Below are 71,644 nucleotides of genomic sequence, written 5' to 3'. Positions count from 1 at the left end.
ATTATAAATGCGAAAGTTTAGATGTATGGATGGATGGATGTTTGTTAGAAGATATCTCCAAATCAGCTTCATCGATCTCAATGAAATTTGACATACATATAGCTTGGAAGAACACATAGCCTGCTAATTGTGTTTTTTTAATTCTGCATAGACAAAATCACAGGCGAAAGCTAGTTATATATAAAATGCCTAATAACCTTTTCCTTTATAGATGTATGCAGGTCATAGAAATCGCTATATCGCCTGTAAATATGCCACACCTCGTTGTCTGATATCCGAGTGACCGCAATAGCGTAGATGCCGAATGTACGTCCCTTGTCTTGTACCAACGCTATATAAAAAAAATAAAAACATCGATCATATTTAAGACGAAAAAACAGTTTGAACAATTGGATGATAATTTATCCCCACATAAACTAATCTGAAATCAAATTATGTAGTACATTTACTATAAATAAACACATGATATAACTTACCCGTTTCTATAATATACGCTGACAATGGGGAGTACATATTCTTCGCTCTTTGTGTGATCTCAGAATGTGAGAGTGACAACGTGTTAGAGTAGGACGACGATAAGCTAGAAGGACCTGTAAATAAACATTTAAATATTAGGTCCTTACATATGAAATTGGCGTTTTTCGTACTGGCCACTTTAATCACGAATTTCTCCTCTTTGGTAAGGAATTCCAAATTCAAATTTGTACAGCTATAGACTCATGTATTTGTGGTTCGATGACCGTCATTCATTTGTTTTTTTTCTTCTGTTTTTTTCTGTTTACGTCACTCATTTTACAAAATGGAAAACTTAAAATATCGCATTATTTACGAGTACGAGTTCCGCCGTGGCACTAGTGCTGCGGAAACGACTCGAAGGGTGAATGATGTGTATGGCGGTCGTGTTGCAAAAGAAAACACAATTCGTTTTTGGTTCCAACGTTTTCGTTCTGGATATTTCGATCTGCAGAACAAGCCCCGTGGACGGCCTGAGACTCAAGTTGATAATGAAGAGTTGAAGGCTATTGTGGAAGCGGATCCATCGCAAACCACGTCCGAGTTAGCTGCAGGCTGCGATGTTAGTGATAAAACTGTTTTAATTCACTTGAAGCAAATTGGGAAGATTAAAAAGCTTGAAAGGTGGGTACCTCACGAATTGACTGAAGCAAACCGGCAAACGCGCGTCGACTGTTGCGTTACATTACTAAACCGGCACAATAATGAAGGTATTTTAAACCGAATCATTACCTGTGATGAAAAATGGGTTCTTTACGATAATCGGAAGCGCTCAGCGCAATGGTTGGATCCTGGCCAGCCAGCCAAATCCTGCCCCAAGCGAAAATTAACCCCAAAAAAGTTACTTGTAAGAGTTTGGTGGACTAGTGCCGGTATTGTTCATTACAGTTTTCTCAAATCTGGCCAGACTATTACGGCTAATGTCTATTGTCAGCAATTGCAAACCATGATGGAAAAGCTAGCGGCTAAACAACCTAGGCTGGTCAATCGCTCCACGCCACTGCTGCTTCACGACAACGCTAGACCACACACTGCGCAACAGACGGCTACTAAATTAGAAGAGCTTCAATTGGAAAGTCTAAGACATCCTCCGTACTCCCCGGACCTTGCTCCAACAGATTACCATTTTTTTCGAAATTTGGATAACTTCTTGCAAGGGAAAAAATTCAACTCCGATGGGGCAGTCCAAATCGCCTTCAAAGATTTTATTGATTCCCGTCCGACTGGTTTTTTTAGTAAAGGGATCAATGAACTACCTATGAGATGGCAAAAGTGCATAGAAAATAATGGTTCATACTTTGATTAATTAAATATATTATATTAAAAAATATTCGACTTTTTGTTCCTCCCATACAAAACGCCAATTTCATATGTAAGGACCTAATACATAACCCAATCCAAAGGACAGCCTAAATCTTGACGAAACGAAATCAAAAATACGTGGCATATTCAAAAATGTACCGCTAGATGGCGTTAGTATCAAAATAACACACGCCAAAGACATACCTGAGCTCTCATTGATCATCCTCTGCGCTAAGTTGCCCACCACATCGGAACGCGACCGGTTGTGTCGCGAACTAGACAATGGTATGCCATCGGCTGGAAATTTAAATTTATTTCTAGATTTACTTTAAATAGTAGACTGAAACTGAAATACTTTTTAAAATAACTTATAAATATACCAAATATCGATTAAAAATCGCTAACTATCATAAGAACACCGAACTAGCGACTACCACTCGTTAGAGACGCGTAAATTTAATTCTTTGCAAGTTAAAGTGTAAAGTTCTACAAATTTTGTAAGCGATAAGGTCCGATAATCTAAATTTACTATAATTTTTTTTTAATACCTCTAATAAATACTAAAAATATGTAATACCTATTCTTATCATCTATTTAATCAAACTACATAATATAAGAGTATATAATACCAAACATATGGCACTTAGGGAGAGTATGATTCTTGTTACAAGGCACTCTTCGAGCAAAAGAGCGAGGGAAGGTGTTACTCTTTTTCGGGAGCTCGTATTTGAGTTTCGATTTAAAAAATAACTTTGGTAATTGTGTTAGACATGACTTCATTATTTTCTTGCATTTATCTGAAGAGTTTAATATGTAATTTGTATTCAAAAAACGACTGCACACATAAATAGTAATAATGGACAAGCCAATCTTACTAATATTGTAAATGCGAATGTTTAGATGGATGGATGGATGGATGTTTGTTTGAAGGCATCTCCGGAACGGCTCAACAGATCTTGATGAAATTTGGCACAGTTTTAGAACATAGTGTGGAAAAACACAAAGGCTACTTGTAAAGTTTTTTTTTTTAATTCCGAGCGGACGTAGTCGCAGATAACAGCTAGTTTGTATATAAAGTTAACAAATCTATATATATAAAAGTAAGTCGTGTTAGTTACACTATTTATAACTCAAGAACGGCTGAATCGATTTGACGGAAAATTGGTGGGCAGGTAGCTTAGAACTAGGAGACGGGACATAGGATAGTTTTTATCCCGTTTTCTATTTTTTATTCCGCGCGGACGGAGTCGCGGGTAAAAGCTAGTATTTTATAAACTAATTTACCTGCATACTTCTTTGTATCCGTCTTGTAATCTCTTTTATGTACGTCACTGTAAAAATTAAACATATTATTTTCAAAGAAATGGATAAAAATTATTAATTAAAGATATTTGTACCTATTTTTTCTTTCCAAACCATCTGTTTCGTTATCCATCATAAAATCTGACTGCCATGATGGATCATCCTGGAAAGAAACAGTTATCTGGTACTGATTTTTGTACGAAACATAAATGTTAATCAAAATATTCTAGTATTTACTCATATAAAATCTATTCTAGCAATTTTTGACTAATCAAGGGGACATTTTTATTTGAAACATTATAATACAATCGAACCTGGATAAAAGAGAATCCAAGGGATGGTGATATTGTTCTCGCTTATAAAGGTTTCATTTTAATCCGAATTTCTAACTTCCAGGTTCGACTGTATTTCTGTAGCTGTAGTCTCAAAACTTACCTCTAAAGCATCACAAACGCATTTCTGTACATCGTCAAAGCAAGTCACCGGATTCTTGGTGAAATCCTCTCCTTCAGTTGTGATCTTCCTGACGAGATCCGAGTGACAGTTCTCCGGCACACCCATTACAGGAGGTCGGTTAGGACCCAAGTATAAATCACATAGCTCTAATGCTGAGGACCTTAAGTTATCTAACACAGCTTTTGAGGTATGAGGCGCATCTGCAATATAAGTTAGAACTCTGTTTTCATTATATGAATTGGTGTAACTTTTTAATAAATAACTTTCTTTAACCACATTATCATGTAAAATATATAAGCTTTCAAAACAGTAACCGTCAATCATTAACATTTAATTCTATTAAGATTAAGGAAGGACTTTATCTTTCCACATTACGTACATCTTGTACTAAATTAGTTAAAAATATAATTATAAAATGTTAATACCTGTTTCATTAAGTTCAATCTCAAGCAAATACTGAGCATTTGATTTCCAAGCCGCTGTAGCTCTGATAAATTTCAACGATCTCATCACTTCTTCGGACACTTTCTCCGTAGTACTACTTGTAGTTGCCCCTGTTAGATATGATATATTATAACCAATAATCAGCTCTAATAGGCTCACAGCTTACCCTAGGTTAGGAGTGACTAGGCTATCAATCACACTGACTCAGTGCGGGTTGACTTACACATATCTTTAAATTTCTTTTCAGATATTTGGTTGCTTGACGATTTCTTTCACCGTAACAACTTTGGATAAATGTACATATGTAAATTGAAAAAAAAAAAAAAACACATCGGTACATGTTGGGATTCGGACCCAGGACTTGTAGATTACAAGTCAAGCGCTTAACCCCTAAGCCACCGAGGCTCTCATATTATAAATAGTTATCCAAGAGATACAAGAACTCAGATTATGTGGAAGACCAGGCTTTCCAAATGTTTAGGCTAAATGCTATTTTTATTTGTAATATTAAAATTTGTTACCTTCCTGCGGTCCCAAAGTAGCCCTTTTAGCTTGTATAATTCTAGATAGATATTGTAGTGATGACAATTTTTGTCTATCCTGTAAGTCCCACTCCCCTGCACTGTCGCGAGAATGCTGTAATATATAAAAACTATTTCATTAAAACACATATAAATTTCAATATGTAAGTCCAGCAGTATTGCATTAGATTATACTTTTTAATAAAAAAAAATACTGTCTTACTAATTTCTGTATATCCTTTTGTACAAGCTCTAAAGTAGCATCTAACTCCTCAGCATCACCACAACATCTTATCACTAATAAAAACAGCTCTGACGATAAACAAGAATCCCGACAACACTGTAAATACAAAAAAAATATATTTAACCTGTGATATATGGCAACACTCAAATTAATTACAACAGATTATAAATATAAATCTATTTAAATTAATTTTATATAAGCCTTTGTTAAATAATGAAAATCCGTTGGGTAGTTTTTGAGTTTATTATGTTCAATTAGACAAAGAGATGTAATTATTTTTCATTTAAACTAGGTTAGTTTTAATTATTAATGATACTTACAGTTTTTATAATTGTTCTATTTATATTATCTGGGTCACTGAGTAAATCAATCAGAGGTCGTAAAACAACCGCCGATACTAAATCAATTAATATTATTTTTAAAGCATGACATTTCCAAGCCTCTTCGGGAGCTATCAGGTACAAAACAGCTTCGGAAATTTCACTCAATAACGCTGAAATAATAACCAGTAAGATATATTGAAGGTTCATTCAAATTATCAACAGATATTTTGTGTATTTTTTTGGCACCCATTATTTTTTCTTAATATCTTGAAAACACAATTTTTACCATTTTCTTTTTCAGGATCTGTACAAAATGTATCCCTGCATATTTGTTTATTTTCCATAGAACATTCTAAATCAAAAAATAGGTCTATTAAACTTTTATTATTAATACTTTCAGAGCTGCCGTAAAATTTCGATTTGCCATATGATTGTGAATCTGAAACAAAAATTTAATACGAAACAATTAGATCATTTCTATAAAGTCATCTTACAAATTTATTTCTCACTAGCTGTCGCCCGCGACTCCTTCCGCACGGAATCGAAAAAAGTCTGCATTAGTAGTCTATATGTACTTTCAGAATATGATCTACATCTATGCCAAATTTCATTGCCATCCTTTGAGGTGTTCTGGAGATACCTTCAAACAAACTTCCATCCATCCATCCATCTAAACATTAGCATTTATAATATTAGTATGATTTACTTTACGTTAATAATAATAATTATATAATACCTGGTAACCAGGACAAATCTGTTTCACTTTTGTTCCTCCTGTGTAGTTTCTTTTCTTCTTGCTTTTTTGGACTTTGTTTTGAATTCCCATTTGACATATCTTTGGCACTCAACAACTGTACATGTTTTAACCTAACTCTGGATTGTTTGAACAGCTTTAAATGTGTTGTTAATTCTTCTGGGAATCTTGTTGAAAGGAGATGAATCCAGTCTACACTTTTTACTCTGTAATAAAAGGGTATATATTAAGGGCTCGTAATTTATAAACTATGTTAGCTTAAAAATTAAGCATAGGCTTGTATACTTGGATTGTGTGAAAGGTAACATGATCAAGAAGGGGGTGACAATGGAGAAGACGGCAGTCAAATTGATATGGAGGATGGAAACCTGATGCACCGACCCTACATAGGTGATGATGAAGCTTGTATACTATAGCTACATAATATGGTAATTATTAGCTTATGCAACTAACTCTCATATGAAAAAAATTTCATGAGAAATTAAGACAATATTATTAAGCATAAAATTAGTGTATTTTTAGTTGGACAGCAGCTAATTTGAAGTAACTTTATATTGGTTAGTCATGTTCACAAAAAAATTGGTACTAGTTATCTTAAGTTTTATAAACAGGTTATCCTTGTTGATCTATCTGTCCACATTATTGCTGGTTGTGTAATATTTGTTATAGTTACTGTAAAGGTTTATTAAAGTGCAAGCCTAAAAAAACACAATTGCTCACAATGCTTGTTAGATTACCAATTTATTATAAATAACATTACCTATTGGCAACATTAGCTCCAGCAGTTAGCACCAACCGTTTAATTGAATGAGTGGGTAATTCCACATCATCTGTGATTATTTCATACCAAGGGTTGACATAGTCATTAATAATTATCACAATGATTTCATTCAAAAATGAATCCACCGTTTCACTGCCTGTTATTCTATTGTCAAATTTTGGGAGAGGTTCTTTACTTTCAAAGAGATCCTGAACCTGGAAAAAACATAGCTAATTTTGGATAATAAAAGTTATGAATTGACTAAATTTAAATTTAATCTAAATTTTTTAAGTAGAGTATTGGATGTCATTTTCAAATCTTTTTAAAGTATTCTCTATTTCCCTGCTAAGATATGTAAGTCTTAAGTGCATTCACACCATCCAACAAGGATGTCCACCAATTCTTAAATTTTAACCAAAGAGAACCAAGAAAACCAATTTCATTTCAAAGATATCAAGAGATGTAAGAAAGAAGATTAAAAATCATTACCTTTGAAGACTGTACAGTAAAATTAATTGGTTGCAAGGGATCATCTAAACAATCTATATCAACAGGAAAAATCTTTTTACTATCATAATTCAGGTACAAAATTGTAAACACCCTGTAAACAAATACACGTTAAGAGGTTTTATAACATTCACAAACAAGATAATCGCGTTAATAGTACAATATGTATATTAAATGACTACATTTACCCCACAATAAACGAAATAATAAACATAAGTATCGTTAAATACAATGCAAAACCAAGTAATGCAATTGTAATAACGGAAGCTAATGCAAACCACCCACAGATTCTTGGTACCATTTTTTATTCAGTGGGTCCCATTAATCATCTAAAGTATATAAGGGAAAATTAATATCTAAAAAGAGAAATCACGAAATGAACAACACTGCGACAGTTTACAAAAAATAAATATGTCAAAACATGACGTGCTACGTCAAAATGACATTTCAGACCATAGGGTTGCCGTATGCAAATTTTTGTAATGGCATGTTTAAAGACGAACCAATAATCTATAGTCAAGGTCAAGTGAAGTATTGCTTGATTTTCTCTTATTCCGAGTTCAACATGTTTTTTATCTCGATATTACGGTGAAATTGTAGTGAATCTCACTTCTGTTGCAAAAAAAAATGTATGTTATGGAGTAAACTAGGTATACCAAATAAAACAACAATTGTAACAGTATTCAGTTTTATTGAAATACAACACGACCACGTTAACTTTTATGCAGTATTATTAGTCTTTAGACTGCCTTATTTAATAATACTAATATAATTAATTTATTGTCAAACATGTCAAACAAACAACACGATCGCAACTTCATCATTTTTGATACATTTGTATAATTACAAAAAGTACGCCATTGCTTGAGGGTTCAGGAAGCTATTACATTTCCCTTTATATAAATAAAGTTAAACTCCTGGATACCGTGAGCGTAAATAATTATTTCAGACATGTTTTGCAGATGATGATGTTGGAACAACATAAATTAAATAACACGCTTTCTTTAACAGTTTAAACGATTACATCAAAAGTGCCATAAAATGTTTATCTAACAAATTGTGCTTAAAATACATAGAGAAGTATATAATACAATCCAATTCCTTAGGACATTTGATAATAAGTTAAAATGATTTGTTAAAATCCATAAAGAACTTTATCACGCGTGGAACACTCGTGGATGCCGTACTTAGGTCGAAATTTGGGACCACAAAACCAATCAAATTAACTTAAAATCAATAAAAAAAAATACAAACTAAATATATTCTTTGGATACACTCAATACTTCATTCAAAACCAAAATCTATTGTTTTTACAAATATAAATCGATTCCACGATCTTAGTCCATAAGAACCAAATAAAATTTATTTAAATGGTAATGGAACGATAAATTTCATCAATTTACTAAATATTTTAGGAACGATGTTAAAAGGTCTTACGATTAATAGAATCAAAGAGGAGATAAAAGATTAAAAAGGGTCGCCACCATATTTCCAAAGCTAAGCTAATAGTTTTAATGGTGAATAAAACCTAAGCTAAGAGTTTAAATATTATTAACTACCCTACAGAAATAAAAATTAGGAATACCTGAAATATATGCCATTTCACGAATATATGTTATTCCAAATGTTATGTCCAAAATCTAATACATGTTTACTTCAGAATTCAAATCTGACATTAACTATGAGAAATATGATGGCAATAATTATCAGAGAATTGTCAAAGGTAAAGTTGAAATTGTAATGTTAATTGGGAATTAGATATATTCTATCACTTATTTTAAAAAATTTCATAATGAGCTTTAAGACATTAAATTCATTTCTTCACAAAAGGTATCAAGATATTGCTATTCAGTTTCGTAACCCTTATTTTCGTTTAAATAATACTCGTGGCACTGGAATATTTAAATAACTTAATTGACTAAACATACATTCAAAGGAATATAAATGTACTTAACACGTTCAATGCTACGATTTTCACGGTCTGAGGGGCATTGGACGTGTTAATTAATTTATTCCGTAATTATTCTAATACACACAGACTCTTGTTAATGTTACATTTTAGTGTAACACTAACAAAATTTTACAAGTCAGATCTAACGTCCGTGCTATAAAGTTCCGTGAAAAATTACTGTCCGCAAGTTTCATATATCGAAGCCACTATTTTATAGATAACTAGCTTTTACCCGCGACTCCGTCCGCGCGGAATAAAAAAAATGCACACAAGATAAAAAAAGTTCCTATGTTCGTCTCCTAGTTCTAAGCTACCTCCCCATCAATTTTCAGCTAAATCAGTTCGACCGATCTTGAGTTATAAATAGTGTAACTAACACAACTTTCTTTTATATATAGATTTTAAAAAAATGATTTATCTATACATTTTGTAATATTTAACTGTTTGTATGTAATCAAAAAACAAAATTAAATTTCACTAACATAACGTATTTGCGTTGCCTTTCCAATTATATATAGAAAAATCCAATTTTTAAAATTTTTGTCTGTCCGCAAATCTGCGTTTGTTCCGGGTAATCTCCGAAACGGCTGGATCGATTTTTACAAGACTTGGACTGAAACGTAGCTGATGTATGCAGGAGCGACTTAGGCTATTTTTTTTCGCGCTGATGAAATCGCGGGCACCCGCTAGTCTATTCATAAATTTGAATTGCAAACTCGATAGCAGTAATGTTAAAACATTTTTCGGCTAGTACTAACTGTCCACAATAATATGAGTCCTACGATCTTAGAGTTATGAGAACGAGAGATCAGTTTATCAACTTGGGGACAGTAACTTATCGACACGGCTTGTTTGTAATTCATTGAAACATACTAATTAACTATAAGCACTGTGACATAAAGCAAGTAGTAATCATTTTGAGAACTCTTTATATGGACGAGAAAATTTGCTAGGAAACAAAGATAAACTAAACTTAGTAATGAACGTAGTATTAAAGAAACTAGTTTAATTTTATTACTAGTTTCTTTTATATAGCAACAAAATATACTAGTTTTTTAATTTGAATAAACATCTGAGATGGTTTAAGAAACATTTTCTGTGGCATATTTCCAAAATAAATATGTATTTCACGCATAAACGAAATATGTAAAAATAACATTTTTTTTTATTTATAACATAATTTAGTCAAGCATTTCTACATAATCACTTATTAAATCATATTTCAAGTATCGTGTTCCGAAAATTGTAAAATAAACAACTAAATAGCAACTCTAAGATAACATTAAATAAATAAAAATTAATAGCACAAAGCTATTTGAAAGCACCATAAAATATATTAAATTTAAATATTTTTTATCACTAAAAGGCGTTTACATAAACTAAACCTAAAATACATAAATAAAAGTGTATTATACGCTACAAATTATCTTATATATACCAATACATGTGTTATCTTAAACTATGTGTTCATATATTAATATACAATGTCTATATATAATATATTACAACATACTCAACAAGAATATCAACAATGGACACCGTAACTATGTATTAAAAAGATATATAGTTTTGTTTAGTTATATATTAAAGGTTTTATACATTGACCAATAGTTTTATAACGGCATATGTGTTTTATCACAAAGATAGCAAAAACGAAAAAATAAAATAATTTTGGATTATCTGTATTTTTTTAAATATAATTCGGCACATATAAGTGCCTTTTATATTATTTATAATTTAAAATAATACATCTTGATATAAATCACTAAATTGTTTTCTATTTGAAATGTAAAATATTTCTATGATTTGTAATTTTTTAAACCATTCATTGTTATTGTTATACTTTATTCATAAAGATCGTAATATGTTAATTTTAAATGCAATAAATATAACTGAATAATGTTGGACGTGTTAAGCGGCTAGCTTGATACTATTGGGTTTCGACTGCAGTGAAACTTGTGTTAAAACATATTGTCGTTTCTGTTTTGTCAGAGAGAGTGTAAGGTATGACAATATTATAAAACAAGTGTCAGCACAGAAGAGTTCTGGGGTAATACTCAGTTGAACACCATTGAAGCAGATCTTGAACCAACAGTAAAATCTTTGTATTGAGAGAATACACATAACTGAAAAGAAAAAACCATTATTTTTAATAAATAACTATAATATTAATTATATAATAATACTAGCTTTTGCTAGCGACTTTGTCTATGCGTAATTAAAAAAAACTTGTTAAACAGTCAATGTTCAGACAATGTTCTAAATCTACACTAAATTTAATCCAGATTAATGAAGCCGTTCTGGAGATTCCTTTTAAAAAATATCCATCCATCTAAACATTCGCATTTATATATTAGTAAGATTATAAATGCGAAAGTTTGGATGAATGGATAACTCCAAAACGGCGACAAGGATTTGGACGAAATTTGGCAGCGACATAAATTACTGTCTAGATAAGCGCATAAGCTGCTTACAATTTTTTTATTATATCCGTACAGACGAAATCGCAGGCAAAAGCTAGTAAAACATAATAGTTAAAATAACTTGGCATATTTATCACAGTTGTACAAAAAATTTGATATTATTAATTATATAACACGTCTATTACTCATATGCACGACCTAATCAACGCGTATATTAAAAAATAATAAGTCGACGCAGCGCTATTATAAAAAAATATATCTACGCAGCTAATCGATCTATAATTACTGCATTTAACGTCATCAATACCTCAACAAAGATACCAACAATCTAGGAAATATTACCCAATTATGTGAACTAACGATAGTCGAATACAAGGAAATAAAATTTATCACATCAACCAGTCATATATACTCAGCAAACTTACTAATTATAAATGCAAAAGTTTTAATGTATGGATGGATGTTTGTTAGAAGGTATTTCCAGAACGACATAACAGATCTCGCTGAAATTTGGCATAGATATAGAACATAGTCTGAAAGAACACATAGGCTACTAAATAAGTTTTTTTTGTGTAAGTAAATCCGCACATACAGAGTCGCGGGCGACAGTAAATATTAATAGACGGCCGCTTTCTATTCATTTACACTTCTGCATTTCGTTCTATTCAGTTCCATCACATATAAATATACTTTACGTAGACATCTTACCTAATATTCACATAAAAGATAAAACTGTCAACATTAACCCTGAACATATGATCATATAACCATAGATAAGGTAATAGTTGACCTTTTATTTATTATCTATGGTACTCCAAATAATTATCTATACTCTCATTAGCTATTTTTATCAATTAATTAGCACAAGCAACTTAAACAACGTTTTATAATAACATTGCATACAAGATTACAATATTATGTGCAGGTTACTAAATATTTTTAGACTAGCTGTCGCCCGCGATTCCCTTCGCGCGGAATTAAAAGAAAAACATAATAGCCTATGTGTTCTTCCAGTATATGATCTACATCTATACCAAATTTCATCAAGATCTGTGCAGCCGTTCTGGAGATACCTTCAAACAAACATCCATCCATCAGAACATTCGCATTTATAATATAAGTAAGAAAGGTAATGCCAGATGTTAAGTTCATGTTATTTTACCTCTAAACATAAAAAAAATATTAGCTTTATGTCAGAGAATTGTCCTTATTTTATAGATAAAATGATAAATATTTCAATTAAAAAAAATCTATTGTAAAACTTTCCCCGTAACACAACCTGTTTACTTGGTTATTATCAAGACAACTTATCAGATAAATAAGAGATTTGTTGACTGATCTACAATTTGTCTCATACGAAAAAAAAGCCTTAATTACACTGGTCTGCAAAAAAAATTTTTTTTTCTCTCCTTCAAATATTATGCAGTTATCTTGTCTAATACAACAATACTGAACATAAATATATCATTCAAAGTTTTCTAGCACGTCTATATTCTTTGGGATGGAATTTTTAAGAAAAACAATTTTTTAATATGAAATTTTTATCATTCATTTAATTACTTAAATAATGTTGGATGTAAACTATTACACAACCTTTAAAACGCATATGACAATATCATTACTAGTTGTTAATCCCATTTTACTTAGTCGTTTTTTTTCTTTTTCATATTTTATAATTCCTGATAAATCGACCAACAAAAATCTGCAAGTATTGCTTCGGACCATTTCCCGTTGTGTCCTCTCTATGTGCAAAATTTCGTGATGAAACCTCTCACAGTCTTCATCAGATACTGTTCTGAGATTTGGTGTAAAAAATTTTAAGTGAGAGTGCAAAAAATGAATTTTAAGAAACATGTTACTTTTTTGAGCCTTGTAGGAAATGAGAAGTTCTTGTTTGATTTCCTGATAGTTCTGATTTTTTTCCAAGAAAATTTTGGCACAAATTTTCTACAAAAGCAGTCTGCGCCCTTTTTTCGAATTGATTTAAATTTATTTTAAAACTTGAGTCCTTTATAACCTCGAGTATTTGAGGACCTACAAAAATTCCTTCTTCTAATTTCGCCTGATCCGGGGAAACTTTGTTTTCTAGTACTGAAAGTACTGGGCTTTCACAAAGTTCTTCATAAGACCCAGCTTTATATGAAGTGGTGGAATTTTTTTTTTCACTAAGAACGAAAGGATATTCCTTTACATTTTTAGATACAGGAGACAAACTCAGAGAGGTTTTGATTTTGAAAAAAAAAAAAACGTTCTTTGTGGTCAGCTTTTTACTATGTTGTGTTTGTCTTTTGCGCGACTGTCCCACTCACATAAAAAACCACAAAATTTGGTATTTACCATTTGGTGATTTTAACTGGACTGCAATGAGGACATCCTCCTTGCAGGCCAGTTAAAATTGCTAAAACTTTTAGATCAACACAAATGTTCTATGCGTATTGTGAATTTTTGATTTCTTGCAGAAATAACGTCATATTCCCATATAATTTTCTTTCATATTCGCTTAAAAAAGCATCAGATAATATATTTTTCTCTCTTTCTATCACTGCACACCGTTTATTTGTGTGCAAATACAATCTCAACCAGTTAAAGTTGCTTTAACGCGAGAATAACATAGTATAGTAATATTAGTATAGCAAAAAATCCCATAATTTCTAAAAATCTAAAATCAACATTAAAAAAAAAATTAGACGTGATAGCATAAAACGAAAAGCAGATATAGATTGAGGATGGTAAACTCTTTAAACGGATCATACTTTTATTCAAAGGAGGATTTCGTTGCAGACCAGTGTTATCAACCATCATCTAAAGATTTCACAAGATAATTCATGCTACAAAATATTTAGTTAATTTTCAAAATTAATTTTTTTGCAAAAATTTAAATTATGATTAATTTGTATTTGATCGTGATTGCATTGAATTTATAATATTTCTAAATTATTAAACAAATTAATTTTTAAATACTTACAAAGAGTTTTTACTTCAAATTAATCAAAAAATGATTAGTTTATCTTAATATCATCATCAATTTATTGCGGACAGTTGTTTCTTTTTCACAAATTAAAAAAAAAGCTATATAAGTTTCTTACCTTATCTTTTAACTGTTGACACATGTGTAGTGCAGCTGTTAACATAAACAGAACATCACTCAACCAGGGCACTGCGCAGTCCGCCTGACATGAGTCTATACGCATTGTACCATGCACAGAACTCAACTGGTACGCAACAAATATCAGCTTATGGGACTGTATGTAGAACGATATTGCTAAATCTTCAGGCAGATTCGGTGATAGTGCTTTCTGAAAATACACATAAATCATATAAAATTAAATCTCCAGTCCAAAGGATTGTGATATTTTTCTCGCTTATCTCTTCATCTCTCTAATCTAATTTATTCGCTTATAGAGGCTGTCCATCTGGACCAGAAAATGACTCTCGCTTGGGTTTATTTTTGATTCGTCTGTATTTAAAAAAAAAATTATTTATATTGAGTTATAATTATATTTTACCATATTCCTACTCTTCATAAGCTCATCTATTGTTTTCTTCTTAGGTAAAACTAAGGCAGTCCTAGCCCTCTGTAGAGAACCAAGTAGGCATTGTATAATATGTAAGACCTCCTCAGAAGACCTAAAACACAAATAAATATTGGTGCTACTCAAAATAAATTAATTTACTTTTCTTACACCCATGGCAAACCTACACAGCAGAATCGCGGTAATATCGCAACGGTGTCCCTATTCACGAGAAGCTGAACACTAACGAAGCCTGTTCTAATGCATAGATTTGGCTATATTTCTAGCTCTTTCTATTCTAAAGTGAATCTACTCCGATGAAAGCCACACCTCAGCGATCCAACCGCTACTTTGTTGTGGCGCCGCATTGTTTCCGCATGTGTTTATTGCAGTTGACCAAAATGAAAGCAAAACTTCTATTTCTTTTCATAGAATAGACATCGATTTTACAGAAAAATTACTTTTGACATCTGGTTCCGCTTGTCAATCTAAACTTGACTGCAAAGTTTAGCTACTTGTATTTCAAGGCACAGATGTGTTAGGGGCATTAATGTGGGAGTTTCGTACTGTTTTGTGCAATGTGAAGTACAGCAAATAAGACCCTCTTGTGGGCAGCCTTTTGAATTTAGTCAAATATTTTATTTCCTTTCAAGAGATTACAAAATGACAGCTTTGATTATTCACAGTCATACAACTATCTGCTAACCGGAAATGACACATAACTATCAAATTTCCACACACTTATAGATTCATAACTGCATGATAGTAAGAAAATTATCAATATCTTTAGCCAATAAAGCTGATATTGGCAATAATATTTATCTTATCAACAAAATTTACTTCATAAAGCATTACCTGAACACATAATGTTTATCAACATTGTCAATATAACCTATAGCCTGCTGCAAATGGTTGGCCGCATCTTGTATCTGTTGTAGCTTCCAGGGTCCATCCTGATTGATTGAGGTGCGACATATAGAGTGCATTTGCCTTAAAACTTTAAAACTGATGTCCTGGGAAAAGATTACAATAGATTGTTAAAACAAACACTTTTAAAACTCACCAACCAGGATAATACCTCCATGTGCCATAACCTATAGGTTGAAAAATACTGGTCTTAATATAATAAAAAAATTCTAATGATTTAAATTAAAAAAATGATTTTGGTAAAGGAACCTCCATCAATGACTGACTATAAGATAAAAATACACTATGTAACAAAAACAATCAACATATTCATTCTTACTAGATATTATTTAATAATATCATAAATTACTGTTATTAAAATTTTAATAAATAGCTCATACTCACTGCATGGCTGATGCTGTCGCCAGTTAAGGTGACAATGCATTTAAGCTGCTCCGGTTGTGAAGTAAGAATGAATTTATCTTGCTTTTGTCCTTCATTCCCATATAAAGGCACAGGAAACCTATGAGCACATTCCTATAAAGTAAAATAGTTATGAATAATTAAATAAAATGCCATCTGAAATTCTATTTCTATTTACATATAATTCTTCTTTTAGAATTTATTTATTATTTTTCAAAGTACATTGTATTAGAATTACATGTGTAAGAATTTAAATCAAACATAAACAAATGTTTACATAAAAATAATTGCCACAAAACACTGCTTTATTAGCAGATCGTTTTGGAAATTCATTAAAAATAATATATACCAACAATAACTTCAGCCAATTATTTCATGATTCTAAAGGCACCAAGCATCCACTTTATATAAATAGCATGATCACATACAATGTGTAAAATAACTTTACTTACGACTAATACTGAATGGAGCTGATGTAATATAGAGTGTACTTCTTCGCGTAGTACCCATTCAAACTCTTCTTTCTAAAATAAATTATAAAATTCGTGAAAACGATAAAGCATTCATCAAATATAAAACCTACTGAACACCAATTAAAATGATTGTATTATACCAGATTAGCAGCCTCTTCTTTTTCGTTGTCATTCATTTCTATAAGATTTTATAGAATTAATTTCCGTAATTCTACAAATTTTTACTTTATTACATTGACAGACTGACAGCTCATCCAAAATGAAATTAGACAGCACACAGCAAAGAGTATATATGAGAAAGAGCGCTAGCGAACTGGCGTCCCATCCCGTGGCCGTCACTGCCGTCGCCATTCCAGTTCGAGTCACTAAAACACAATATCGAAACATCGATACCTGAAATCGATAAATGATCGTAATTATTAAAGTACAAACTATATATATTATTACAAAACAAAAGCTAGTTTAAGTTATTAGTTTTCCTTTTTTTCAATTTTTACTCTTTTTTATAATTATTAAGATAAATCACTGATCTCTATAGTGTACAGCTCAAAATAATTCTGGTCGATTTAAAGTTTATAGGAATTAAAAACTAATAAATGACACTTCTATCAATTTGCAGGTTGTCCCTAACAGAAAATAACTTAATAACTCATGAAAATGGTATTTCCGAAGAAACTTGAGGCATTTTATACGAAATTAGAAGTATCTTTACGTGAAAAGGGATTCATTGCAGGGTACAATCATACAACTTGTAACTTTGTATCTTTAGACCACAAACATATTGACATATTGCCAAGTCTACTTTTTACTTGTTCCCTCCTAAGTGTCTGATATTGAAAATAAAACATTATATTTTTGTTTTCTGGATACCTAATTCAAGTATACATTTTTCTAGGAAATCAGGACGACATATGAAATTTCCGTATACATTTTCCGCAAAAATAGCACAGTTTCCAATATTTTTCTACATGAAAAATAACATTGTTTGGATGTATTACCCGCTAGGGATAGTGGTTGGTTTGTATTTTATTTCAAAGATTCATGAAATATCAAATTCTGAAGAAAACCAAAGATCTTGGGCTGAAACTCAAAGAAAAATGGCCGAAAAAGAAAAACACCATTGATTGAATTTTGTTATAATTGCCTTTTTGTATTTGTTTCGAAGGACTGTTTCCTAACACTAAATAATTAATTTGTCCTAGTCTCAGTGCTTTGAATAAACTTTAAAAGCTACTTTGACTCTCTGTTTTACTTTTGAAACTTACTTGTTTTTGCTTTATTTGTGAATCAATTTCATCGTTCTATTTTTATTTGTATTTTGACGAAGCCCGATTGTAAACTAATATACAAACTGCTAAACGTTTAGCAGTTTACATATCAGCCTTTTTTACTAAAATAATAAAATGCAATGTGAGATGAATGCAACTGATTTTGTACTGCTCAATACCTCGCTCCTCGCTCGCTTTTATTTGTCAGAGGCGAATGGGAAATGCTCGCGTTTAAAAAGTCCTGTCAAGAGTTTAGTCAATATTGAGCAATAGGGCAATCATCATCATCATCATCATTATGACCCTGGATTCGTCCACTGCTGAAATAGGGCAATACCATTGTCATAATTTTTAATTTTTGTATGATGTCATACTGAACTGATGTCGGATCGGAGTTATGTCATTGTCAAATTTTAATCAAATCGCTCTTCAGTGTTGTTTTCTGTGATTGTTTTGTTAAATTTGTTAGATTAATTTGAACGACTATGCAGAAGTCATAATCACACGGGAATGAATATCTTTGTATGCAATTCATATTTTAGAAATCTGTAATTATGTGGGTTAAACCGCAAGAAGTCTTCATAAAAACTGCGCTGTGGTAATTTATTTACCTGACTATTTGCTTATCTTTTGTCTTGAATACGATAAAAGTATTTTTATACTACAGTTTATAATTATTGTTTCTATGAATATACAGGGACTGTGATGAGACAACCTTATACTTTGTTCTTCAAAGAAGAAAGGGCCATGGCAAATCGAAAGGACTGTCTTCGCTTCTAGTGGGCACACTTGATAGCGTCTGGGATACAAAACCAGCACCTTATAGGATACTGCATCAAACTCCTAATTCTGAAATATATTATGGTGATTAAAGTTCACTATTTTTCTATGTGACCTCAAAAAGTTGATATAAGACTTGCCTTTTTTGCTTCAGTTATAGCCACAGCCTTGACAGAGAAAGAAATCCGACAAGACTGGCAATGGTTGTTTGATAATGTAAGCCCTACCTTGCATTCCTTTGACACTGAAGAAGAGATTACAGAATTTGTATGCTGTAAAATTAACTCTATTATTGCTACTGAACAGGAGAATTTAACAGAAGGTAATGTGAAATGAGACCATTGTCTAATCAAGTGTATTTTCAAATTAAAAAGTACCAATATAAAAATACTAACAGACTCAACTTTCATAATTTTAACTTTCATAAGAACCTTCTTAGAACAACAAACATAACAAAAAATAACGATATTGTTCCATCCATTCAAGCATGATGCAATGATCAAGGGAAATAGAGATTCATTTTTTTTATATAATATTATTTGATGTTAAATATTAATGAATCTGTATTAATGTAATATTATTTCCAACTTACTAGATGAAGATACATACAAAAATGTTGATTATGAATTTCACCAAAGATTTGCAATGCCAAAAGATGAAAAACTGGTGTGTTACTATTCTTGCAGGTATGTATAAAATGGGGAAAAAGTTTTATTCATTTCATTTATCTAACAATAAGTGGTCACCACAACTTCAGCAGCACAGAATTTTTAAAAAGTAGCCTATAATATAGCTGGTGCATCAGCTATCTTTCCATCAAAGTAAAAAAAATCAGAACAAATGCGGCCCAGCGTTAAATTATTTCACCTCATAATAAAATTAAACATTTACCCAATTTAAGGCTGTATATTAATATGTATTATTTTCCTTAACAGTTATTGGAAAGGTAAAATGCCTCGACAAGGATGGTTATATTTGTCAGTACACTATATGTGCTTTTATTCATATATATTTGGAAAGAAGACAACTCTTAAGATCAGATGGGCGGATGTCACTGAACTAGCAAAGACCAATAGCATATTGTTTCCGGATTCAATCAAAATAGTAACAAGAGATGGGGAACACTATTTCACAATGTTTTTGAAGAAGGCGGAAACTTTTGCTCTAATGCAGCAACTAGCTAATATAGCTATGAAACAGTAAGTATCTTTAGGTGTAACATTTTTCATATTGGTCATGGTTGTAAAAAAGCTTATCTTGTTATAACATTACTCCCTTGTCTTTATTAGATGTTTCGATTAGTATTTATGTTTGACTAGCTGTCACCCTTGACTCCGTCCGGATGGAATTACACAAAACTTAATTAGTAGTTTCTTCTGTGTTCTTCCAGACTATGCCCAAGTTCTGTGTCAATTTTTTTGAAATCTATGCAGCTGTTCCCAACATATCTTCAAGCAAACATCCATGTAAACATTGGCATTTATTATATTAGTAATGTTAATTATAAGGTAAAAAAAGGTTCAATGCAAACTTAAATATGTCCTAACTTTTCGAAGGTTAATCGACGACAAATCTGGCAGCTTTAACATGGATAAAGATTTACTCACAAAGTTGAGTAAGAATGTACCAAAGAAGCCTTCATTCCTCAAGCGAGATTTGGACGCTAGGAAGCAATCGAATCTGTACACACTACGGTTTCGTCTACCTCACACTGAGAAACTGGATGGTAGTGAAGAATGTACATTGTGGACACCATATAATAAAAGATATAATTGGGGCAGATTATATCTCTCGCAGAATTTCATATGCTTCGATAGTCGGGTAAGTGCTACTATCACTTGTCACCATAATTAATTTAGATATATTATTTATGGCTGATATTGCTGATATTATTTATTAATTTAGATATAATAATGATATAGTAGATATTACCATAGTGTAACTTTGATAATTTTCTTCTTTTTAGTTATATAGTATTTATAAGGCAGTGTTAAGTAGGGTTTTGTATTATATATAGAACCTATTTCGATTTTATGTTCCTATTATTTAGATTTACTATAACAATACAAAGCTAAATGTTCGTGGTCCTGACACATTTAGTCGTGCAATGTCCATTTGCTTTATGAGTCACGGCGAGGCAGGCGCGTGCTGTGCGCTTCGTACCGCACATTACTCTATTGTTATCATGAATTATTGACGTCTTATATTCAATTACTCTTCCTTCACACGCTTCACCTCACTTAGTCCATAATGATGTGGATTATGTGGCCTTGTGTGAAAAAATATACAACCAGTACTTACAAAAACTATAATGTTTTTGACCAAATAATGCAATGAGATTAGATTAGTATATTGCCTCAAGAAAAATATATCAGAGATGTAACTCTCAGTTCAATCAAAAATGATGTTTCCTCTAATCTGACAATATTTTTTTTAAAACAAGCACACGCACCGTTAATATGTAGCACTGTTTTGATAATATTTATCATATCTTTTCATAAATCTGTGAATGAACAAAACTATACATGGTTACAATTTTTGACTCATTTACTATATCATGAAAAATATTATAAATATCATAAAATCCTTAGTCCTGGAATTGGAACAACAACGTTACTGGAACCTGTGTGATTTTACTGTTAACTTAAAGGAAATAATTCTCTAGGTGAGACATCTGGTCAGGTTGACCATACCACTGCGGAATGTTCACCAAGTAGAACGTGCTGATTCCGGGGGTGCGGGTAGTTCTGACTCCGGCAGTATTCTCATCACGACCGCACACCACACCAGCTTTCTTTTCGGCAATATATCTGATAGAGACTTCCTCGTACACAAGATATCTGAACTGCTCGCTAAATTGCCCAAGTAAGTTTATGTCTGAGATAGTTGCCCGGTTAAGTTGTTCCTTGTCTGATGTGTGGTGCATGGTATACTTATTTATAGAATTAACTTCATTAATCGTGGGTTTCTGAGACCAAAATTCCCGTTTAAAACATATTTTTATCTCAGTTTTATCAAAAATAATGACAACGACAGAAATGTTGGTCTCAGAAACCAACGGTAAATCGAATAATTTTTCTACATTGCCTTTTTTATGTTTACATTGAAACAAAAGAATAAATAAAACGAGATTAGGTAAATAGGGGTTAGTAACAAAACAGAAGAATGTACTAACATTGGTTCGGATAAAATTTATGTTTTTTTTCGATATTAAAGAGCAAATGTACGAGTAATGTGTAATAATTAACAACAAAACATTTATCACAACGATAATTTAATTTGCATTACATTGTTTGCATCTATCGATCAATAAGTTACATAATTCATCATTTTAGGTACAAATTATAAATTGCAGTTAATATATCGGTCGAATTGCGTAACATTATAATGAGTAGGTTATTTGTTTTATTATACAAAAGAGTGTCAATAGCGTAATGATTAGACGCAGTCGTGGGTTCGAATCCTTTCGAATGTCAGCGTAAATGGAATGGTTAGTTAGTAAATTTAAAAAACATGAAAAATTGTATGTGTATGGATAATTTGAAACTTACTAACAATGTAATATTTATATGAGTGTTGTTTTCCAGATGTATTAACGAAGAGTTTACAAATTTTACTCTGACTGTAACTTTAGCCATACTCGCTTTGCTCTGCTTTGTTACTAATAGCATCTGTATGACATTTGCCATTTAACTGATAATAGATATTTGTTTATAGTCGAAGATAATTTGTATATAATTGGACAAAAATAGTCTAATCGTTTAGTAGAAAATATTTTATTTGTGGACTGTGATTATTTTCCATAATCTCAATCACATCTACCTACATTTAGATTTTATAAATTCAATGCAAACGAGTTGTAAAGAAATACGCATCATCACATTTAACTCATCATCATTGGAAGTTAATCAGCGGCTGTCAGCATGGGAGATTAACAAATGGCATGAATCTATTATATTTTTGTATTATTATTTAAATTTCGTGAATGGTCAGTGATTTATATAGGGAGAAGGCGACTAGAGTTCAAGAGAAGAACGAAGAGGGACCGGACTGGGCACCTCAACCACCTCTAATGACGTTGTTCAAGACGCATCAAACAGCCACCATTAAACAAATACAACAGAAGAAGGTATACGATTGTTTTATGTTTACTCTTGTAAGTCTACCAGAATACTAAGATTTTCGGGGGGGGGGGGGGGGGGGAACTGCAGAACTGATAATCGGAAACAACCGTAAATTTTCGATGGCTTGTAGGAATTACGAAAGAACATAATAATCTCACTTAATACTATCTGTTGCCTGCGACTCCGACCGCGCGCAATTAAAAAAACTTAACTAGTAGTCTGTGTTCTTCCAGATTATGTTTTACATCTATCCCAAATTTAAGTCGTTCCGGTGATACCTTCAAACAAACATCCATCCATCCATCCAAACATCCGCATTTATAATATCACTAATATAGTAAGATTAAGATTATATATGCAAATGTCTAAATAGATGGATGGATGGATGTTTGTTTGAAGGTACCTCCAGAACGACTGCATGGATCTCGATGAAATTTGACATAGTGCTTAGTCTGAAAGAACACATAGACTACTCATTAAGATTTTTTTTAATTCCGCGCGGACGGAGTCGAAGGAGACAGCTAGTGCAATAATAAACTTTAGTTTTCTTTTGCTTTTAGACCAAATTATTTTCTTTTATTTATTTAATCATACTCAATTCCTTAGGAAATAAAGAATGATGTTTGTCTTTCACTTCAGTTATTTTCTAGTAAACAAACGCTACGCAAGTAAAGTTCTCAGTGTAGTATTAAATAGGAGTGTTTTTGTAGGAAAAACAATGGGAGGATCATATGGCGGAAGTAGGTCGTGGCGTAAGCATGTATCAAACAACAGCTGGCAGTGAACTTGTAGTCAATGGTATACCGGAGTCCCTGCGAGGCGAGTTGTGGAGCGTTTTCTCCGGTTCCATTCTACAGAAAGTGCAGAATAAAGGCCTGTACACGAAACTTGTTAATGAGGCTCTGTCCTCTAAGAATCAAGCTAATGATGAGATCGAAAGGGATTTGCATAGATCGCTACCTGAACATCCTGCGTTCCAAAATGATGTTGGTAGGTAGTTTTACTACTTAGTGATTAATAGTTAGTTAAAAAAAAAGTTTTTATGCTTATGAAAATCTAGTTAATTAATCTTTACATTGTTTAATCGACATTAATAATTTGAGGTTACATTTTCGGCTACAAACACGAGAGATGATAGATATTTTGATAGTTAATTAGGATTTAAAGATTACAGATTTTATAGTGGATGTGTTCATTGCCTAATATAGTCACTCATATATGCGAGACATAGACAATATTTGTTTTTTTTCAGGTATATCAGCGCTACGTCGTGTGCTCTGTGCGTACGCACTCAAGAACCCCACCATCGGCTACTGTCAGGCGATGAACATCGTGGCGTCTGTCCTGCTGATCTACTGCCCCGAGGAGCAGGCATTCTGGCTGCTGGCCACTATATGCGAAACTCTACTGCCTGATTATTATAATACAAGGGTCGTTGGTGCTCTGGTATGTATGAAATTATCATTTTATTTTTCTAATATTTCTTTACAGTCAATCGTGATCTGGTTCTGGTCTAGTTAAGGATTGGAAATATATTAAATGATATTAAGTTTATCCTCGAAGGTGGATCAAGGCGTGCTGGACGACCTGACGAAGAGTCACCTCCCGGAGCTGCACGCCAAGCTGGACGAGCTGGGCATGATGAAGATGATCTCGCTCTCCTGGTTCCTGACGCTCTTCATCAGCGTCATGCCGTACGAGTGCGCCGTCAATGTCATGGACTGCTTCTTCTATGACGGCGCTAAAGTTATATTCCAGGTACCTCCTACTTTAAACAGTAATCTAAATTTATACGATATCACTGGATTCGGTTAGGACATAAAGGTTTTTTTCTTGTTTGAAGGTGACTCTGACAATTCTGGACATCAACCGCGACAAGCTGCTGAAGTGCGCGGAGGACGGGCAGGCGATGCAGGTGCTCAGCGAATACCTTGAGGGTATCTACAACGAAGAGGCCATGGCGCTTTCCACTGAGCCTAGGACTGCTGATAAGGTAACAACTTTAAGGTTAATATAATATTTGTACATGAACTGTCAATACAAAACTGTGGTGTCCTGCTTGAAGGACCAAGTTATTTTTCTTTATTTTCATAGATAATAAGATAGATGACAAACAAAAAAGACCAACGTTTCGGTCAATGGTATTCGGTCATTTTGATAAAGTGTTGTGTTTTCTATTGATAGACCATAAAGATCCAAGAGTTGGTGTACCAGTCGTACCGGTCTTACGGCGCGGCGGTGAGCAGCGAGTGCATAGAGCATCTCCGTCTCAAACATCGTCTGCGTGTCGTGCGGCAACTAGAGGACAGTCTCGAGAAGAACACGCTGCGTGCGCTGCAGCACGACCGGCTGCTCGACCACAACGAGCTGCAGGTTGGTACATATGGAATGATCTAACTATAGCGCACGATCTGATGAAACATGTTGCAGTATAACTTTATATAATGGTGATGGTTACTTAAATATGTGAATCTTCTCCAGGAACTTCTGAGTGTAATCCGCGAGGAGTTGTTCTGGGCGAAGAGAGTGCCGTGCGAGCGTCTGGAGGCACCGTACGAGGCTTACAGGCTGGACTATTCCCAGTTCAAGACTCTCTTCACTGCCCTCTCGCCCTGGGCCAGGGGAGAGTACGCCGATGCTATCACTGCTAGAATGTTTAAGGTATTTCTCGAATAAACATTGAATGTGGGTATTTTTATTGCGTTTTCATAGCAAGCATTTCATTGGAATTGTATGATTTAATTTGTAAAAAATGGTCCTTCGAGTCGGATTTTTTAAATCATCTTGTGATTCGCGAGATGAATTTGATGCAGTTGGTGGACCACGATGACGACGGTGTGGTGAGCGCGCGCGGACTGAGCGTGGCGCTGGGTCTGAGCGCGCGCGCAGATGCGCAGCGGCGGCTGAGGGCGCTGTACTGTGCGCACGCGCCGCCACTGCTCAGTGCGCTGGACCTGCTGCCCTCGCACTACACCGACACCGGAGAGGAGCTCGCCGCTGACGCCATCTCCTTCTTTGACAAGTACGATCAACTAACTTGTTCAATGTTTTTAGAATACAGCGCGTGAAATATATATTTTTTCGATTTTACATACAGACACTTCAATTTTATTAATATGTATGGATGTATGGATTATATAATAATTATTGTGTAGTGTGGACAGTCCTCCGAGCCCTGAGGTTGCGGGTACTCCGGGCGGGCTGCAGCGCTCCATCAGTCAGGTGTGCGGAGACGCCACATACATGGACAAGTCCACTGACAGCGCGTACACACAATCCGGTACATTTATCATTGTTTATATTTACACTTACAATTGATTTTTGTTGATTTTTTATAAGGTAGCAAACGAGCAAGCGGATATCTGGATTCGCCGAAATAGCGAAGCGACCGCTGTCGATAGATATCCGCGATTGCAGATACGTTGCCTACCTTTAATGGACAGAGGAGAGGACGCACATAAAGATTATATATCCTCGTCTTATGCGTCCCCTCCTCCGTCAAATCCACTTCTCCTTCCCATCCTTTCCTAATAAGAAGGATTGAAAGGGAACATGAACTAAAATTAGGCCTCCGGCACCACACTCATGAGACTGTACGCAGAATTGCTTCAACTTAACAAATGTTGTTGCGAGTTCTACCACTATTAACATGCTATTAATTAAAAAAGAATATTTTCCCTCCTTATGCGTCCCCTCCTCTGTTAAATCCAATCAGCTTTTCTATTCTTTAATCATCAGAAAAGGGTAGGAAATGAAAGAGTAGATGTTTCAAATATTACCTTCGTATCAGATACGGAGGCGGGTGCTGTGCGTGCGTGTGCGCTGGTAGGTCTGACAACGCCTGGCACACCTTCCAGTCCTCCTTGCGCTCCGCCAGCGCTGCCCCGAGCACACCTGCTGCGTCTGCTGGCCGCGCTGCACGGTCTCACTGAACACAGCGCACCGCTGTACGAGGCCGTCGCCAGAGCTGGTATGATACAACACGTGCTCGCTTTCTTATCTCAAAAGATGGTAAACGAACAAGCACACACAAACACTTAATTTAATCAATATTATTGGATGCATTGGCTGTCGTGTTGTCTACTTTTAATCGAGAGATGAGGGGTCGTACAGAAAGAGGATTTATCCCCTATGGGTCCTTTGCCAAATCCACCTCTCCTTCTCACCTCTCATAAGAGAAGGGTGGAAAAGGGAAGAGGACTAAAATTTCTAAAATTTTATATTGTACGTGAAGACTTTCACTTCTTGTCTTCTGTGTGGTGACGACTCGGCTCATTTTTTGCAACAGATAGTGTTGTTGCTGGTCTCTACCATTGTTAAACACTACTCTTATCTCATAATAATTATTTGAAATATCTCTTGCTGAGAGTAGACATCATACAGTAGTGATGTGTTGTGCTGCAGGCACTCTGCTGCTGCAGCTGGGGGAGCTGTCGCAGCTGCAGCAGCGGCCGGCGCTGGACCGCGAGGTGTCACAGGACAGCCTCTACCTCGCCGCCTGCTCCAACCAGCCGCAGGTAGTCAAGGTACCGCATTTATATATACTATATCATATAAAAAGTTCTAATTGAAAATCAAAAGTATATCTTTTGTAAGCTAAAAACGAATTTTTGTGATTATGTCAATGAGTTTTTTGGTGTACTTAACATCCGATAGAGGGCGTAAGGGAAGAGTGAAATAAGTGTGTAAAATTATACACTTATATTTTTACACACTTATTTCACAATTATTCATGTTAGACAAACTGAAAGAAATTTTTAGCCGACTTCAAAAAAAAAGGAAGTTATCAATTCGTCTGTATTTTTTTTGGTTACTTTTTATTACATTTTGCCTGAGTTTTTTTATGCAGGTTTTTTTTAAATAATCCGATATTCTGGTATTTGTAAAGTGTTTGTACAATTTTGTATAGCTGGATCCAAACGGTAACCAAACAGTAGATGAGGGAACATCATCCGCTCAGATGTCACCGTCAAAGGAAAATGAACCTTCTGCTGAGAGCGAATGGTTCATAACCCTGGAGCAGTTCCTGGCGACGATGCTCACAGAACCTCTGTTGGAGGAGTTCTTTAACAGGCAATTCCCTTTGTTGCCTCAATTGGAAGCGTTGCGACAACGAGATCGTTCACAATCTATATCTTAACTTGTTTTGATACTTGATCAACTAATCTTGATACTTTAAGTTTTTCTTTATATTGTGACAAATTAAATTTCGTCCTGTTTTTGATTAAAACACTTTTTGATATCAATCCAAATAGATTTCACTCATGTGTAAGTTTTTGTACAATAAAAAAATTTGTTTTTTATTTAAACCATAAACAAAAAATGTTTACAACGAATGTTATTTTTAAAAAATATGGATTATTAAATCCTTCCTAATCCTTTGCTTTATTTTTTTTTAATTTTTATATTTAATTTACTTATAAACTATATCTTTGTATTAAACAATCTTAAATAAAAATCATGTGTTTCGGAATAAATAACGTACACGTAATGAAATTCTGAACTTTCTCAATTTCTACAAACAAAATGATACATTCCAATTGTGAATGAAAACTTTTTGAATTTAAAACAATTCCTTTAAAGTTATTTAGGTTATAATTAAGCCATATTAGTTTTATAAGTAGACGTACAAAGCGTGCACAATCACGTGATAGTCGCGTTGAATTGAATACCCCCCCCCTTCCCTCTTACCTTTCACCTCCTCGCCCGCGCCTTTATAATATGTTCCCTTATTACAAAGCTTAAACTATTGTGGTCATTGTTCAAGCACATTATGACGTCATCGGATTACGTTACACTGTTATTGTACACACATTGTATTTAGATAATGCGTATGTTTTTAGGTTAATTTAAAGTGTTTCTTTTCATGGAATCGAATGTATGATTTTGATTTTGGTATTAAAAAAAATTGAATTAAATTATAAAGTATATAACAGTTTGCATATACACAAATAACTATGCAATATTGTTTTGGATTCAAATTAAAACTTATATAAATCAATATCAGAATTTATAATACCTTTAGGAATTGCCATTTGAAGTTAATTATTTTCTTTAAATAAAGTTACTACATGTCTATAATTAATTTATCTAAGCATTTTACATGAATATTTTTAGGTTAAATGCTATTAAAATAAACTTTATTATAACCAATGTATAAATTCGCTATATATATATAAAAAAAGTTTGTAACCCTATTTAATATATGTGTATTCAATAAAAAGCCTTGAGCAATAAATTTACTTTAAGAAATAAATGTATTATAAAAAAAAAATAGTTTTACCACAAGTGTGAAATTATTCATATATTTATATGTACTTCAAAAGCTTACATTCTAATTTCAGTTTGTTGATTTTAAGAAAAATCTAACATTTTTTTTTCTATAGCTTTCTTAATTTTTTTTAACATTACAGTTATGTTACAAGTTATAATCATTAATTACTAAAATTAGTAAAAAATGTTCAAGATATATCTTCATATAAACTCAAGCATTCCTCGTCATAGGGCTTCGCGTAAATCAATGGTGCTTACGAAAATATTTTGTATATACTGCTTACACGCTTTCATATTACATACTATGACTATATAAAATCAATACGTATTCTTTTCTGTTTCGTAACAAAATTAAATTACATATATGTATGACAAATATATTCCTAGTAATAAAGCTAAAAAAAATTGATGTTAGCGGTGACAAATTGACAAAATTCACTAGACTATATGTAGAAAGATATAGTATGTCTATCTTATGATAGTGTTTAAATCGCGAGAGCTTACGAAAAATATAATAATCTTTAGAATGAACATCATACATTGCGCACTCGATAATATATTTTTATATATCCCCAAATTAAGATTGCATGTTTATTTTTATATGCTGTATATGTATTGTGAGGCGTAGATACCGCACTTGTATATATTGGTTATTATCAGTAGACGTAACATAAGTTACATAAGTTATTTGTTACTTTGTTTAACATTTCACCTCGACCTTTGATAACTTCATTTCTCTGTTGTATATCTCCGGTTGGCATAAGTCGCTATGACAGCTCGCTTGCGCCACCACAGTCTAGTTTCACTAGGTTTTTTGTCGTACTGTAGCTATTTTGTATTTTTTTTCTTTTATGGCATTTTCTCTGTCTAAGTAGGTTTTATATATTTTATGACAGGACTTAGCGCGATAGTAGCGCCCCTATCACCGGACCAGATGTCCGTGTTTGCCACACATATTGTTATCCTTTACATTCTCTTTGAACAAATAGAGATAACAATATGTGAAATACATAGCAACAACAGCAACAAGCGACATGATTTCTTTCAACGAAATCATGTCGCTTGCTCGATTGCCACCACAAAAAAAAATTATATAGATGTTTCACTAGTGGAAACTTATTGAAGTACTGTAAAAAATTTAATATTGAGTATGCGTTACAAGAAAATTTTATATTGTGTTAACTATATGTCACAGTTCAAGCTTTGATATATCATAGTTAAGTTTACATTAAACATGGAAGTTCATTTTAGTTTTTATCTTTGAAAAATAAACCATTACCTTTTATAATATAAACATACCTGTCGAGTCAATACAGTGGTAAAGAAAAAAATATATTTTCAGTTTTTTATAAAAAAAAAAATTATTTTCACAAATAATATAAAATCTTATTGTATATTAAAGTGAATAACATCAGATGACTGTTTTTAAAACTTGTTACATCTGTGTAATATTTATCATTTATAAATAATCAATGTTTACGCCTACAATATTATTGTGTATCGTTCAATTGCACAATTAACTTTATTTACCTTATAATTGATAATGTAATCGCTAGGTTAACGGCCATAAGTACATATAAAAACTGAAATATCTAGGTTTTTTGTATTCGTGCTTCGGCAGTAAAATATTAATAAAAAACTACGCAAATACAACCTAATAAATACATGTTTGTTTGAAAATTTTATCGTATTTTATTTACTTTAAAACTATCCTTTAGCATCCTTTTTGATACGCAACAAAACAAGTTAGAATAATTTGTCTATACCAGTTTTTAACTGTTAGTAATCGCATAATAAAATCTAGTTTTACTTTCAATGAATTCTAATTTGGTTATCATTTGTAATGTTCTTTTCAAATATCTTAGCGGCACAGATTAATAAATAACCTAGCTTCCGGCTATACCCCGCTACTAGGGATTGCAATCCGGCGTCATTTTCAGTCCGGCCGGATACGACCGGATTCCCATCAATCCGGCCGGATCCGACCGGATCCGACCGGATTGATTAAATCAAGATGATTTTCGCTTTTTAGTACAAAATAAGTAAGTTAATCAAGTGTCACTGCACTTATATGTAGGTAGTTTATTAAAAATAAATCACAAATATATAAAATCGACTTTATTTCTTAACCAATGTTAAGACAAATAGTCAACAAGAAAACAATTAAAATTTAGTAGTGTAGGTAACTAGTAATAATTTTACGACGTAACGAGTAGCTTAGTCTTTCTAGATTTCACTTTCACAGATAGATCAATTTATAAGTAACAATATTAATTATCAAGTAACTGTAATATCTAATAGATACAATTAACCTTACGTAATTAACTGAAATGAGATCAAAATCATTATTAAAGTATTTGAGAATGCTAACAAACAAGTCTTATAGGTATTTATGATTATAACAGATACCATCATGATTTGATGAATCTGCCTAACGAATGAATGGCAAAAATTATCACAATAATGAGTTTAGAACTCTTTAGTTTAATCAACTTACGATAAATAATTATTTTAAGTAATAATTGTTAAAAAATATAAGTATTAAAAGAAAATCAATATTGATTTTGAAAATAAGATCGTAGAAAACAAATATTGTTAATTGTGTCATCAGCTAAACGACTTCTAATAGAGCTGCAAATATATACGCACAACGCATTTAAAGTACCTACTCATGCAACAGCTATATTATTTTCCCACAAACTGCTAGCACCGGATCCGGTTTTCGGATCCGGTATATTGGTACCGGATCCGGTAACCATTAAATGATGCCGGATCCGCCGGATTACCGGATCCGTTTTTCCGGATTGCAATCCCTACTTCGCACGAGTCTATACGAAGTATACAATTTTATGTGTAGCTCTTTACTTCGCACTGCGAAGTAAAGAGCCGACAACATATAAAGGAATTTTTATATGTCCACCTTATTTGGCTTAAGAGCGCAAAGATTTGATTAAATTAAAACAATCTTTAATTATTTAAATATTTATTTAACAATACAAGTTGATTATTATTTAAAACTCATCTTCAATGTCCATGCATTTTGTGAACGTACTTTAGCCTTGTCGGGAAGTTCGATACTGGTCACACCATTTTTGATATTCCACTGCAAAAAAATATATATTAATGAAAATAAAAAGGACACAAATAACAGTCATTAACTTCTCTCTTTATAAGAAAAAAATGAAGTTATTTTGACAAGTATCATAAAAAAACTCATGCACATTTCTAAATACACAAATTACACTAATAATAAATCAAATCTTAATAATTTTCCTCGCCCCTATTGTATTATAAAAAATATTTCGTAAACTATAAAATACCAACTGCTTTTTACGATTGCAAAAACCGTATAAAGTGTTCTTAAGATAACGTTTCATTTAAAAGGCATATAAGAAATAAACAATAACCGATAAAAATTAAATCTCACACTTAACCTAAATTACTTACATTTATAAGACCTTCGTTGCCCAAGAGCTCGATTTTATAAACACCATTATGTAGATAAGTAGAAAGATCCTTTACAAGTAAAATATTTGTAGTTGGCCAATTAAGGAATATTGCGTAAACGGCTGTAACATTATCAGTTTCTTTTGGTATCGCGGTGGGATGACGATGGCTATGCTTAGCTTTCCGGCAAGTATACCACACGTCTTGGTTAAGAGAGTCATTTTGATGTAACCAAGGAGAAGTACTGTATATTGCTTCACCGTTTATTTTTAACCAACTACCGAGATCTAGGAGTCTTTCTTGGAATATTGGTGATATGGTGCCATCTTGTGTTGGACCAACATTTATTAGAACATTCCCTGGAATATAGATGATGTTGAAAGAATGAAAAATATAGGCTATGAAGTTATTAAGACAAAATAAAATATGCAATATCACGACCACACAGAAGACAGGCGTGAAGGGGATCCCGCGTTTCGTCTGGCGAGTGTGGTACCGGAGGCCTAATTTTAGTTATCTTTCCCTTCCCATCCTTTCTTAATAGGAAAGGATGGGAAGGGGAAGTGGATTTGGCGGAAGATAGCACGCATAGGAAGGAGAAATATCCTCTTTCTGTGCGTCCTTTTCTCCGTTGATTAAAGGTAGGCAAAGCATCTGCATTTGCGGATGTCTATGGGAAACGGTCGCCTCGCTATTGTGGTGAATCCAGGTGGCCGTTTGCTCGTTTGCCACCTTATGATATAAAAAAAATGTAGAAAACGAATTAATCTATTGAAGCAAATTCAAAAATCACCTCCACAACTGATAGTAGACACGACTTGGTAAAGCAGCTGCTTGGTGGAGAGGGTGTCATTGAGGGTCATCGGCTTACGGAAGCCCCACGACCGGCTATCCACTGTGAACGCATTCTCCCACTTGTGGTTCTGAAGGGAACCTAACAGAATAAACATTTTAACCAAAAAAAATAATTACTAGTCGCATCGAGCAGATAATTACGGAGAAGCTTAAACAGCAATCAAAAATATAATTAATTTAAAAACCCGAAAGAATTTAAAATCGTTTGATTTCAAAATTGTTAAAGCCGTTTCAATCAGTGGACCTAGCACGAATATTTTTGATAATCGCGTTCGTATCGTCATCGTCAATTATGCCATAATTAGTAAGAGATTGTTGGTATACTTTAAGCTCGGCAGCGTCCCCTGGATAAATTTTAATACAAAAAACGATCGTTATTTCATTCTCGAATCAAGTCTCTGTCACGTAAAAAAAACAATAAATAAAGTTCTATACATTGGTTCAAATCTTGCATGTAAGCACTTACCAGGATTATACCGATCCGCACAATTGTAGAAGTCGCCATGTTTACAAGGAATTCCTATACCCCATCTATCGTTCACTACAATCTCATCCCTAACAGGGCTTTCGTTGTACAGCCAGGCGAGAAAGTCAGTAGACTTCCAATATGTATCGTACGTCTCCCAATCACCATCAGACCAAAGGACTGATGGCTTGTAATCATTGATTAGTTGTTTCAAATCGGGCCAAAGTTTTGTTTCAGCGTAATATCGTGTGGTAAAGTTATTTTTCTTATCGGCTTCATATATCGGATTGAACCATTCGTACAATGAATGATAAACTCCGAACTTTAGTCCAGCGGCTCTAACGGCGGTAGACAGTTCACCGACTATGTCCCGTTTTGGGCCAACATCATAGGAATTCCAACTATAGGAACGATGTGAAGGGAACATTGTGAACCCATCATGATGTTTACTCGTCAGGACAATGTATCTGAAAATAACATTTACATTCTTTTATCTATACCGATCTAGGTATAGCTTAGGAGAAAAAATTAAATTAAAGAAACGCTAAGAAAAATCAAAATCTAGAAGCAAAGCTTAGCAAATGACGTTCACCTAGCTCCAGATTTTAAAAATAAATCTGCCCACTCGCTAGGGTCAAAGAACTCTGCTTTGAACATCGGCGCGAAGTCTTGATATGTAAAGTCCGGAGGGTAATGTTCTTTCATGAATTTGATTATTTTTTTATCACCACCTAAAAACATAGTATTTGGCTACAATATATCAAACAGTATGTGGAATGGAATAGTCGAAAATAGTATAACTAAGAAGACTTACCTTTCCAGTTACTCCAGAACCATTCAGAGAAACCGACAACTGAATAAACTCCCCAGTGCAGGAAGATACCTATTTTCGCATCATCGTACCAATGGGGCAAAGGTCTTGTATCCAGATCCTTCCAATCCGGCGAATATTTCTTTGACACGCGATGACCACTAATATGGCGGGATTCACCACTTTCTAATTTACTATAACTACTAACAACCGAATATAGCACAAGAATACATAATATAATTAGCTTCATGATTCTGAAATATTAAAAAAAAAACTTAGTCAAGTTGAAAGTACATAATGGTAGTCACAAATTGACTAACAACGTAGAAGGATATTAGAGCAATTTAAAGATCATGCGAGACCGCTGACCGACGAATATGAATGCACACTTGTAAATGTAGAATCGTGAGTATGTATATTGCTATTCAAAATTTATGGCGGCGCGTAATTTCGCACAAGATACAAAAAAATCAATTTTCAGTATCGGTGGGACACACCCCAATGGCTCACATGGCAACCATCAACGTTATGATGCAGCTAACCACGAACCGCCATACAATTTAAACGTGGTAATACAATTGTCGTATTAAATGTAAAGTATTACCCTCTACCTATTTTTAGTCAAAGCAGTTGCTGTTTAAATAATAATTAAACACTACTTCAACTAAATTAGTTCGAATAAAAAAGTATAGAGTCGTTTAAAATTAATATATTTACCTTTTTTTACACTTCTTTACACTTGACAATAATCATGCACCAAATTAAGAAATGCTATATTCAAAAATCCTCCGACAACTATCACTTTTTAATATACCATTCGTCTACAAACTCTGGACATTAAAAGACGCTTGACCGGCCACCACACAATGTGGATACGAAGTCAATAATAGTATGTTATCGTATGTAGTTACTCACAGCAGACCAATTGTTATCGTACAAAGATGTCAACTTGTTTAATATGTTTATATACACAGCGACACAATTTCCTCATAAGTCCGGTACATATATTAAAGTTAACTTTATGACTATTATAAATATCAATGGCCTAAAAATTGCCTGAAGTTATGACACTAAATAAACATTTTTAAGTGCACTTCACAACACTTAAAATTAGAGTTAAGTGATCATTGAACACGTATTTGATAATTATTTATGTCAATTAGTTGATCAGTAAATATAACAATCTAATAGCCTTTAATATTATATATTTGCATGCGTCAGCTCTTTACCGTCAAAATCAATCCAGGCGTTCCGGATATTATTCGGAACAAACAGACAGACAGGCAGACAAATATTTATAAAAATTGGATTTCAGTTATAAGGAAATATGTTTTTTTTCAACATTACATACAGACACTGCAATTTTAATTAAATGTATAGATTTCACTTACATTTCGAAGCGAATAATAAACTTTACGCATTCATGCATTAGTTGCAAATGCTAGAAAAGTTACTTACATACAATTATGAAAATAATTTAAAAATTAAAAGTTAATAAAAGTAATCTAATCTAATAACTCATATCATTTCTAAATTGTTTTGTTTTCATTTAGCGCAGTTCACCTGCTTTTTACTTAGGCGTAAATCGTAGTACCCATACATATTCGACGACGACCGTCGCTTTATCTGGAAGTTTGACGTATGTTATACCGTTTTTAATTTCACTCTGCAAGGAATATGTACATCTATCAGAAAGAAAAAATTCCGTACCAAAAAAGAGGTAATTTGTACCAAACTATTCGGGTAGGATAAAGATGTCTATCTGCCGCAATTACCATTGGTTTCTGAGAACAAAAACTCTGTATAAAACGTATCGTCATCTCTGTCTTTATCTTTGGTAAAACAGAGATAACAATATGTTTTAAACGATAATTTTAGTCTTAGAAACCCACGATTAGTCGATAATTTTTAAAAAACTCACACTAACGCTAAGAGCTGCTTAAATAATTGAACAAACGATAAGTAAGGGAGTAAGTGGTAAGTTCTTTTAAATACTCACAGATAAGTCACCATCATTGCCTAATAGCTTAATCTCGTAAACAGAAGTCTGAATGTAACCAGTCACATCTTTTAATATTAATCTGTTGCTAAGAGGCCATGAAAGAAAGATGGCGAATATTCCAGAAATTGTATCGGTAATTAGTGGTTTTGCGGTCGGATGTAGGGCATTGTAAGGGGTCTTTTGACATGTATACCACACGTCAGAATTTATAGCGTCGTTCTGATTATGCCAAGGTGATGTACCGTATATTGCCTTGCCGTTTATCTCGAGCCAATTACCTAACTTTAGGAGTCTATCTTGGAATATCGGTGGTATTGTTCCATATTGCGTTGGACCTACGTTTATTAGGACATTTCCTGAAAATACATTTTTTACAGTATACAAGAATGTTGCTTTGTCGATATGAGAGTTCAGACGGTTATACTTCGGTCAGACTTAGTGGTAGATGCCCGCAACAATAAAATCTGTTGCACGAATGGGCCGGCTCATTACAATGACGTGTGGTCGTTTTAGTCCATTTTCCCTTCCCACAATATTCTTATAAGGAAAGGATGAGAAAGGGAAGTGAATTTGATAAAGTAGACAACGCATCTGCAGTGGCTTATGAAATCAGGTGGCCGCTTGCTTGGTTGTCACCTTATAATAGCTGTCGCACGCGACTCGGTCCGCGTGGAATTTAAATAAAATAAAACTGAATAAAATTTAATAAGCATATGTGTTCTTTCAGACTATCATCTACATCTATGCCAAATTTCATCGAGATACCTTCAAACAAACATCCATCCATCCAAATATTCGCATTTAAAATATATGTAAGATTTAAAAATGAGTTTCTATTAACGAAACATCATATTGGTATCCCTGTCTTTCTCTATTCAAAAAACAGAGACAACAAAATGTTTCGTGTACCTGTTTTGTCAATGGAAAGTCAGTACCACTGTAACAACATATAAAGAAGTTCCTTTCCTGAAACTTCGACCCGTAGTAGTTACGTTACAATATACTTGGATATTGTATGCACCGTCGACAATTAAAATTTAGCATACCTATAAATGTAAAACCTGAAAATTTAAACTAAACTAAAGATAGGCAAAAATTACCTCCGCAGCTGACACTGGTAACGATTTCGTGCAATATTTCCTTCATACTCATAGTGTCGTTCGAATTCATCGTTTTACGAAAGCCCCACGATTTCTTGTCCACTGTGAAAGCATTTTCCCACTTGTGGGGTTGTAGTTTACCTAAAATTAGGCTTACTCATTAAATCATTATAAAATTAACTATATTTCCTTCCCTACAATTGAAATTCTTAGTTTAATAAAAACAAATAAAATAAGTTTGGACATTACTTATATTTATAAATACCTTAATTTATATATAAAATATAAAATCTCTAGAGGTATCCGAAAATGTAGTAGGCAATGCTATAATAACTGTTATAATTGTTTTCAGATATCTTGGCGGCTCTTAATTACACGCGAGTAACTATGCACAACACAATTTTAGGGGTAGCGGGCACTGCGCTGCGCGCCGATGGCCTCGGGCCGATAAGATATTTGAAAAGACTAATACCTAAGTGCTTACCTGGGTTATAATGGTCGTGACAATTGTAGAAGTCGCCATGCTTACAAGAAGTGCCTTTACCCCATCTATCATTCACTACAATCTCCTCCTTCACCGGACTCTCATTGTACAGCCAGGCAAGGAAGTCAGTCGACCTCCAGTATGTTTCATACGCCTCCCAATCACCATCAGCCCACAGCAATGATGGCTTGTAATCATTAACCAGCTGTTTTAATTCCGGCCACAGTTTCATATTAGGATAATACAGTGTTTTAAAATTATTTTTCTTGTCCTCTTTATACATTGGATTGAACCACTCAAAAAGAGAATGATATATACCAAATTTCAAGCCCACTTTTTTAACTGCATTCGATAGTTCAGAAACTACGTCCAGTTTAGGACCGACTTCACAAGAGTTCCAGCTGAATGAACGTTGCGATGGGAACAAGCAGAAACCATCATGATGTTTACTAGTTAACACAACGTATCTGCAGGATAAGATTATTTGGTTCAAATTTATTGTTGTTTTCTTGAATTTTTTTTTTTTACGTTGTGCTTGTCACTTTGTACGAAATTTATATTCCACCAATACCCTCGTATTTACTAGTGGGTAATTTAAAAGCATTGTTACCTTACACCTGCTTTCATGAATAAATGAGCCCATTGGTTAGGATCAAAAAATTCCGCTTTGAACATAGGAGCAAAATCTTGATAAGTGAACCCTGGTGCAAAGTAATTTTTCATGAATTTCTGAATCACCATTTCTTTTTCTAAAAGTATCAAAACGAATGTCATTGGTTCGTTAGTTTTAAATAAATTCAAGAAAAGATCTGATGATGATAGATCTATTTTTTTACCTTCCCAGTTATTCCAGAACCATTCAGAAAACCCGGGCACTGAATAAATACCCCAATGTACGAAAATACCAATTTTTGCTTCGTCGTACCACTGAGGTAATATTCTCGTGTCTAAGTTTGCCCAGTATGGTTCGAATTTCTTGCATTGCTTACTTTTAAGAACAATTGTATCATTTTCAACTGCAGAACTAAAACCTACTAAATAGATAATAAATATAAACAAGAAAATCATCGTTGAATAAAATCACAATAAATGCCTATTTGATGTTGCGCCATTAAATAATACAAAGAGTATACGAGTATGTCAAAACTCAAACATAGGTACGAGTAAGATGCGTTCAAGATTGTCTAACACAAAATCATTTGTTTCGAACACAACGGACAAAATCATACAAAAAAGGGTCCTGTGAATGTGATAGTTGCGTGTGCTAAATTCCTTAATTTTTAATTAACGAAGAAAATATCGAAGAAAAAGTAAATTGGGATGTATTTACGTTAGTGACGACTCCAAGAAGTTTATATACATTTTGGTTAATCTTTGATCCAACAGTTGAAATGCAGTGGTGACCGGCGGGAAAAAAATACAGCCGAATTTAACTTGGTTGTGCTTGTGTTATCATAAAAGGTACGATATGTAAATCAAATTGTATTTAAAAATGTTATTACTATTTATTTTAAATAATTATAATTATATTACAAATTTACATAATTACACAAGTCATGTGACTAGATAAAAGGAATCTCAGCTGATTTATGAATTAAAAATACACAATAAAGAAATCAAAGGCCGGCAACGCATTTGCGATTCCTCTGGTATTGCAGATGTCCATGGGCGTCGATGAACACCTTGGTGTTCCCGTTGCTCGTTTGCTCTTATAAAAAAAAAAGAAAAAAATAGATCATACATTAAAATAACAGGATAGCATAATACAAGGACTATTATGATTAGAAAACCAACAAAAGTTGTATAAAATAAAATATTACTACTAGTAATTTAAAATCGTACAAAAATTGTAAAAAATATAAATTTGCTTATTATATACATGCAATTCTTGAGTATTTTAATGAACTTTATTATTCAATTAATTATAGTTTATGTACAAAGTACTTTTACATTTTGTTAACATGAGCTTTTCTTAAACACACTTAGAAAAGGTGATTTTTATAAATGTTATAATTTCCTGACTATATTAGTAGTTACATAATGCTATTTTTATATCATAACCGTTAAGGGGGCGTCCATAAATTACGTGAGGTGTTTTTTTTAATTTTCTGCCCCTCCCTCCCCCCCTGGTGAGATGTCGTGAGATTTTATTCAACCCCCTCCCCCATCTCCCAATCTCACGTGAGATTTTTCAAAATGTGAGTTTCTTACGTAAACGCGTTGGATTGTCATTGTAAAAAGAAAAAAACAAATTTGCTTCGTGCTTTTATTTACGACTAGTTATGACTAGTAATCAATGTTGCTGAGAGTTTAATTATAAGTGTAATAAAAATTTAACAATAGAATACTTAAATCGTAACTACTTAGATTAAAAAAGAGTATCTACTCTAATTCAGTCCATGGAGAATCATGCACGGTCTCAAGAGAGACTATTGGAACCAACATGTCCATATGATTTTATTCACATGGAATATAATTTTATTACTATTAACTAAGTTTTCTTTTCAAGTCCAAATAAACTTTTTTATTACTGTTAAATAAAAATTTCTCTCAGTGTATAAAACAAATATGGTGGTTTGACAGTAAGTAAATGTATAACGTCGAAGTATGAATGAAATTATTTTCTATTGAACGAATTAGTGAATGATCTTTATCGTATTACGATTACGCTTAAGATTAAATCTTAAGCATGTACAATCTGGATTAAATGGACCAAAATAGTATAATTTTTTTTTTGTTTCAATCAGAAAAAAAATTGCGTGATATTTGCCGAGACCCCCCCTCCCTCCAACGTAAGATTAGATGAGATTTGACTCGACCCCCTCCCCCCCTTAAACACCTCACGTAATTTATGGACGCCCCCTAACAGTTTAATTAAAAATTTTACAAAAATACATTTATAAATATATAAATTTACAGTTTACATTAAAAATATGTTGTTTATCTGTTATCAACTTCAAATGGTCAAAATATAAAATATACCCATACTTTATACTACCAGGACTCTAATATATACTTAAATGAGTATTAACCCCTTTTATTGTTTATTGCAAATATATATCTAAAATATTATTTAGTAAAAAAGTTACTAACTCACTGCATTATAAAAAATTGAGTTTAAATTCAGATTACACAATTTTTTGTTTATTTAAAATCTAGCAACAGTTTTTCATTACACACTTAATTTGCAATAGTGAAACTATCATTCTTGTCCACTTCCCCGTTGGGAAGTGGAGGACACTGCTATTGTGTGTCAACTTTAAAGTTTGAATAGTGGCACGGCCCATTTAGAATTATTTCATTGATTCCTGTAGTTGGTGGGGCTGACATCACTGGGGCTGTATACAACTTGCTTGAGTGCAGGGAACTTGGTGGACTAGCATGAGTAAATGCAGTGCATGTAGATGTTTGTTCCACCCTTCCTTCGCTCATCATTCCCATTTTAACTTCAAATATAACATCTTGAATCTTTTTCTTAGCAACAAGTAAGTTTTTCTCACCTTTCAAAGATCTTAACTCATTAGCTATATATTCTCCGAACACGGAAAACTCATCTCTATCCCTAGGTGTTGACTGATGGATAATCTCAGACTTTACTGGATGAAGTATCTCAGTTCTAGGTACTTTATGAGGCGGGGATAAATTAAACAGTTTGCAGTCTGTCAATGCTGCTGTGGTTTCATTCTGGCTAGCTATGGTATCAGTTAATTCCACCTGTAATTTAAAAATTCATTTGTTTCAAATGCGAGAAAGAATCATTATGTTGCAAGATTATTCTGCTATAAAAATTAAAATTTAGAACAATAATGTTTACAAGTAGAAGCAGAAATTAATTTAAAAAATATAACCTGAATACTGTAATACTCACAGACTGTAGGATTTTGTAAACTTTACTCGAGTCTTTCATGAAATGGAGATATTCGTAAGCATACCAATTACTGACATATCTATCGTTAGGATCCTCTGCATTAACGCGAGCTTCTTTTGCAGATTCCCTATTGTACTGAGTTCTTAAATGCTGTATCTTTTTCGTTGTATCAGGTACAGATATTCCTAGTATATCCGCAATAGCACGTAATTCTTCTTTTCTTTTCTGTTTTTCTCTACGAGTGTCACATAGTGAAGGGTTCCATAGGCTTGCGTTCACTTGTAACAACTCGATTAGTTTCAAAGTTTTGTCTTTTGTCCACTCCCACTCCATCGCACGATTTATTATTCGATAAAGTTAGCCACAAATTCACAAATCCTAACAAACCGTATGAACACTTTACAACTTTACGATCGATCGTAAGATCGTTTGCTAAACAACGTTTGCCAATGTTGTCGATACTGCAGTCCTGCAGTCGAGCAAGATGTTGCGACGCGCACATTGATTTGTTAGTTGACAGATCTAGTGTTGTCATAATAATTGTGGCTTTATAACTGAATAACTTATTTAAAAATGTCCTCGACTGTACCGTTAAGTCAAAATTACTTTTTAATAACTAAACTTATTTAAACGGAGTGTTAAATTAAAAATTTAGACTGTTTACATTTATCGCTGTTTGGTTTAGCGCCATCTATTTTTGTTACATTAAAATAATTTGAGTTTTTGTATTACCGTAAATCCCCACTATCGTAACACCTGTATTAGAACAATAATGCCATCCCTCTCTCTTTAAAAAAGGAACAGAAATAGCAATAGTATTTCTATACTTATTTCGCACAACTCTGGGTTTGTACTTCAGTGATGGTTACATGATCAAGTTTCCGACATGAAAAAGGCTGTGTATTCATGGTCTTATACTATTTATTACCTATTCCAAATCTATCCTGTGGACGAATATTTGCGACAATCGCCATCGTATCGTTATAATTCGTGAAGTGCGGTAACTGGCTTAAAGTAGGTACACCAAACATCTCATACAAATTTTGTCATAATTGACGATGACGATACGAAATCGTTTGTCGCAAATACTCCTGCTAGGTCTACTATGTCTGCAGTGTTACCATTAATAAATCTCTGTAACTCATCGGACTGTATGGTAGTAGCCAAGTTAACAAAGACATTAAATAGAAGTTAGTCATTTATTTGAGACAGTTAGATCGTAATAAAATTTATATCGAAATTTAACTTGTGTATGAATGAACTACCTATTTTGTTAACACTTTGTCAGGTTTAGTGATAAGTGGAGGATAAGTTTTTTTTTATTGATATTAAATGAAATAAGACAAATCTAAATCATTGTCATTTATTTACAGGCTACAATGTGAGAAGTCTATCACATTATAAAACAAGTGATACTCTACATAATACATTATTTACAATATGTACAAATAAAAAATAAACATAAAATTCATCCGTTAATACACTTGTCTCAGACACAAGTCGTTATGAAAATACAGCTCTAAATATTACGAGGAACCAAGTTATATAACAATTAAAAGTTAAAGGAACACAAAATGTAGCGTTCGGGATTACATTAAAACTTAAAATTAACTTAAAAATTGAGTCAAATATATAAAACAATCAGTTCATTTTATAAACATGCATTTCATTTCATTTGCTGTCTAACCGTGGGTTTCCATTGATGAAAGAAACTCGTACAGAAACACAAAACAATTGTATGGACATCGCCAGTCAACAATCTAGATCAAGTCTAGAAGGGGTTAATATGGTATTCAAAGTATTTTTAACATCTTGTTTACATTTTTCAAGTCTCTAGGGGGGGGCAGTTGCCTCTCCCTAACCCCCTCTGGCAACGCTTATGATGACAATGTGTGTGACAATACATGTGAAAATGTATACTATTCGAAAATCTGAAAAGCTTTATAACTATATTTCTGTATTATTTCATCAGTGTGAATCCACAGTAAAAAAACATCAAAGACTGTCATCTAATATCATGAATTTATTATTACTATAGACTTTGTCTAAACAGAATATCGCACAAGTTAAGGATAGATAAATAACTTAATACTTAAAAATACAATGTATACTTTATATAGCAAAATATATAATAAAAAATAAGATAGAAAAATGTAATTAAAACCAACAAAATATTGTACAAACTTCATATTAATATTTACAATGTATGATATATAAATAAAATACATCTAATTGTTAAAAAAATCAAAATGAAAACCATGCACTTATATATAAAATGAAATCATTTTCTCCAACTCTTTAACACAAATTATCACATAACATGGTCCATTCAATTTTGCTATATAAAGTTCACATTGTACATAATGTAGGGTACATTAAAATTAAGCTCTCATAAATAACAACAACAAAATAAAAAAAAGAATGTAAACAAATTAATTTGTATTTCAAATACATTGAAATTAAAAAGTTCATTGTTATATTGCGGGTTTTCACTGTTTAAAACAAGTTTAAAAAACATATTGTCATTTCTCTTATTATATTTAGAAATAACAGTATGCTTTTATAACAAGTTTCAAGGCAGTGAAAACTCAATTTGGCTGATTCACGTCATATAAAAGAACTCAAGGAGTTAGATACAATTTATCATTTAATCACATTTATAATATATCCTAATTAAATGAGGAATAGAGATTCATATATTTTATTAACATAAGTAAAATGATTTACAAAGGTTTTCATTAGAAAAATAGATTTCAATGAACTCTATAATGGAATAGTTTGTACAATGTAAGTTAGTTATTTCTATATTAAAAATCAGACTCCTTAGTGTAAGAGAGTATAATAAAAGAGATGCTAAAGCAATATAACCAGTTTATACAATAATTATGCACATATTTACAATATAAATCTCGCCAATGTGACACTAGAACAAACACTTTTGTACAGTACTTAAAAAATTCGATGTTATTGTATTCCTAGATATTTTGTATGCATAAATAAAACAGGTAAGGGTCGTTATCTTCGTCTGTACTACAATTACATATGTATTACTATTTTGTATCAATAAAAAGTCTAATTTACAAACATACAGAGCAATAAGTTAAGTGCTCACTGGAAGCTTCATCGACCAGCCGGTATTTATTAATTTAACAAATATAATAAAATATCTATTTTCAACAATTGACAATAATTTGCCTATTCACATGTACTTATTGGTGGTAATTATTGCGCATGAGGTACCTGGCGCTGGCGTGCGGTCACCGCCCCCGCCCCCGCCCTCAGTTAGGCCTACACGTTAAGGAATGGGGGTTACGTCGACGCGTCGTATAATCAAATTACAGACTAAATAAATACTAGCTACCTAAATCTGTACAATGTTAGAAAGCTTCCGCGGCTTACGTGACGTCGAGGGATTTTGTCTCGCGCGCCCTGAAGAAGCCCTTCTCGGTGCGACACTCCCTGATGGTGACCGTCTGCAGGTTGACTGTCACGTCCGTGATGAAAATCTGGTCGGCGACGGGCGAGCGCGACAGCCAGAAGGCGGCACCGCGGCGCGGCGGAGGTGCGGGTGCGGCCGCCGCCTCGCCCTCGCCCCATGAGTCCTCGTCTTCGAGCGGTGCGGCGGGCGGTACGGCTGGCGGTGCTGTGAGCGGCGTGGCGGGCGGCAGGTGTGGATGCGGATGAGGACGCGCGCCGCGGGGCTCTGCGGGCGCGGCGGCGGTGGGCTGCGTGTCGGTGCGGTCGGCGCGCCGCTCGCGCTCCGGCGGCGTGTGCGCGTCCGCCTCCTCGGGAGAGTGCGGCGGGCGACGAGGTCCGGTGCGTGGCGCAGCGGCCTCCGCTGCGGGGGAGACGGGCGCTGGCGCGCCACCTGGGGGCGCGGCGGGCGGCGGCGGTGCGTGTTGCGCGGTCCGCGCGCCGTTGGGCTTGGCGTCGTGCCGCTTGGCGGGCGGGCTCATGGTAATGGTGACGCCGATCTTGCCCGACTCGCGCGAGAGCACCTCGGCCTTGCGCTTGCCGGGCGGCGGGTGCGGTGGCGGGGAGGTGCTGCGCGGCCGCTCGACGGGCGAGTGCTCGCGCTCCCGCTTCCTGCCCTGGCGGCGCTGCTCCTCGCCGCGCTCGAAGCTCTGGATGAGTCGCGGGTCGAGGATGTTCTCCTCGGGCTCCCACGTGTTGTGTTTTGGCTTCCAGCCTTTCCATTTGACGTAGTACTCCACTTTGTTCTGAAAGCAGAGAGTCGCGAGTGAATATGAGCGAACACGAGCGCGCGCCGGGCCCGTCGATACGTGACTGGGTCGCACGGCTCGTCACGGGGGTTAAGCATTGCCGTGCAAATTATGTGCGATGTTCAATTACCTACTTACAAAAGAAAGGTTACTTGATTACATTAAATATAATTCACTAAGCAAGTGTACCATCAGCTTCAACTTCTTTTCATCAGCTTATTTCGATTACCACAATAAGGTAAAAAGTAAATAATTTGACATTGTAGAGGTCAGTCATTATTTAAACGAAAAGGTAAAAAGTGAGTAGCAGGTCGTTCAGTGTTAGCGAGCCCGGCGCGGGGCCACCTGCGCCGTCAGCTGGCGGCTATCTCCCCCGGGATCGAACCTGAACCCTCACCGCAACAACACCATAGGCGAGCACCGTTATTCCGCGCATGCAACAAGCAAAACTACTAATTGCCTGATAAAAATACAAAAGCCAAACTTAATAAAATATTTTTGTAACTGAAAATGTACCTCGAGTAAATTGTGTAAATATCTGCTTTATTTGTATTCTCTTACTTCAAGTTGGTAGTATGAATTTTTAAGTCACAGCTAAAAACTTACTCCAACAATCCAATTTCATTGCAAAAGGACGTTGTGCCGACACCTGTAGCACCCTCGTTAAAATAAAACATGAACCACTCTAATATGAGACCCCGATTCCTTAGGGGGACCCCATTTCAATACGTTTCAATGAAGCGACGTAAATTCTACTCTATGTCTTTACTATAAGGTTGCGTATCGCAAGACAAAGATGGCATTATGGACCTTTCGCGGGTGGGCTGAGCTTTTCAAACCCTCTCCTCTCATTGGTTTCGCTTACAAAGGACGCCGTGAAAGTGCGTTGAGAACGACGTAACTTTGTCGCGGCGATTTAATATTTTAATAAATTTATTTTCTACAATAAAAAGTTAGTGGAAAAATTCAATTTCCCAATGAAAATGGAAAAACCGGACGGGACGACGTCACAAACAGGTAGTTTCATTGAATTTTTTTCTTACACAAGTCTACGTAAATCTTTGAAACCTGGCGATTTTAGCTGTTAAGCGCGACTTACAATACAATGTTATAGAAGATCGTACACAGCTACGAATCGCCGGCATTTTGATCACCAATGTCAGTCGCTCGCTTCCTGTTTTTCAAGATTGTCGTGAGAAGACACCGCGATCTTCAAGATGAAGGACCAAATCTATACAGTACCTAGACATTTTATGCAAATCCATGTTCGCCATGTAGTCGCTATGCCTGTACCTACTGACCGAATAAAAAGACTTGCGTCGACGATTCAAAATTGTGTGTACCGAGCGCGCGCTACGCGATATACGCAAAGCTTGTATACAATATTCGTTTTATGCGTTTCATCAGGGACCTATACGAAAAAGAACTTGACTTTTATGAAGATATTGTAGGTATCTTACTCCTAACGTAAAGACTTATAAGACGACAAAAGAACTGTCCGAGTTATTAATCTGAGTTACCATACTAATCCATAATAGAAATTTCATTATTGATTGGGAGTTTTTAACCCAACGAACTTATAAAAGTAAATTTTGTGTAAAAATATGCTAATTTAAAATATCTAGATATCAAATCAAAACTAAAATAATGAGTAATAATTAACCACATTATAATAAATCTACTATTTCAGTGTAATTGTAGTAAACTGAACACTAATAAATTTACTCATATTTTAAACTTTAAAGAAAAAAAAATAAAAAAGGTTTGTGGGGCCGTGTGGGCAAGGTGAGGTCGGCCGGGCGGAGCGCAGCGATTGGGCGACGGGCGGGGCTGCGGGGCGGCGGCGCGCCGGGGGAGGGGCACCCCGCCCCCCTCCATGCCCGCCCCACACCCGGTCGCTCCCACCACGTTACAAGCGCTGCTACTGTCGCCTCTATCTCAATGCATTAAAGTACAGAATGGTTCAAATGGGGCGTAGTTCGGGCTATGGTGTATCCGATGGCTATAATCTCGCCATGGGCGGACCGCGCGCTCGCCTTTCTGCACGCCAATTACTGATCGGAAGCCACTAGTAATTAGTGACATACAGATTAATTATAAAAAAAATCTTTTCTTATACAATTTTTGTACTTTTATCCTGTACACTGCGGAATTCACATGTTAAGCATGTGTTTTCCTTACAACTATAAAATAAGGTTTTGCCGATAGTAAATAATTTGTCTGCCGAAAGAAATAATCATAAAACTACTCCTGTAAATTGCCTACCACTAGATTCTTTTGAAAAAAGTAAGAATGTAGTTGTGCCTCAAATGTTAACTGCGAACCTAATCTTTTTCTACAGTCTGAATAATATGACTAGCGATTAAAGCACTTCACATTTTAAGAGTTTATTTTATAGATAGATTCTCTTAAGACTTGACCGCGAAATACAAAGGTCGGTTTTAATTTAAAATGTAACAGTTATATTAAACAATGGTTTCATACTCGAGTGACTTTGAATATCTGCTGTTTTTAAAAATGCAACAGTTCTTCTTAATGAGAACGCGATGCAGACGAGTCGAAACTGAGGCCTTTGTTTTTTTCTGCTTGCCTTTAAAATGTGATCTTTTGTTTAAAAATTCATAGATCTGTGGGAAAAAAATTATATAGTCCAACGAGGATATCTGAGCCTTTGCCGACGAGACGCTGCTGTCGCGGTTTTTTCTGTCAGAAATCATGTAAAACATGGGAATAGAAAATGGAATAAAACAAAAAACATGACTTGACAGCTATAATACGAAAAGGATATTGTGATACTTTTTTGACGTTGACAGGATGGCGGTAGTGAGCTTACGTACGTAATTTTGTTTGATATGCCCACCGGGTCAGATATCTTTGTCGATGTATACATGTCTAAAACATGGCAGACTTGGTAAAGCTTCGATTAGGGTAATGGACGATAGTAACAGCTTGAACATGGCTGAGTATTATCTACTATCTAGTATTAGGTAGTTACTAGGCTACTAATATTTAACGGGTACTATCTTACTAATATTATAAATGCGAATGTTTAGATAGATGGACGGATGGATGTTTGTTTTATCTCCGAAACGGTTTAACGAATCTTGATGAAATTTAGCACAGATGTAGAACATAGTCTATAAGAACACATAGGCTACTTATTACGTTTTTTAAATACTGCGCGGACGGAGTTGCGGCCGACAGCTAGTCTACTATAATATGAGTATTCACAGCCGACACATTGCAAATATAGTTTTTATATCTCTTTATCAGTTTTATTAGTTTTTAAATTTTATGAAAATTTGTTTCTAATGCGGCTGCTTAATGGTTTGCTTAATTTCGTAATTTATACAAAATTGTTTAATCTCCAGATGAATTTATTTTTCCAAAACAATGTCTAGATCTGTCCCTCGTAACTTAGGCTCGAGATTGGAGAATTTTAGATTGAAAATTTCATCGGTTACCGTTTATTACGTTTTTTTTACAATAGTGTTGAATTTAAAGGAAGTTTGTAAAGAATTTTAAGTCGTTATTTTGGTAGTGTGACAGTTAGGTTTGATATTACCTAAAAATATATTTTCGTTATAAATTTTATAGCGATAACTTGTAGTAGGTATATGATATGGCTATTTTAGTTCTTATCTCGCGATAACGCGAAAATATAATTTAATGACTAATTTGCAATGCACATGTTTCTTGATTATCGTGAAAAGAAACTATTAACGTATGACAGATTATATCGTATTTAAATTGTACTTTTTTTACTAAACACTGACAAAATTCGTAAACGTGTGATCAATAGGGAAAACATAAACAGATAGGTACTGCTAGGGTTATATTAAAAGTTGTTAGAATAACTAACTAAAAACGGGGTCTACAGTTATCACTTGATTTAAATAAGCATTTATGCAACCCGCATAGTCAAGATAAACGGTTACTATTTGATTCAATAAATCACTTGTGCTGTGAATGTGGTAACGGCGTATTTAAAAATTGGTCCCATGAATATATTTAAATTGAACGTGTTAGTTTGTCAATTTAGGATTGTGTGAGCTAAGTAGAAGCGGGCGCGAGATGTCTGATATCGTTGGGTTTTCTGGACTTTATAAAAAGAATTTTGCACGAGCAAGTGAATAAAGCGAAATTAGTGGTGTAGCCAAATACGTGTGAACGCTTTTTGGTTTTCCAAATTCAATACACATTTCTAAACGAAATAACAAAGTTATGAGGCAAAACTAGTGGCAGTTTCTATTTTTAATTAACGTAATCTCTGCAACAACATGAATTACGAAAGTAAATAAAGAGACGGAAAAAATGAACATCAAGTGATTAAAAACTACTCCATTTTTCATCAGGCATAAATATTATTTTCGATTCACTCATTATTACAGACGAAAACAAGTTTGCAATATTCTTCTTACATCTTGTCCAGGTTTTTAAAATAGTAGTAAGAGTAAAAAAACGATGCTAAAAAAAGAACATCCTGTGATTATCTACAGAGAACGAGACGTCGCGTCGGAACAATTCAAAGCGGTGGAGACGCGGCGGGTTGGCGGAGCGGGTGCGGGGGGTAATTAACAAGGAGTCGCGTTGGCCGCGCGCCAACTACGCGATAATTGACCGGCCACGACGAGGACGCTAAGCGAGACTCTTGCGTGGTTAGCTAGTTATACGAATAACATTTGAAACTATTAAAGATTTACTTACTACTGTATGAATTAGACAGAAATCATGGTACCAATAATGTGTGTTATGTTTTTGGCAGAATGTGGTAGAATCAATTTTTTTTTAATTTTCTCTTTGTCATCACAAGTATTTTGATTGTAATGTAGGTATAGTGTTAGTATTTCATTCGCTTTTTAATCTACTTATAAATAATTAGCTACAATATTTACGAAATTACGACTTTGTTACATTGTGTAAAGTTATAAATCTTTATCTAACTTTTACGCCTCTAAACAGTTTTATCATAAGAGTTTCTTTTCTAACCAACATTATTTATCACGTGTTTTGTATAATCTGTATTATGCAAAAACGTTTAGGTACATTTTTAGTGTTTACAGATTGCAAGTTTTTGTTAATCTTAAACGTTGCTTTACTATAAATTTATTTACAAAGCTGTCGAATTGTCCGTACACTCCGGCCGGGAGCCGGTCGGGCTGGCGAGCAGGCGGGGGTGGTTTCGGTCGGCGAAGGGGATGCGGCAGGGTGGGGATTCAGACAAATGACTCGGGTTCAAACCTGCCCGTAGGGACCGATCGCCCGTTAAAACACGTATCCTCTCAAATTACTTTAACGTGTGAAAGTCTTTATTCGAGTTATGGAAACTTTGAACCAAAATACGTGACAAAAACCTAATTATTTTAGTAATTAAAATAAAAATTGAGACGTCTTATAATATTAGACGAAATTTTAAAATTTATATGAAAACAGGATGTATATTTTGACTATAATCGTAAAACTCTAATGTCGTGATAACTACTCTATTTTCTGAAGGAGAATGAGAGAGAAGACATCATCATCGAAACCCATAGAAAATAACCATATTGCTGTAACCCGTATTTATAATTTGTTAATGCAAAAAGATAACGAGCTGTATTATCTATTGTGTAACTATGACTAAGCTTTATATTTTACGAGCACAACAACGTGAACAAATCGTTATTTTAATGGCTTAGTGATACAAACTGCAGTTGTGTATTATTAGAAAGAGATATCTGCAGCTTTATAAACACCCACGTCATATCGGACACACGAAATGACGCAAGAAAGTTATCTTAATCCCATCGGATATGTGTTGTGATAAGTTTCTTTTTTTCTATATTAAATGGCAAACGACGAACGATATTGGATTCACCGCTGCCCATAGGTAGACATCCGCAATTGCAGATGCCTATCTTTAATCGGCAGAGGAGAAAACACAGAAAGGGAGTATTTCCCCTTCTCCGTCAAATCTACTACCCTTTCCCATACTTTCTTTATAAGAAAATAGTGAGAAAGGAAAGAAGACTAAAATTAGGAATTGCTTCTACTTCACCGGGCGTGCCAACCAATTCGTGCAACAGATGTTGTGCTGGCGTCTACCACAGTCTTGGCAGTTCATCTACTATTTTCCGTTGGTTCTATCACAATAGGTACTGGGTTCTGAAAAATTGTCTGATGAAAAGTAGGCCTTATGTCCACTCTAAACTACATATTATATTTATTTGAATCTTATTGAACAAAGGTCCTCTTTACGAAACTTGAAGTATTTTTAGCACTTTCAGTGCCAATACAGTTTCATGTATTAAAATGAACTCGCAAGGCGAATAGGTGACATGAGATAAGATGTGCTTCCGTCATTAGTTTCCAAAACAGAGTCTGTCAGTTTTGTCAAAATATGAGAAAGTATACATTATTATAAGAGTAGCTTGACATTAGAAGAAAAAGACTCATAGCATATCATATTTGGATAACAGATGGAAAGATTTTTATATAGGTAGGTACAAAGAACTCATTGTTTAAAAGACCACCCAGATTTCTAAGTTTATGTACAAAAAAATCATTCATCCTTTCGAAACTTTGTGGCCTATAAAGATTTTATTTCCCTACATGTAACTAAATAAACGATCAAAATGTTTTATTGGTACGCATTTTAAATTCTTCCGCGGTGATCGCCATGGAATTAATTATCTAGCTAAGGAAAACCTTGTATAATTGTTAAGGTAATAGGTAGATACATAAATTCTCAAAAGAACGTTCGTTTCATTCATCTATTCTAAACTTTTCGCAACACTTTTATTAGTAAAATATTTTATAATAAAAATGTCACCGTCTGCTCATAAATAAAGGCAATAATGAAACATTCCATCATTACGATAGCGGGCACGTTTGATTGTTTAATGTGTCGGTATGCGAGGGGCAGTCAGAGCATCGCTCAGTTATTGTATTCACTGTATAGATAATAACTCAGTCCACTCTACAGACGATTGTTTGATACAACAGACGCGTGGCCGCCATTGTCCGGCGGGACGGCACACACTACCTTTAATAACTGGAAAATAAAACACACAATACGATCCATCCCATACATATTTATGGATATTTTTTGCAGAAAACTAGCGTAATTAATACTCCTAGAAAAGTGTAGCATTTCAAAATAGTCTGGCATTTTTTAATATCTTGGATTTCATGTTACAAGCAAAATGGATCTTAATTCGAAGCCGGCGACAGTACAGAATCGTTTTATTCAATTGTTCCGTTTAATTTCGTAGCTAAATCTACCCTCGGCAGGCGTTAAAAGGGCTCTAGAAATAATCCGTTAGGGTGGGAGGGTGGTGGAAAATGTCGGTGAATCTCGTCACATCAGCCAAAGCGATTGAAGCAATAACGAGCCTACCACTGCCTTCTATCAATTTAAATTTAAAACTGTCTTGTTGTTTGTTGAATTTTTATTTAAATTTCGTAGAGTATAGTAGGTAATGCAAAGCCAAATAGAAACGGATACTTGAAATAGATATGCGTGCAGACCTTCGCAGTCTCTACTCGCATGGCGCATAGTTTAAACTTACTACATAGTACTTTATGAGTAGTTAACATTCGAGACACGTTCGGACCTCCGCAAAGGCGGACGTGACGTGTCTCGGCATTCGTTCCTCGATTATTGCATAGTTATCGTCTAGGTATGCCACAAAGTTTGCTAACTGCTAAGTAGTTTCTGGTTCTGTGAAATTAGTAGTAAACGAACTAGAAAGCAATACGAGATTATGGAAAGGAACTGGTTGTAGTTATAATAAGCATGATAAACCACTTTAAAAGAACAAACTAAGGTTTAAGTTTAGTTTTCTAAACTTCAAAAATATTATCCGAATGCATTATGCTTTGGTAATAAACACATCTGTGAATTGGAACTGTTCATTAAGTAATTTTCAGTTCGTATGTTTTCAGTTTGTATGCAAAACGTTATAAAAAATATTTTTTCTTTTGTGTGGAGGATACTCGTTGCACGTTTTCTTTCGTAAATCGAATACCAGGAGAGTATAAACGCGCGGCGGTGTGCGCGCTAGCAATTCCATGCTGTGTGTGCGAAGAGTAAACCGATACGCGAGACAAGGCAAACAGGTCGGGGGCCGTGAGACGCATGATGCAGTATTGGTAGACGGCGTCAGTCGCTGCTCGGCCGCGGCTCGAGTGAAACGTGTTGATTATGTTCAGGGGATTGATAGACTTTAACGACGAGAGGTGTTAATTGAATTACGGAATATATTAGCCGCCTTTTGTGAAACGAATTAAAAGTTCACGGATGATTTCGAAACGGATGTTTATTTAGGTGCTTCGATTAAGCTTAATTAGTTTTGCGTGCGTAGACGCAGTTCGATACATTTTATCAGATTCATACAGACAAAAAAATGTTCATGCCTGACAGAACGGTTTATCGTCCTTGTTACGTTGGTAGAACCGATCGTTTTATGTCTATCGCAATGGTTAAATGGGCGTCCCATGTATGCAACATTTCTTTAGACTACTAACAAGTAATAAGACAAATTGTGAACGGTACGTTGTTAATTTCGTGGATCGTCACTAGGGTAGCAACAGTGAAGCCACTACGATCAGCAGTTAGCTACTAAACGGTCAACGACACGATCGATCGAACAAACCGAATCGACAATTAAATCGGTGCATTGTTAAGGATGGACGACAAGTTAACGGAGACTCAATTTGATATACAAAGATGTAAATATAAAAAGTTAGAAAGCATTTATTGTGATGAGTTTTCATTTCTTAATTCAATTAACAATCCAATCGTACGAACATTTGTAATAAAGGCCTGTGTAGAAAGTAGCATAAGCACTTTGAACTGAACATATACGTGTGGTAACTGTCAATATTAACACTTTGACACACATTCGACTAACAAATATTCATCGACGACTTGACTCGAGGTTTATTTGAACAAATTACAGGATCAGAAGGTACCTCTCGTGTTCTGAATACAAAAGGCCCTTGGACCCTCGTCTTACGCCACTTGTGGCCAGGCAAGGCAAATAGTGGCGAGGGGACCCGTTGTTTGCTAACGGCACTAATACAAGATTTCCATAGAAACATTCACGAGGAGAGGAATTAATGATTCGACACCGTTGTGCACGGAGGATCATTGAATATTAACGCATTTTATAAAGTTGATAAAAATTACAGCTACATGCATTTTTTTTACTGGGAATCAAAAAAGATATGATCGTAATGAAATGAAAAAGTATATGCTTTAACATGGCTTAAGAGTAACGGGAAAGTAACCTATTAAGAAGCGGCAATTTTCTCCAATTTATCAAAGATTTTTACACGATAGTTCTTAAAGTAAATCTTTCGTGTCGTTATCAACAAACGCACCCTTAATTTGACTGACACCTCTCTAATTTTATTCACAAAGATAAACATGTCACTAATAACTCAATTAAGTGGGATTAGACCCCGCGGCGGTCGCCAGATATGGGATTTATGAAGGATGAAGGGAAAAAACAAAACGCAATCGGGCGGGGGTTGGCGCTAGGGGGCACCTCACCCTGGACATCCCAGCACTGTCCCACCCTCCCCACAACATCGTCCCTGATTACATTCCATTGTTATTGTATTGGTTATTTTAAGTAATGTTATTATCACAGTCAGAAGATATTAATATTTTGATATCAGGGAAACATAATCTAAGCAAACGATACCTACGAAATTCGCGATTAAAGTAATGCATATTGACCATAACTATAGCTGTTTTTTTATATATTTAATCGCAACAAGTGCTCTTGTTCTCAACAATATTATACTTAACTTTTGCTGCAGTTAATTGGCAACAAAAATTATCTTTTTATCAACTGTTAAGTTACGAACGACAAATAAAAATTACGCTTTTTACATATTTTTTCGCTTCAAAGGTGAAAAAAAATACTGAAAAAAAAGTGAAATAAAGTAAATTGTACTGGGAGAGCATGACGTGGGAACAGTCCACCTGCGCCGCCCGTTGCCTCTATATCCGCCACTAATTACAATCGCTATCTGCATCAGATAATGCAGCCACAAAAACACCCGACCTTTCCTTTCGTTTCATATTTACATAATAACGCGTGCGGCATTACGACCGGCGCGCCGCTGCCGCTGTTGCGGTAATGACTCCGAGCGACATCTCCGCGTTTTTTATGCTCGCCTTGTACTAATGCGGCGATATTTCGCGGGAAAGAACAATTTGTGGGAAGCTTAAAAAAACTAAACAAAAAAATCTGATTTTTTATTTAAAACTATGCTCCATAACTATCACAAACTCTACTTATAGGATTTGCAGAGCCGGTTTATTATGCTTAATACCACAAAATATGGACTGTATAAAAATACAACGAAAAATCGTTGTGCATTTTAATAAGCGTATTTTTAAAGCATTACCTACCACATCGGAGCTAAGTTACTACGCGTGGACTAACATGGGACTTCTGTGAAATGAGCTGTTTCCGGGCAATCAGGCCCCCCCACCAACTTATCCCACATTTTCAAAAGCTACTAAACTTATTACTTGTACTTCTCTACCAATCCGATAAAATACTCCTAGACAACACCGCAGTTCTGACGTCATTGCATTTAAGTCTCATGTCACGGAAACACGTAATATTAAAACCACACAGAGCACATCACAAGAGCACACAAGTTGTTTCGGCAAACATAAAAAAATCAATTAATACAAAACATAGGTCTTCTTAATATGGAGTGTCTTCTAGGTACGTGTTTTTAATATCTTACGCGTAAAATGTAGATTTTTAATTTAAATAAAATATTCTCCATCGAGTGTTGTTCTAACGGAATGCGCACGCTGTAAGATTGACATTACAGAGGGGGCTCTAATTGTGTGGGGGCTGCGATATGTCTCCCCCATTCACCGCTCTAATAATCGCAGCGTAAAGCATGCTTTCTAAATATAAAAGGGGAGCCCTTCATATAGAAAAAACGTTTTATGTTCCGGAGGGGTGGCAAGTACCTACAGACCGGTATATAAGCCCTTAGTTAAAAGTGTGTTTAGAACAACGACATGTATTGAGACGTCATGCTACTTTTATTATTTTAGTTTTTAATATTTACATATTTCAAGTCGGAAAATAAATCTTATTGACATTGAAAATAATAATGATGATTATAAAAATTGTCTTATCATTTACTAAATTACGGATTCCATTTAAATATTCTATAATTTGTTAAATATCTTAATTCGCTTCAAAACATTCACTTCTGCTCCTATTTGTATATTTTTATAACTTACAATATAAAATAATTTATGGTTCCTTTAAAAGCTATGTCAATTAATTACCTTAATACATATTATATGGAATGATAAGAGTTTAGTTGTTTTTTGTGACAAAGTAATAAACAATAAGACCATTTTATATTGACGAGTCTGAACATGAATGCTGCTTATGGTTTATTTGTATCCTAGAATAGATTTTTAGCGTAAGTTTTATTTAATGTAACGTAAAAAAAGTGTAGAGACAACTCTATAGATGTCTTATTCCGTGAAGTTGTTTTTTGCTTCTTCCGATGTAGAACCGGATAAAATTACGGTCATGCATTGTCAATAGATTATTTATAGAGAATTTGAGCCTTGTACCACTTTCAAAGTGTTTCATATTGTAAGGTTTTTCTTTATAATATGCATAAAAAGGTATTGAAAACTTACTACTCACTTAATTAACAAATTCTTTTTTGTCCTTATTGGGCAGTTTTTAAATAATAATAGGTACTGCAATATATTACATTTTGTAGCTTACATATCAATAAAATAAAAAATATCTTTACTATATTTCAAGTATTTATAAAAGCGCCATCTAACCATCAATCGTTGAACTAGAACAAGATCAGAACACACCAATCACAATCGCAATTATAATACCAAGAAGCTAGTAATGAAAATAATCAAATGTAATGAACGTCATTTTTCCAATTTCCTCAATTAATGACATTAAAGGACTTTAAACAATCAGTATTCAGAATGTACTTGACGATATTTTCGGCCGGTTTGAGACTGCTCGACGCTGATTGGTCGGCTGGAGTGGCGGGGCGCATGCGCCCTACAACATGTGCTCGGTCAAAGCCGAATACTGGCGCGTTAACTCTGAGATACCAGGGCCACAGCGCTCTGTAGGAGTTACCCATACTGATCAGGGAATAGAAACGAATAAAGACTTTACGACCATATGCTATAAGGTTTGAATTTGAACAATACATTTGTTAGGCCATGCCCGACGAGTTTCGACCAGAGTAAATTCAACTTTATTTTTATGTCCCGTAGGTAATATTTCCAGGTTTACATTACAACGACAAGAAGTTTCCTAAATTTGACACGAGCGCTAGAGTGAAGCCATTGGAAACTTTTAGGCCGCGGATTGACATAGTAATGAAGGCTTATGAATCTAACACTAAGCTAATTGGTTGTCATTTCTATGCCAAATAGATTTTTCCTCTATACCTTTTTTACCTCCACATTTAATATTGTAAATAATGTATTAATACAAACTTGTTGTATGAAATAATTCTTTTTTCCCTTTTAAGTAACATATTATATGTACATGTATAATGGATAAATTTTATTATAACAGTGGTAATACTCAGAGCTGCAAACTATCCACCTACAATAGATATAAGTTTCACGCATAATTTCATTACGATTCATGTTTTCTTGATTAACTTGATTTATTGCATAAAATGAATTTCCCTAAATACCTTTTATAAGATAAAATGATGACTTAAAAAATTACTACATATTATATTTCTCGTCTATTTCTAAAGCCGTTAACTTTCGTACACATAAATAAATGTACAATAAACACTATTGTATATTAGTAGATTTATTTTCAAGTCTCAAAATGATTAAAATAACGTCTAAGAAACAGTCTGAACATAGCATCATAGCGTTTATTAACTACGAGGACTTGCACTTGAAGTTCGTCTGAGACAGTTTTGACGTACCGCAAGTGTTGTAGGGCGTTGCCCACTAATCGTAGGCTAACTGCAACACGAATACGCCCACCCGTCAACTAACTGCAGCGTCAAAACCTGTTTCCTTTACAAACTGTTTCAAGTATCAAGAAACATAGGTCACACGCATCACTCAAAATATTCGTTCCATGTTTGAGTCAGATTATCCAATATTGCTATTATGGATATAGTTTGTAAATTTTGAATTTAATAACAAATTTTTTATAAATTAAGCTGTAGGATAAAAAAAATTGAAAGTGTGAAGTCTTTAAAAAGCTAAATTGCAATGTTGACGGAGTTTGCTATTTTTAACTACATATTTACTTTGCTTTTTTTACTAAAAAAATTACTATATGGTACCTACTAGAGCTAGATGGTACGGTTCGAATTGTGTATCATTAATTACAACAATAAACAATTTCTGCCCACCCCAATTATCGTACAGAGTAAAAACTATTTTAAAAAAAACAGTATCGTATATAAATCAAACAATAGTAATTAACACGACGACGATCAAACTATAGATTTGTTGATAACTGTAAAGAAAAATCAACAAGAACATAAAAATATAAAATAAATTCAAATCAAAAAATTGTGCAAAATCTCTTGCTCTATCAGAATACTAATAATCAGGAAATTGAAACGCAATAAATTTTGTTAACAGTCTACTACAATGGGACGACAAAACATGCAAGAAATAAAAAAAAACACTGGCACTACAATGACATGTTACCCTTCGAGACCTCAATGCCCCAACTTGTTTACTGTCAATGTGATCTCAAGAAGGGCATCATTTAAAAAGAAGCATCGAATTTCTCACCGCTGCCCTCCGCGTCTCAACGTAAGACCCGACCGTAAGGGGAGACCCGGTAATAATAAGGGCCAAAGCATGCGTCAAAAGGAACCAAAACCCTTGCGATAATTTCCGAACAGCTGCCGGCCGGTTTACAATGACAGGATTAATGCACAAAATCTAAATTAGAATACCATGCAATGTATTATGTACAAACAAGCGACTTGCATCCACATGCATCCAAAGAAACTCAAGTTTACGGCACAACATGCTATTACACGGGAATTATTAGAAAAACTCAGTAATTCGTCTATAAACAAATCGTCACCAACTATTTCTTTAAACTACTTATTCCACCAATTAATTTACTACATTAAACACATTAATAGGTTTCATATACACTGAAACCGGCAAATTTTATAATGGCAACGATTTGTTTATTGCGCACTATGTAGTAAGGGATGATGTGTGGTCTCGTGAGTTTCGCAACCACCCGTCTCAGTCACAGCGCTCGCTTTCGAAAAAACGAAACAAAGCTCACCTTTCTAATCCTCTTCTTCATGATACGCTCGGCGGCGTACACGCTGTCGCCGAGCTCCATTTTATGCATCCCCAGTTTGTGACTTTGTGCGTAACGTCCAAAAATCAAATCCAGAATATACACTGCAATCCAATAGTGATCCTATTCACTGCATCCAATTTGTAGAGCACCGCAATCCGACACACATTCTATGCACACAATACACTCTTTAATGCTGTCACTGTTCAAAGTTGCCGCGCGAAACGGCGCTCGGATGCGACACGCGGCAGCACGTCCACACACCACGATGTCACAGCCGAACTGAAGCCGGGGGCGGCGGCAGCGCCCGCCCCGCGTCCCGCAGCCGCTCGCTTCGCAGAGCGCCGACAGAGAGCGCTACTTGTTTAAAAACAACCGCTCGATATCTGTAAACAAGTTTTCATCGCGCGGTTAAATATTTTCAGCTCGCAATCGGACTCTATATTTCCATAATTGTACTAGAAATTAAAGAGAAATAATAATTGATATTTGATATCAACTTGTGTATTCGTACAGAAAGTATAAATTGGTATGATATAAAAATACAGATAGTCGCATAGTAATGTGCATTGTCAGAATATTTGAAGATAGTATTTTAAACGTTTTAGTATGATTGTAAGCAAGACGAATGTCTTCGTCATTGAACTTGGCGGCGCAGTAGGTATATTGCGTCCCGCTCGGGCGAGGCGCGCGGCGCGCGGTGGCGTACGGCGGCGGGCGCGCGACGTTGCCGCTCCGCGCCAGCTGCCGCCGCGGTACCGGCACCGTGCGCCTACCCTATTATTTACGCGCGACGTTGCCGTGCCGCGCCCGGCCTACGTTGATTACGAGGACACCGCTTTTACGTTCCATTATCCGGCACTAACATGTCCGCTTAATATCGCGATAGGACAACTTTACGTTTACTCTGACGAATTATTCTTATACAGTGCGATGTTAGCTACCTTAATACTGTGTTATAATAAGAAACTATCAAGATAAATACCTGTATGGTGGCAATGGCTCGATTAATTTCCGTAGACATGCACAAAATCCACTTCTGATAATTTTATTAGGTCCAGGACAAAACGGAAACAGGTTTTTAGATCGTCACACTATAAACATCGAAACGTCCAGCCAACGGAGCGGCCGTGAAGTAACTAAGGCATTTTCGGTCGTATCGAATCGGTTCGGCATTCGTGAAAGGTCGGTGTGTGCGGTGCGAGTGCGGGGAGTGCGGCGGGCGCAGCGGCGGCGGCGCGGATTGGGCGCGCGGCGCGGGCGGCGGGCGATGCGCCGCGAGGACCAATGACGCCGCCGGAGCGCGCGCCCCGCCCGCGTCGTGCGAGCGAGCCGCCGATGCTGCGTCCCACTCGGCGGCCGCGCGGCTCGCACACGCTTTGTTTTTTGGCGCGAGGCTCGCATATAGAAAAATAAACGGACATTTTGTATTGTCGGGCTGTACGAGGGGTCCCCGGGCTCACCCGTTTATTTATTCCTGCGCCGCGGGGAGATACGGCGCGATAAATACACCCAGCTTGCGTTTCGACACGTTTGATAGATAGACCGGATGGATACCGCTTGTGTTTTTTGTGCGGCACGTTTTGAAATATTGGTTGCTGAGTATATTATAACTATAACCTTAGAATCAACAAGATTCGATTTAAAACTGGTTTTAATTTATGCACTGTGGCACTGTCTCTTGAATAATATCTTAATTTTATTGCGAATCTCTACATTTTTATATATTTTTCTTATGTGACTGGAAATGAGAGATGATTGAGATGTTTTTTACAGTTCACAGGCTTAAAAATATCTCAAATTTTAAATATTAACAACCATCTTTCAAATATATAGCTTCATAGGCGCTGTAATTTCACTAATCTGTAATGCTTACATTCTCAAAATTACGATAATAAGCAATGTTTACGTCATAGATTTTTGTAATAACCGACGCAAATCAGATCAGATCCAGTCGTTATTTAATCTCAGGTAGGTACCTATATACAATTCTCCAGGTACTCCAGTTACCTACGATTCCGCCTGACGATTGACAGAATAGATAAAGATCTATTCTACATTCTATACAAAATTGCGACAATCTGTAACATATCATGGAGAGCTAGCGTCTATCCCGCATACTTCTTTCTCTCAGTCGTCGCTCTATCTGTTGGTCTCGTAAGACTTAAGAACCTAATTGAGAAAATAGACACCACAATAGAGATAACAATTAGTATTTTTAGAGATGTTTATGATTGTTTAGGTACCACCAGGGAACCCACGACCTCAATATAAGTCCTATCAATGCGTAGTAACGAGCTGCAACCAACTAACTTACACGTAGATAACTGGACTAATTCATTGTTGAATACAATATTTCTTGCAGCTACTTATCTATCTTCAATTGGGCGAAAGATTTAAAAACAGATTCGCTGTTGAAAAAGCTATTTGACTGACTTCTATGGTTCATATTCTTAAGAATCTATCAACCATAATCGAATGGCCGCGTAAGAAATCACGCTTGATGTGGTGGCGCGATTTTCCGGAGCAGCGAGCAAGCTACCTTGGAGACTAACACATATGGGGCTGCGGATGTGTGTGAAAGCGTTTCTATAAATCTGATAAATACGCAGGACCGAGAAGAACATTATGTTTTAGTTGGTGCAAGTCCATCATAATCCAATGTGAACCACTCGCAAAGAATTATGTAAGCATTTCTATGTAAATTGAAAAGAAACAAACGTACCTACTGTAAATAGCACTGAGTCGAAGAATGTAAAACTACAACCGTGTTTTGTTTGTCGACGGAAAGCGGCAACAATCAATGGCCTCGTCCAAAACATGTTAAGTGGGAAAGAAAAAAAGTCTTGAAGCTTCCAGAATACACTTCACGGTTGTCTTCTGTGTGTTTGTGGTATTGCGTCGGTCGGGGTTGTTCGTTCAGCAGATAATGTTGCTACGAGCTCTACCTCTGTCAAGTTTTTTCAATCACTATGAGTGACGCTCCTAAGACGAAATCACTTCTTCTCTAGTTATTTAGAGATTTCGCAAGTGCAAAGCATAGATTTCACTTATTACAGCGAATTCGAATCAAAGAAGTCGATCACAGAGTTGATCTTTCTTTTACCTTGTAGGTATATTTAAATAATTCGTACACAAAGCAACGTAAATATTAGAAACCAATATTGTATGCATCTGAGGATCGTGTTGTGCGCGTATTCACACACAACGTTGAATCGTCGACGCCAGTCGTCTATTCGGTCAGTATAGGTACAGCAACTATATGTCAACTGACACTACGCAATCGCAGCGACTTTTCTCACAAAGATCTTGACTAATAAGTTGCCAGCGACTTTCTTTAGACTATTACAGATAGAAATGTTGATCCGTGCTGTGTACGTATCTAGAAACTAAATATTTATATTGAGTAAGACGCTTATCTTTGCGTTGTGTACGATGGGTCTTAAAGCTCAAATAGAGCGGATTGACTTCTTAACCTCTGTCAATTGCTTGATTGTTTATAATAAGACGTCTCAGATGATATTATTGAGTCACCGGTATGATATGTGCCTACTTGAAATGACTCAGTCGTGAAACAATTGACAATTCAAACATTTTGTCCACGTCATTATAATATTTTGAACGAAGATTTCATACCGCGCATTGCTTTCACATATTCTTTCAATGGGTTCCCACTGCTGTGTAACTTGTATTTATACATATTGTCATCTCCTTGATGAAACAAAGATTACGCCATTAATTCTGCGCCTCCCCGTCTCTGTCTAGGCAAGACAACTCATCTGCAAATTCGGATGTCACGGACGGCGGTCGCTTAGGCGGCGAATCAAAGTGGCCGCTTGCTCGTTTGACATATTATAAGTATGTACAAAGAAATTAATTGTTACTGTAAACAAAAATCATTCTTCGTTTAATTTTGCAGAATTATATTATGTTTTAACTTTCTTCTTTTGTTTTCTCCTATTCCATTTATTTGTTTCGTTCTCTAACAGTGAGATAACATTACCTAAACCTCTGTATAACATTTTGTTCAATTGTTTTCTTTGTTTTTCGCGGAGAATAAGAGGGAGAGGGACATCATTTGATTTTTCTATACATGTTTCGGCAGTGGAGATTCATTATTTAAAAGGAAAACAATTTCAGAACGAGCGATCGAACGTGTCTACGATATTATACACACACATTATTGTTATCGTGAGTGTTAATTGTTTGATAAAACATGACAAGATAATAAAACATTTATGGTAATGCTATTAAATACGATAGTATATATTTCTTTTAATGCTAACAGTTTATTATGCTTAGGAAAATATAGGTACCTTCATAAATTATTGTGTTTTATATACTTTGATAGGCCCGTTTTATATGAAATCAAGTGTAGATAAATATTGCAGTTTTTATTTTAGCGTTTGTTTTATGAAGGTTCTTAGTTAAAGTTAGTGCTTGTTCATATCTCTGGGAGCAGGCGCGGGTGCGAGCGCGGGCACAAAAACGGGTGCGGGCGCAGGAGCGGGCGCGTGTTCACATAGCCGCTAGGCGTTTGCGCAGTCGACCAGTTCAAACCGGTTAAACTTGACATCGCGAGTAAACACTTCCATATATCTTCATATGATTGCAATTGTCACCCGCGCCCGCGCGTTTTCTGTGAACATCGTCATATAACAGCATATGTTTGAAATTACGCTACCGCGCTACTTGCACTTGGAGCTAACTAGCAAACTTAAATTTGACCGCGACTGCTGTACCTACAGTACGAGTGCGCGCCGCCAGAGCCATCCTATTATAAACTAACGAAACATCACAACCGATCATTTATATATTCGATAATTTAAAGGATCAATTCTTTGTCCGTAAAACATCTCCGTTAAAACGTGAGATACATTTAAGTACTTATTTCGGAACATCAAAGGTCGTTATAAAATAAAGTATTTTCGGACTTAAAGCGGCCAGTCATAAAAAGGCGTTGAGTGCGGTCTTCCCGGCGCTCTAGCTATGGGTGGCCTTTTAATTTTACTTATATCTCGTTTCGATTCAACGCCGGAATTAAGTAAATAAAGCAACGTCAAATTCAAAACGTGGTGCCATTATGATATTTCACTTTTCCAGTTATTTTTATTTCTCTTTAGCTATTTTTTATTTATATATATTTACATTTGATATTTTGGTTCACAACTTTGCCTTAACAAGTTGTATTTAACATAAGTCCATCAGTCTTAAAATTCAATATGTAATTAGTCCGAGCGCCGAGTTCGCTTTACGAAAGCCTTTAGCACTTAGTATTGCCTCGGAGGCTTGTGACGTTGGCGTGTTTATTTTATTATCGGGTTATTGACTTGACTTGGGTCTTTGGTAACTCCGATCGGGTCGATAATTTTGAATATTAATTTAAAATTTGTTAGTTTTTTTTTTTTAAATTATGGTATACCTACATTCAAATAGTATTATTTTCAATGATAAATTATAGATTTAGTTTCTCTTTACAAGGAAGAAGGATAAAAGGGGGACACTTACCGTGGAATACGATAACATCTTCCCCATCAAAAGCTGAGTTGCTAATATCGGGTGGGAGCTACCTCTAGCATTTTACATATTAAGACTTTTTTCACATTTCACACCGATTACTTCTATTCTAAAAATCCCAAACACATTTCAACAAACATAACCGCCATGTACTTACCTCTTTTGTGAGTATAATTCCATTAGGTACATTACATTTAACTCGCCGATACCGGGACTTCGCCCACAATATACGCTTTTCCCTCAGGCATCAATTTAAATTGTTCCAAATTTCATCCAGATCCTCTCAGCCATTCTGGAGGGACGTGGTAACAAACACCGGTATCTACATATGTACGTACAAGCTTTCGAACTTATAATATTAAGTAAGACTGTATCAAGTGTAAAAATCAAACTTTACATTTGATATAAACTTTCAAGTTATACTTTATTGTCTGTGCGATTGCCTAATAAGGCATCGAAGTGACCGCATGTCGGTTGATCCGAGACCAGATAATTATCAGCGCTCGACGCAGGAAGACGTGTCCGAGAACGCTTAAAAGGCAATTAATCTTGCCGATATGTATCTCCAACTTTCGCGCGGGACTGCTCTTTGCTGATGAGTAAAAAAACTTTCCAAATTGCCTCACAAAATGTAAACTATATTAATATTAGTCTTTATTAGGCGATGTAACAGAAAAACGACATGATGTAATACAAAGACCGTTCCCTATTTCTTTGAAGACAAAATACTCAATCGGACGAAAAACTATCACTGTCGACATATTTGTAATTCTTCGCTTTTCGCACTATAAACATGAATTAGAATATTTCAATGAATGAGTAACATTTACAGCATTACAATGAGTGAAAGATGTCTAAATATTTCTTGGTAAATGATGATAGGCAAAGGTGTTTCTGACTCCTCAGAAGTAACTTCAAGTACTCACCGAAAATTATGCAAAAATGGATTAATTCTTCGTTTTGCGTTTGCGCAAATGGTTTATTTGATTTACATTTAAATTTGAATTATTCATAAATAGTTTATTTTTTGACACACAATTGAATTTTTTTGACATTTTTAAAAGCAACATGGCGGACAGTGTTGCCGTTTACATTAGTAATGCGCCATAACACTTTAGAAAAACGTAGCAAACGTCTGTTTGTGTTTTAATTAAATTAAACGTTAATTAAACGTGTGTTTTAATAAAATTTTGTACCATTGAATGGCATCTTCCTATTCTTACTCTATTTCATAAAGCGAAAGAATTAATAAGAAAAGATCTTAAGATTGCATATGGGAATATAAAGGAATCAGGCTTACGAAGTACGTTACTCCGCACCCTATCATTATTCAGCCAACGTGATATAAGGAGTGGGAAAAAGGAGAGCTCGTTAATGCGGCTGATTAGTACACCGCAGGCGAGCGCGATAGTCCGCGCAAAAACGCATGGAATACATTATCCAACCAATAGTACCTACCTATACAATAAGAATCAAACGTTATGATGGCTCAAAATAACAATTAGATTTTCAGATGCGGTGGCAGGAGCTTTCCTACATCAGCAGTCGACCCATCAGAGACACTCACCTGCGAAGATATACGCATGCAGCTAGCCACGCTCCTCCCTTAAGTTTTGATCTTGTAATATTGTATTTTAATATTGTTGTTCTTTAATAGCAATAAAGGTTTCTTTTATTTTATTCCGTTGTTATCGAGAGTTTAAATATTACGTATTTTTGTGGTTTACTCTGACATTCTAGACCTTTATTAAAAAGCGACATAAATTGTAATGAAACGTAGGTATTGAAGAGACTATATTTCGCATAAGCGGACTTTATGGATTTTTTCTGGGTTCAGATTTTTTCGCGTTTATTTGGTAGAGAGATAAGAAATAATGTCTTAAGATCGGAGAGGATCGGACCTTACATTGATATCTATAGTGTGCACAGTATGTAAGATTGGGGTTCCAAATTAATTCTAAATATTATGTATTTTTGTGCTTAAAGGCCCTTCGTACACAAATGCAACATAATACATTGTAAGGTTGCGTCTCGCGTCAAGCAGAATCGCGTCGCGCGCACTTCGTCGATGCGAGTCGCCTTTCAGATCAGTGTAGCGACTACATGTCTCATGTAAAGATTTGCTCGCAGTTGCTGCATTTTTCAAGATGGCGATCTAATTTTCAGCGTTTTTCTCACAACGATCTTGACATATACTCGAAGGTTCCGAGCAACTTTCTGTGGCGATGACAGAAAGAAATGTTGGCATCGCGCTGTGTACGAACTTCTGACATTGTATTGCGTCTCTTAGCGACTTAGCTCGCCGGGTTTAGTAGATTTATTTTTCCTTGTATACGAAGGGCCTTACTTATATATTATAGAGGTGGACATCCTAATTCAATAGTAGGTACATAGATATATTTTATTGCACATATACCTATATAATATAAGTACATATTGGTTCCTTTACATTTTTGGTTTTTAAAGCACACATTTGAAAATTTTTCATTTATTGTGTAAGGTAACGTGTATATATTTTTTAAGAATAGATTAGAATAAAATATAGGTTTTGTTTTTTTTACAATTTTAGTATATGAAAATAAGTCATAATTCTAATAGTATTGTGAGAAAAGAAATAATCAGCTAAAAAATTGTTTTTTTTTATAATTTGTGCAATAAATGTCCTTAACTTTAGAAATTATTGTGGAATCCATTTAAAAACCACAAATAGCGCAATAAAACAATTCTAGAATTGTAGGTTAGGTAGGTAAGCAGCGACAAAAGGAACGATAGAAGACAATAAACAAAAACTAAGTTTAAACAATACATCATCATCTATAATTAGCCGCCAACAAATCATAAATAATGGAACGCCTTTAACTCTACGACAAAAAAGTTTATGATTCTTTATAGAGCACTAGAGCGGTCGCTGAGAAAAAAAAACTGCTATGTGCTTGATGTTCAAAGTAACGAGCAAAAAACGCAACCGACGCATTTATACCTAATTCTCGGGGATTTCAATATCGAAGACGAAGGAAAAGGTTCGTTTAACAAAGACGCTGAAAAGCACCCTGTCGATCTAACGACCACCTTTCCCTTCTAACAAACAACAAAGCGAAAGAGCGCTTAAACAAGGGTCTATGTTTGTACGACTTGCCGCTTGACAGCGCTATACTGCTTTCTCATTTAAAAATAGAAGCGAAGCCCGGAGCAAAATTACCAAGGGTATCACATTCATCCGGCAAGATTAGCTACAAGGCAAAATGAATTTTATCTTCTTAAACTTAAAGTTTAAATTAGATTGCAAGATTTCCAATCCATTCATTTGTCTTATGTAGGGGATGTAGGTTCGAACAAAATTGCGCGTGTCTGCTGACACAATAGGCGTTCTGCGAACGCGGCCGCTTTTTGCAATGCCTGTGCAAATTTGCGAGCGTCACCATGTGGCCCGCAAGGCGCCGTACAAAAGAACCAGTTAAGACTTAAAGGAATAATTTACTTTGGAAGGTTCTACACGTGACTTCACGATGTTGAGGCAAAGTCTCTCAAATACTATGGAAAAATAAACAATACCTAATGTGTTTACATATTCTATAAGGCACAAAGACAAAACTACTGGTAACACTGTTGTAAATTGTTTTAATGGTATACGTAATATAAACGCAATTACTACATTTTTGAGTACGTTTTTGTCAGATTCTTGATTATGTTCGACAATCTTCTCTTGTCGAACTCTCTCGATTCTTTAAACAGCAAGGAATAATTTATTCCTACGACAAAATAACGAACATCCCCAATCCCTTTACGCAACGGTAGCGACAAACGCATTATTAAAAACATAAATAAATGTTATAAAACATAATACATATTTCTAATAATAGGTAAAAAAATAAGAAATTAAATGTAGGTACAGTTATCGAAGTAAAATGAGTTTTCTTACCTTACTTTTTTTCTTAAAATATGAATGTGTTTAGAAAATATTATTTAATATTTACAATCCAATTTAATTCTTACTAGTTTCAATGACATTTGGTTTATATTTATGATATTTTGTAAATGTCAGTTATATCGAACATAGCGTAAGAAGAAGAAACATAGAGTAAGAAGTTCTTATGAAGCCAGCATAGTGTGATATAGAAATTTTTAATTTATTCAAGAAGTATTCGATAAATATTTTATTAAGTAGATATTTTACTATAACGGATAGTTAAATAGTAGCAATAAAATGGTCTCCCACTATTTATACTTTGCAGAATTATTAACATCAAGATTCGGAGTTAAAGAGTCACTTGTGAATGTCTTATTTAACTTGATTGGAGTTAAAATTGCCATTTTCTTATATCAGCTAAGGTTACAATCGATGTTTGTTATTACATTATTCTATAGAAGGCTAAGTTATCGAAATTTTATTTTAAACATTAAGATTACATATCGCTTTGTAATTTTAACTCTAGAGTCAGTTTTAATCTAGCATTATTAAAATGACTGACACCTTTAAATCTAGTATTATTAAAATGTAAATTTGTAACAAGGCTGTTACATCTGATAGTAGAGGGGGACGCGAGTTTTGTATGCTAATTGTACGAGAGAATCGATGTCCGCTGTCAAATAAGTGTCCGTTGTATTTTAATTATGCAGTGAAATAAACCATAGAAGCTTCACGGTTATAAACTCTTATAGGAATGGTTATAGGTTAAAACAAGAGTTTGTGTAATGAGCACTCGTAATTAAATGAGTTAAACAATAAAAAATAAGAAAGAAATTATTGTTTAGTTAGATAAAATAAGAACAAATAATTGAAAGTTATTTCGTCACTAAAATGAAACCATCTTAAACAAAATTACCAAATTAAAAAAAAAAATATTACTAAATGATCGTCAACAATTTGCTATAATTAAAAAAGGCAAACTTTTTTTTACACTTAAATAGGATATTAAATTCGGCAATGTATCTAAATTCTACGAAACGAACCCCTTTCAAAGTATCGTCGACCCGATCGGAATGCATGAAGAGATAAAAATTCTCTCCCGGCGGCGTTCGCTCGACGTGTTTTTAATAAAATTACGCGCGGCAAAGGGCGCTGCGAGTATAAGGGTAGGTCGAGGGCGGCCCGGGGCGAGGGCGGGGGTTGCATGGAGTTGAGGGGGTGTAGGGGGTGCGGAAATTGAAAACCTCGCGGCGCCTCGGCCGAGCCGGCTTCATAAATCCACCCTCGTGTTATCAGCGCCAGCGCCAGCGGGACACTCTTATGGGTTCGATCATGTGTGACGCGTGATTCATGGCCATTGGGTTTTTCACGT

At 34.9% G+C, this 71,644-nt stretch overlaps 7 protein-coding genes across 8 annotated transcripts in view; 1 reads left to right on the top strand and 6 right to left on the bottom strand.

Annotated features, from left to right (window-relative positions):
- The window catches only part of LOC106718442 (sorting nexin-13-like), a 10,356-nt gene extending 2,841 nt beyond the window's left edge, over positions 1-7,515 (bottom strand). The window contains exons 1-16 of the mRNA XM_045686820.1: positions 7,315-7,515; positions 7,109-7,220; positions 6,620-6,834; positions 5,842-6,065; positions 5,392-5,544; positions 5,103-5,275; positions 4,762-4,878; positions 4,539-4,653; positions 3,999-4,127; positions 3,553-3,773; positions 3,213-3,280; positions 3,100-3,146; positions 2,450-2,612; positions 2,020-2,132; positions 477-590; positions 198-331 (exon numbers count right to left, since the gene is read on the bottom strand). Coding sequence (XP_045542776.1) covers positions 198-331; positions 477-590; positions 2,020-2,132; positions 2,450-2,612; positions 3,100-3,146; positions 3,213-3,280; positions 3,553-3,773; positions 3,999-4,127; positions 4,539-4,653; positions 4,762-4,878; positions 5,103-5,275; positions 5,392-5,544; positions 5,842-6,065; positions 6,620-6,834; positions 7,109-7,220; positions 7,315-7,427 — 2,211 coding nt within the window. The 5' untranslated portion in view covers positions 7,428-7,515. The remainder of the gene's footprint in view (positions 1-197; positions 332-476; positions 591-2,019; positions 2,133-2,449; positions 2,613-3,099; positions 3,147-3,212; positions 3,281-3,552; positions 3,774-3,998; positions 4,128-4,538; positions 4,654-4,761; positions 4,879-5,102; positions 5,276-5,391; positions 5,545-5,841; positions 6,066-6,619; positions 6,835-7,108; positions 7,221-7,314) is intronic.
- Positions 7,516-11,097: 3,582 nt separating this feature from the next.
- On the bottom strand, positions 11,098-17,113 carry LOC106718474 (protein rogdi). The gene is made up of 7 exons (XM_014512563.2): positions 16,955-17,113; positions 16,794-16,865; positions 16,324-16,455; positions 15,868-16,025; positions 15,007-15,127; positions 14,587-14,796; positions 11,098-11,203 (listed from the first exon to the last, which is right to left on the bottom strand). The coding sequence occupies exons 1-7, from the start codon at positions 16,988-16,990 to the stop codon at positions 11,135-11,137; spliced, it is 798 nt and encodes a 265-aa protein (XP_014368049.1). The 5' UTR covers positions 16,991-17,113; the 3' UTR covers positions 11,098-11,134.
- Positions 17,114-18,477: 1,364 nt separating this feature from the next.
- On the top strand, positions 18,478-28,180 carry LOC106718557 (TBC1 domain family member 9). 2 transcript variants are annotated; one of them, XM_014512683.2, is made up of 19 exons: positions 18,478-18,680; positions 18,780-18,946; positions 19,017-19,184; positions 19,458-19,548; positions 19,798-20,061; positions 20,419-20,683; positions 21,528-21,727; positions 22,868-22,991; positions 23,697-23,976; positions 24,239-24,432; positions 24,550-24,744; positions 24,830-24,979; positions 25,171-25,359; positions 25,468-25,647; positions 25,800-26,008; positions 26,142-26,266; positions 26,777-26,956; positions 27,391-27,512; positions 27,896-28,180. In XM_014512683.2, the coding sequence occupies exons 1-19, from the start codon at positions 18,637-18,639 to the stop codon at positions 28,124-28,126; spliced, it is 3,378 nt and encodes a 1,125-aa protein (XP_014368169.2). In that variant the 5' UTR covers positions 18,478-18,636; the 3' UTR covers positions 28,127-28,180. The 2 variants fall into 2 exon arrangements, with proteins under 2 accessions (XP_014368169.2, XP_014368168.2); XM_014512682.2 differs by having other exon boundaries at positions 22,856-22,991.
- Positions 28,181-32,231: 4,051 nt separating this feature from the next.
- LOC106718441 (tissue alpha-L-fucosidase-like) lies at positions 32,232-35,212 on the bottom strand. The gene is made up of 6 exons (XM_045686892.1): positions 34,842-35,212; positions 34,620-34,758; positions 34,028-34,494; positions 33,500-33,640; positions 32,707-33,065; positions 32,232-32,362 (listed from the first exon to the last, which is right to left on the bottom strand). Exons 1-6 carry the CDS (start codon positions 35,086-35,088, stop codon positions 32,267-32,269), a joined length of 1,449 nt encoding a protein of 482 aa, XP_045542848.1. The 5' UTR covers positions 35,089-35,212; the 3' UTR covers positions 32,232-32,266.
- Positions 35,213-36,408: 1,196 nt separating this feature from the next.
- On the bottom strand, positions 36,409-39,492 carry LOC106718379 (tissue alpha-L-fucosidase-like). The gene is made up of 6 exons (XM_014512451.2): positions 39,261-39,492; positions 39,035-39,173; positions 38,425-38,891; positions 37,941-38,081; positions 36,838-37,196; positions 36,409-36,504 (listed from the first exon to the last, which is right to left on the bottom strand). Exons 1-6 carry the CDS (start codon positions 39,490-39,492, stop codon positions 36,409-36,411), a joined length of 1,434 nt encoding a protein of 477 aa, XP_014367937.2.
- A 2,035-nt stretch (positions 39,493-41,527) lies between these two features.
- On the bottom strand, positions 41,528-42,780 carry LOC106718484. The gene is made up of 2 exons (XM_014512573.2): positions 42,293-42,780; positions 41,528-42,138 (listed from the first exon to the last, which is right to left on the bottom strand). The coding sequence occupies exons 1-2, from the start codon at positions 42,623-42,625 to the stop codon at positions 41,668-41,670; spliced, it is 804 nt and encodes a 267-aa protein (XP_014368059.2). The 5' UTR covers positions 42,626-42,780; the 3' UTR covers positions 41,528-41,667.
- Positions 42,781-45,185: 2,405 nt separating this feature from the next.
- On the bottom strand, positions 45,186-61,971 carry LOC106718472 (chromobox protein homolog 7). The gene is made up of 3 exons (XM_045686944.1): positions 61,834-61,971; positions 60,831-61,234; positions 45,186-46,512 (listed from the first exon to the last, which is right to left on the bottom strand). The coding sequence occupies exons 2-3, from the start codon at positions 60,897-60,899 to the stop codon at positions 45,688-45,690; spliced, it is 894 nt and encodes a 297-aa protein (XP_045542900.1). The 5' UTR covers positions 60,900-61,234; positions 61,834-61,971; the 3' UTR covers positions 45,186-45,687.
- Between the last annotated feature and the right edge of the window lie 9,673 nt (positions 61,972-71,644).

The sequence above is a fragment of the Papilio machaon genome, chromosome 4 (genome assembly GCF_912999745.1).
Source record: "Papilio machaon chromosome 4, ilPapMach1.1, whole genome shotgun sequence".
NCBI lineage: Eukaryota > Metazoa > Arthropoda > Insecta > Lepidoptera > Papilionidae > Papilio > Papilio machaon.
The sequence above is the reverse complement of the archived record's forward strand: the minus strand, read 5'-3'. Positions and strand labels throughout refer to the sequence as shown.

Bases quoted from the DNA above. Each gene is read 5' to 3' on its own strand.
- LOC106718441 (XM_045686892.1), bottom strand. From the start codon at position 35,088: ATGAAGCTAATTATATTATGTATTCTTGTGCTATATTCGGTTGTTAGT. The intron at 34,759-34,841 runs GTAAGTCTTCTT...CTATGTTTTTAG, and splicing joins GTTCTGGAGTAACTGGAAAG to GTGGTGATAAAAAAATAATC. The intron at 34,495-34,619 runs GTGAACGTCATT...TGTTATTTTCAG, and splicing joins TTTTTAAAATCTGGAGCTAG to ATACATTGTCCTGACGAGTA.
- LOC106718474 (XM_014512563.2), bottom strand. From the start codon at position 16,990: ATGAATGACAACGAAAAAGAAGAGGCTGCTAATCTG. The intron at 15,128-15,867 runs GTAATGCTTTAT...TTTGTGTTTTAG, and splicing joins GATAAACATTATGTGTTCAG to GTCTTCTGAGGAGGTCTTAC. The intron at 14,797-15,006 runs GTAAAATATAAT...GTGTATTTTCAG, and splicing joins TTATGAAGAGTAGGAATATG to AAAGCACTATCACCGAATCT.
- LOC106718379 (XM_014512451.2), bottom strand. From the start codon at position 39,492: ATGATTTTCTTGTTTATATTTATTATCTATTTAGTAGGTTTTAGTTCT. The intron at 38,892-39,034 runs GTAACAATGCTT...CTTATCCTGCAG, and splicing joins TTCATGAAAGCAGGTGTAAG to ATACGTTGTGTTAACTAGTA. The intron at 37,197-37,940 runs GTAATTTTTGCC...ATGTATTTTCAG, and splicing joins TACCAGTGTCAGCTGCGGAG to GAAATGTCCTAATAAACGTA.
- LOC106718557 (XM_014512682.2), top strand. From the start codon at position 18,637: ATGTGGGTTAAACCGCAAGAAGTCTTCATAAAAACTGCGCTGTG. The intron at 20,062-20,418 runs GTAAGTATCTTT...AACTTTTCGAAG, and splicing joins GCTAATATAGCTATGAAACA to GTTAATCGACGACAAATCTG. The intron at 26,957-27,390 runs GTATGATACAAC...GTTGTGCTGCAG, and splicing joins CGAGGCCGTCGCCAGAGCTG to GCACTCTGCTGCTGCAGCTG.
- LOC106718472 (XM_045686944.1), bottom strand. From the start codon at position 60,899: ATGCATAAAATGGAGCTCGGCGACAGCGTGTACGCCGCCGAGCGTATC. The intron at 46,513-60,830 runs GTGAGCTTTGTT...CTCTGCTTTCAG, and splicing joins TGAAGAAGAGGATTAGAAAG to AACAAAGTGGAGTACTACGT.
- LOC106718484 (XM_014512573.2), bottom strand. From the start codon at position 42,625: ATGGAGTGGGAGTGGACAAAAGACAAAACTTTGAAACTAATCGAGTTG. The intron at 42,139-42,292 runs GTGAGTATTACA...TTTAAATTACAG, and splicing joins TTTACAAAATCCTACAGTCT to GTGGAATTAACTGATACCAT.